Source organism: Phyllostomus hastatus, unplaced genomic scaffold (assembly GCF_019186645.2).
Source record: "Phyllostomus hastatus isolate PE091 unplaced genomic scaffold, TTU_PhHast_1.1 phas_contig_210, whole genome shotgun sequence".
NCBI lineage: Eukaryota > Metazoa > Chordata > Mammalia > Chiroptera > Phyllostomidae > Phyllostomus > Phyllostomus hastatus.
In genome coordinates this window covers 35,813,477-35,874,424 of record NW_025333737.1, presented here as the reverse complement: position 1 = coordinate 35,874,424, position 60,948 = coordinate 35,813,477, and the positions used below count along the sequence as shown (strand labels likewise).

The 60,948-nt window shown below is 61.7% G+C and overlaps 4 protein-coding genes, 1 long non-coding RNA gene and 1 other non-coding gene across 9 annotated transcripts; 3 read left to right on the top strand and 3 right to left on the bottom strand.

Annotated features, from left to right (window-relative positions):
• Positions 1–6,706: 6,706 nt before the first annotated feature.
• Positions 6,707–21,263, top strand: ST6GALNAC2 (ST6 N-acetylgalactosaminide alpha-2,6-sialyltransferase 2). Its single transcript, XM_045836391.1, has 9 exons — positions 6,707–6,945; positions 10,146–10,206; positions 12,919–13,093; positions 13,736–13,904; positions 14,257–14,395; positions 15,848–15,951; positions 17,695–17,778; positions 18,726–18,825; positions 19,737–21,263. The coding sequence occupies exons 1-9, from the start codon at positions 6,821–6,823 to the stop codon at positions 19,902–19,904; spliced, it is 1,125 nt and encodes a 374-aa protein (XP_045692347.1). The 5' UTR covers positions 6,707–6,820; the 3' UTR covers positions 19,905–21,263.
• LOC123816802 (leucine-rich repeat extensin-like protein 5) lies at positions 16,831–17,688 on the top strand (the record flags this gene model as incomplete). Its single annotated transcript, XM_045835993.1, has 1 exon — positions 16,831–17,688. A coding segment is annotated over exon 1 (858 nt), but the record flags the coding sequence as incomplete, so codon positions are not given.
• Positions 21,264–21,629: 366 nt separating the features above from the next.
• On the bottom strand, positions 21,630–26,151 carry LOC123817022. Of its 3 annotated transcripts, none has more exons than XR_006785369.1 (6): positions 26,036–26,151; positions 25,473–25,527; positions 24,892–24,990; positions 23,199–23,282; positions 22,818–23,058; positions 21,630–21,895 (listed from the first exon to the last, which is right to left on the bottom strand). It is a non-coding gene; the product is annotated as an uncharacterized LOC123817022 (long non-coding RNA). The 3 variants fall into 3 exon arrangements; XR_006785371.1 differs by having other exon boundaries at positions 22,988–23,058; positions 26,036–26,139; XR_006785370.1 differs by lacking the exon at positions 21,630–21,895 and adding an exon at positions 22,029–22,125 and having other exon boundaries at positions 26,036–26,139.
• LOC123817777 lies at positions 25,081–25,158 on the bottom strand. Its single transcript, XR_006785492.1, has one exon. It is a non-coding gene; the product is annotated as a small nucleolar RNA R38 (small nucleolar RNA).
• A 4,993-nt stretch (positions 26,152–31,144) lies between the features above and the next one.
• PRCD (photoreceptor disc component) lies at positions 31,145–40,834 on the bottom strand. Of its 2 annotated transcripts, XR_006785360.1 has the most exons (5): positions 39,923–40,834; positions 39,584–39,658; positions 37,221–37,301; positions 36,547–37,026; positions 31,145–32,476 (listed from the first exon to the last, which is right to left on the bottom strand). XR_006785360.1 is itself a non-coding variant. In XM_045836243.1 (4 exons), the coding sequence occupies exons 1-3, from the start codon at positions 39,994–39,996 to the stop codon at positions 37,226–37,228; spliced, it is 225 nt and encodes a 74-aa protein (XP_045692199.1). In that variant the 5' UTR covers positions 39,997–40,826; the 3' UTR covers positions 31,145–32,476; positions 37,221–37,225. The 2 variants fall into 2 exon arrangements, 1 of the variants encoding a protein (XP_045692199.1); XM_045836243.1 differs by lacking the exon at positions 36,547–37,026 and having other exon boundaries at positions 39,923–40,826.
• Positions 40,835–42,302: 1,468 nt separating this feature from the next.
• Positions 42,303–51,698, top strand: CYGB (cytoglobin). Its single transcript, XM_045836242.1, has 4 exons — positions 42,303–42,603; positions 47,396–47,627; positions 47,912–48,075; positions 50,388–51,698. Exons 1-4 carry the CDS (start codon positions 42,461–42,463, stop codon positions 50,419–50,421), a joined length of 573 nt encoding a protein of 190 aa, XP_045692198.1. The 5' UTR covers positions 42,303–42,460; the 3' UTR covers positions 50,422–51,698.
• Positions 51,699–60,948: the final 9,250 nt, after the last annotated feature.

Sequence of the window (60,948 nt, the reverse complement as noted above, 5' to 3'; positions counted from 1 at the left end):
GTGAGATGCTAAATCTGTTACCTCTTATCTTCTGCTTTCAATTCCCAGAACTGTGTTCCTGTGGTCACTGACCCTGTCCTCCCCCACTTTGTGGGCTTATGCTTTTAAATGTCCCTTTAGCAGCGTCTTAGTGGGTTTCAGGAGGGAGCAGAACCAGACGCCTGGACTGTCTGTTGTCTTTGTTTGGAAACCTGGGAGGAGGTTTAGTTCAGTGTTTGTGTTTTTTTCTTTTTCTTTTTTTTTTTAAGATTTTATTTATTTATTTTCAGAGAGGGAAGGGAGGGAGAAAGAGAGAGAGAGAGAAACATCAATGTGCGGTTGCTGGGAGCCGTGGCCTGCAACCCAGGTATGTGGCCTGATTGGGAATCGAACCTGCGACACTTTGGTTCGCAGCCCGCGCTCAATCCACTGAGCTACGCCAGCCAGGGCTTGTTTTTTTTTCAATGACGTTCTTTTAAAAGTTCACTGCAGGCCTTCTGGGTCATCCGAACCCTTATACACAAGTGTCGCCATGCGGTGTCAGTGCCTGCATTTGTATTCATGACTCTTTAGAATCTCCTAAACTGTCCCAGTGTAACCTCTAATAACACAGTGTTTCTCAGACCCGAGGGCAGGGCCTTCCCGTCCGTGGGTTCTCACGCCGGAGCAGTCCGTGTCGGTGGTCCAGACCCGCAGGACACTGTGGGGCAGAGGACAGATACGGTCAGGGCCTCCCCTGACATGCATCCCGGTGGCAGCCAGCTGAGACGTGAGGCGTGAACTGGAAGGACAAGCGGGACGGCAGGGAGGTGAGTTTGAAGACAACTGTAACGTGGGTGGGTAGGTACAGCCACTCGTGTGCAGTGCTGGGGGAGAGGTGAACACGGATGTGGAAAGTGTTTGGGGCCAAAATGGCAAATGGTTCAATTTGGATTCCAAACTAATAATAAAAAAATGCTGTGAACAGTTCTAAGTACCACAGATAAAAAAATTAAATCACTATGGTTTATTTTTTTAAAGGTTAATGAATTAAGCCCTGGCTGGCGTAGCTCAGTGGATTGAGCGCGGGCTGCGAACCAAAGTGTCAGAGGTTCGATTCCCAGCCAGGGCACATGCCCGGGTTGCAGGCCACGGCCCCCAGCAACCGCACATTGATGTTTCTCTCTTTCTTTCTCCCTCCCTTCCCTCTCTGAAAATAAATAGATAAATCTTTTTAAAAAGTTAATGAATTATAATAAATACAATATTATGGCAGCACAAGTGAGACTAACGAGTTATTTTAAAGTTTGTAATTTTAAAATTTTGGTTTCCTAGTGTTATCAAGACCAGTTTGAACTGTGCAAAACTATCCATGGCACTGAGGAAAACAAGGAGGCAAATAAATTACCTACTGTGGAAACGAGTTTCTCATTGCCGACAAATACCATTGATCTTTTTAAGACATTGACAATTCCAAGAGGTTGAAAAAAAGACTTTCCAATAATAGGTCTATAGAAAAAAATATTTAAAATCCTTTTACATCTTGAAAAGCATTAGGCTCTAATTGTTCGCATCACAAGCGCTCATCCGAATCTCGCTGACCCAGAACGGCGCAGCTGATGGTCGGAATCAGCCGCCAACTGCATTTCCTTTCTGCTCCGTCTCCGTTCGGCTGCCGTCCAGCGCTTGAACGCGTCTCGGTGTAAACTCTCGAAATACAACCGGGACAATTTTTCATCATGGCTTTTTTTTTTCATAGAATAGTTAATCATCCAAGAATAGTTTTGATTGAAATAACAAAACCAGCCTGTGAGATATCATTGCAACATCTAATAAATTTTGATTAGGAACCTGCTTGAAATTAATGCTATTTCAGATAACCCAAAATAAACTGATGTTAGTAAGAATTTATATTTTGCTGTAGCTGGCGTAGCTCAGTGGATTGAGCTCAGGCTGCGAACCAAAGCATTGCAGGTTCGATTCCCAGCCAGGGCACATGCCTGGGTTGCAGGCCATTACCCCCAGCAACTGCACATTGATGTTTCTCTCTCTCTCTTTCTCCTTCCCTTCCTTCTCTAAAAATAAATAAATAAAATATTTTAAAAGAATATATATTTTACAAAGATGCTTACCCGAGATTGTTTGGGAACATGGAATGCTTGAAGTTTTCCTTTCTCCATTTTGTAAAGCCATAACCTACTTCCTAAGTGAAAAGTATGTATATATACTTTTCAAGATTTTAATTCAACTCAATGATGACCTTATTTCTAAAGACTCTGATGAGGTATATTTCACAAGTGCACAGAGAAATAAATGTAGCTTTGTGTGATGAAACACTTCCAGCGTACACGAAACAAATGTGTACAAACATATTCAGACAAAGTAAAAAGAATAGTGTAATGAACGGCAGTTTGCAGCCCCTATAATAACAATCTATAAAATGATTAATGTGACATAATAATGACCAAACTCATCGCCTCTCATCTCATCTGTAGCCCCCACCGCTCCTCACTTACAGCCCAGACCTGGTTCCTCTAAGCGAATTGCAAGAACCATATTGTTTTATCTGTAAACACTTCAGTACATAAGACTAACAGGTAAGACCACTTTAAAATAACCACAATACTATTGCCACACCTAAAATAGTTCATGCTTCCGCTCCGTCTCTCTCTCTCCCCACACCTTCTTCCCCCCTTCCTCCCTGCCCCCCCCATGTACCTTTGCTTCCTCTCTCCTGAGCTCCAATGGCAGGGAGGGGAGGGAAGAAAAGAAAAGTTAATGCTTCCTTAGCCTCACCAAATACCCAGTCTGTGCTCAGACTTCCCTGACCCAGACAACGGCATCGAGCACCCCTATAGTGGAGCCCACTGAAGGGAAACCCCCGTGGGAGGCGGCCTTCCAGAGTGAGGGCCCGTGGCCCCGGGCAGGCCCCCCTCTGCGGTGGGTGTGGAAGAGAGGGGCGAAAGACAGCTGAGGAAAGAATCGGGCCCTGGTCCTTAGGGTGCGCAGCGCAGGAAGAAACATCCGATCAAGAAAACCGACTAAAATGTGCTAAAGAGACTGTGGTATCTGAGCCAAAACTGCTGCCTCTTTCCCCACTCCCAGGTCAGCGAGAAAAATCCCCGCCGAGACCAAGACCGAGATGGGTGCGGCCACCCACGGGTGGGCTTCCTTCCCGGCCCCTCCTTCCCCAGGTCCCTGCCGCTGAGGCAAGTGCTGGGCAAGTGTGGCCGCACCGTGGAGACTGCGTCCTTCTGCTCAGTGTCACCTTGGGCCCTGGGGTCTTGGTCGCCCCTGCCCTGGCTCATACGGGTGGCGGCTCCATCCACGCTAGGAGAGGTGAGCCGAGAAGACACGAACCTGCCTCCTCTGCCCACCACGTGCTGGGCTCCGGAACAGGGGTGTCACCCTGAGAGACGCACACCACGTCCCCACCTCGGCTCCAGAGCCCAGACTCAGAGATTTTGCCGCGGGACCGAAGCAGACTGTCGGACAGACCGGTCCTAATCTCTCCCCAAAGCAACGGACTTTGTTTGCAACAGACAGTGGAGAAATTCAAGCCGAAAGTTGTTGTCCAACACAGTGGCGACGACGGGGGAGGAGTTTGCAGGAGAGAGCCCGGGAAAGGGACAGCTGGGAGGGACCGACTGAGGTCCTGTAGCCCCGGGGGCGCGCTCCAGCTGCTAAGGAGCCTGGGTCTCTGGGACAATTTACGCCCTGGGGCGTTTTGGTAAACAAGGCAGTCAGCGGGCACTGAGCAGCTGGGTGTGGTCGAGGAAAGAGATAAAGAGAGCCCAGCCCAAACCACCACCAGCCCAGGTGACAGCGGGCACACCTGGAACTGCAGGTCCCTGCAGAGCCACGTGGGAGGTCTGACACTTCAAAGGACTGGGGGTGGGGACTTCACAAAAAAAAAAAAAGCAACAAAAAACGAGCCCACCAGCCACTACTCAGACAGGCAAGCAGCAAGCCTGGGGGGTGGGGGGGCGGGGGCGGGGCGTGACCAGTGCTCAGAGTCGCTATAATATGTTATCTGAAACGTCCCGTTTCTAACAAAAGTGCGTGGCACAAGCCGAGAGGCAGGAAAGCATGACTTGTGCACTTTCCCGCGTCTGCTCCGCCAGGAGTGACGAAGGCCCCTGGTGGCCTCGGCGGGGACAGCCTCAGTGATGAGGCAGGTAGAGAAGCAGACACAGAGGAAAATGGACACAGCATGGACCGCCCCTGCCAAGAACTCGGATGAAAAGGACAGGGAGTCGCTGAGAGGAGGGCCGGCTCCACAGAGGCTGTTGCTGGACTTTGTTCTGCTTCTTGGGATGCGGTATCGGGGGCGCGTGCACCGGCTGGGGGGAGGGTCTCGTGCGAGGGCGCAGGACGGCTGTCCAGGCGCGGCAGACAGGGAGGCTGGCCCTCCCTGCAGGGGAGCCCGTGGGTGAGGCTGCGTGAACGTGTGGGAGACCCCTCTCAGCGGCTCGGTCACAGTTCTGCACGCCCCAGAGCAGAGGCGCTGAGCGCCCCTTTGTTCCAGACTACGTTTTTGAGAGGTCGGTATAGCCAACGGCCTTGGAAAACGAAGGCAGTGCCCTCCTCTGGAGCAGGGGGCAGATTTCCTCACTGCCCAGGACAGCTGGACGAGGGCAGGGTTCCCTCTGCTCAGGGCCCCTCGGTGGGCCCCTGGGCCTCGCCCGCATGGGGCTGGGGGCGCGGCACGGAGGAGTGACCCCACCGGGAAGCCTAGGCTGCCTGCGGTGCCAACCAAACCCTTTGTCTCTGACCCAGGAGTCTTGTGTCTGCTGTCAGCACCCATGAGACGGCTGCTCAGGCGGCCCCAGAGGAGGCTGGTGTGGATTGCTGCTGCGGGAGCGGTACCATTCCCTGGACCGGGATCTTGCCAGCTGCGCCCAGCCGGGCCACAGAGGGGAGGGGACACCGCACGGGCAGATACCAGCGGGAATCCAGGGGGGCCGTTCACTGGGCAGAAAGCCAGGGACACGAGAGAATCTGGGTCAAGAGAGAGAAGCTCAGATCCTGACCCACGGGGCCCTGCCTGGGTAGGAAGGAAGCTTAGGGACAGGACTGGCGGACGGGCTGGGAGACGGTGGAGGGCCAGAGAGGCCCGAGGGCCTGTGAGGCTGCCCAGCAGGGATGGGAACTGCAGGTGGGCGGATGGACAGGAGGCTTGGGTCTGAGGTGGGCCGGAGCGCACCTGAGGCTCGAATCCGGCCAGGCAGGTAGAGGCTGGGCCGTGGTGGGGGCCGAGTTCGTAGGTGGGGTGTCTGCTGAGATGAAGGGGTAGGCATGGGGTGTGGGGGTTCGGAGACAGGGTCTGGTGTCTCATTAACCACTAAGGACACGGGACAAAGCACTGATCAGGGAGGAGTAACATGTAGGCGGATTATGACAACTCACAACTAGGAGGATTGAAACCACCAATTCTAAGCAGTGTTCACCAGCAGGGTAGCAAGGTGAGACATTTCTTAAAATGATGAGAGCTGCCCTGGCTGGCGCAGCTCAGTGGATTGAGCGCGGGCTGCGAACCAAAGCATCGCAGGTTCGATTCCCAGTCAGGGCACAGGCCTGGGTTGCAGGCCACAGCCCCCGGCAACCGCACATTGATGTTTCTTTCTCTCTCTCTCTCTTTCTCCCTCCCTTCCCTCTCTAAAAGTAAATAAATAAAATCTTTTTTAAAAAATCTACTTTGTTAAAAAAAAATGATGAGAGCTGAGACTGAACAACCCATTGGTGGCCATAGGTCCCAGGGAGCTTCTGGGGAAGTCTCCCGATTGGACAGACGGCAGGCCGGCTCCCTCAGCTGGGGAGAGCGGAAAGCTGGTGGGAGGGGACTGGTCCCGCTGGCCCCCGCAGTTCCTGGCAGTTACGGGGCACACTTCACAGGCTTTTGAGGTCTGAGTCCAGGAGTACTGCCCAGCGGAGAATATACCGTCCCACCTGCACGCCCCCACCTGGGAGGGCTCCGCTTCAGAAGCACAGGCGCGGGGCTCCCCTGCCCTTCCTGGCCGCACCAGGGCCCCTGCTAGACCGACCCCTCAGGTGGTCTCCTCTCCCTGCTGGGCAGATCTCCAGGTGCCCTTGTTTTGCAAAGAGAAAGCGGTGTGTTGAGGGCCCCGGCCGCCTTGGACAGTGACCAAATGAGTGGGCGCACAGTCTCCGAGCTCCCACCCCTCCCATCCCCGGCCCCGTCAACCCGGTTGAGCCTGGAGGGGGGGCGCCTCCATCCTCCCGCCTCCTCAGCTGTCCTGGTGAACCAGTCTCTCACGACACCCAAGTTCTGGAAGGGCCCCGAGGTGCCGCACCGACAAGTCTTGGGCTGCCCCACCGGTCTCAGGCGTCTGGGAGCCTTGGGTGGGGCCTCGGAGGACACGATGCTTGGCCTTCGAGGGAGGCGGCGGCGGCGGCGCCCCGCAGCCCTCACGGGCCCCCGGACGGCACGCGCCTTTCCTGGACTTTATGGGAAAGAGCCCGGCTGAGCCCCAGGCTCCAGGCGGTCCGGGGCTGCACGCTCGCGGGAGCTCCATGGAGGGTGCCCGGCTGTGCAAGCGCCCAGGACAGATGGCAGCGCCCGAGGGGCGCAGGCAGCCTCGGGGGCTGCAGGCGACACGCCCGTGCCCAGTGCACCCGGTGGTGCTGCGGATTCCGCTGCCTGGCTCCAGCCGGGCGGGGAAACGCCAGAGGGGGCGGTGTGTGGGGAGGGGAGGGGAGGAGAGGGCAGGGCAGGGCTGGGGCAGGGCTGGGCGGGCCGAACTGGGCAGAGCCGCCGCTTCCAGGAGGCCGCCCCGCTCCCCGGGGCCTGTCCCCTCCGCCGCGGGACCGCGGGAGACAGGGCGCCCACCGGCCGGGCTGCATGGGGCTCCCGCGCGACCCGCTCTTCTGGCTGCTGCTCCTGCTCTTGGCCTCCTGCTCGGGGATCCTCTTCGCCCTGTTCTCCTCGGTGGGGAAGCCACACCCAGGGCCCCAGCCCGGAGCCAGGTAGGGGCTGCCTCGCGGGACCGAATCAGGAGGGCCCAGGGGATGGGCAGGGCGCCCGGCCCAGGGCCCTCGGGCTGCCTTCCGCGCCGGCCTCTTTGGGGAGACTCCCAGCGGGGGGACTCTGGCCGCGGGCCCCGGCCCTGTGAACCTCCACTCCAGCGCTGAACTCGCTCTGCGCGGGTCGCTACAGCCTCGTCCCGTCCGGCCGGGGAGGAACCTCGCCCCTTGGGGTTCGTGCCCTCCAGCCCTGGCCAGAAACACTTCGTCTAGTCCGGTTTGGGCCGGCTCCGCTGAGCCCGATAAACACAGTCAGTCCTGTTTTTGTCGGGGACTCTCCCTCGGTAACGTCACCTTTTCATGCTCCACTTTCGGGGCGGGGGCCCGAGGCTCCCCGTTCCAACTTCGCCGGGATCCCCAGCTCGGCTGTGACAGGTTGCCTCTCCCCAGGCGCTGGCTGGCGCCCCTGCCCTGCGGCGCCCGGCTCCCTGGCCCCCTCGCCCCGGAGCCGTCTGCTGTTTATTTGATAAGCACCGTCCGGGCGCCATCCGACAAAGAGGCGGCCGCCCTGGGAACTCGGGGCTCCCAACCAGTGTGCCTCGCCCGGCCTGCCCTGCGCTCCGTTCCCTCACGCTCGCCCTGTCCTGGGTGCCTTCCTCTCCTGCGTGCCCCACGAGGGGAAACCTGAGAGCCTGCCTTTGGCCCGTGGAGGCTCCCGGGACTGAGCTTTACTTGGGGAAGGACAGAGCCGGGCCCACAGTCCGGGTCTGGGAGGCTGCAAGGGCGCCCACAGGGCTGCGGAGAGGCCCCTTCCTCCTTAAACCTTGCTGTAGGTGTAAGGGGGTGACAGCAAAAGGAGTGTCTGCTCTCTGGGAACAAGGTCAAAGAGCACCCAAAACTGCAAAACGATACACGCTCGCAACCGACTGAGTCCCGTCCCTTTACAATAAAGGGGACTCTCTGTCTAGCAGGTGATCCCCTGACATCATGGAGCCTCCTTGACACTCAGAAACTGCACAGGGAGGAGAAGGGCTGGGAGGCGATGAGGGTATTAAGAGAGGGGATCCTCGTCAATGTTACGTAAAGATGTTTTAAGACACCGTTCCATGTCCTTTAAAGTATATCGGATGCAACCGGAAATATGTGGGTTGTTGAACATCCGTTATACCTTAACCAAGCTTTTCTAGACCTTTTATTTTTAAGAAGTCTGGTAGAGCCCAAGAACCTCTCCATTTCCTTGGAGTTTCCCCGACTTCTGTGCTGTAGCGAAATTCCAGGAAGCAGCAGGTCAGGACTTGGCCTGTTGGAGGGGGCTGGGGGGAGGTGGCCTTCTGGGAAGGGAGAACAGGTTGTGGGACCTCCCCAACCTGGGACGGGAAACGGGCTTGCCTGGCCACCTGGAGAGGCCAGGGGACAAGGGCACCGGGGCCAGGCCTGTGGCCCCAGACCCCGGGTCCCTAACTGCAGACTTGCACTCTCAGAAGAATCTGGAGCAGTAGTTCCCAGGCGGGAGTGGGGGGGGCGGCTCCCAGGCAAGGGGAGTTCCAGACTTTTTTTTCTTTTTTTTTAATAGGAGGAGGGTGAGGATAGATACAGGGTGCCAGGGTGCTATCTACTGCCAACATTATTTTGTAAAAGGAAGAATATTTTAGAGCCAAGATTCCTGAGAAGTTGAGTAAATGTCTTTTTTATGAAAACTGTACTGCACTGTCCTTCCTTATTTGCCCTGGGCTGCGGGAACTCCCCAGAGGGGGCTCAGGTGGGCTGGCCCTTCCCTCGCTGCTTCTGTCTCCTCGGACATGTGTCCAGAGCCCCGGGAGGAGTCCCTGAGGACTGAGGGTGCCCTATAGGCGAGCTGGCCTCCCCGAAACACGGGCGGGGAGGGGAGGTGGTGTTCAGGGTGGCAAAACTGAATGGGGGGCCCCCTCACCTCCCTTGCAACTCTATCCCTCCTGTCTCCATCCGGCCCTGCTGAGCGGGTCCTGTTTGGCCGCAGGTTGGCAGCACCTGGGGACAGGCCAACAGGCCAATCAGATCAGGATCCCGGGGTGGGGGTGGGGCCTGGGCCTGGGTGTTCTTCAGAAGCTCACAGGGGTTTCCAGGCTGCGCGATGTTGCAGGGTCCCTCCTCAGAGGGTGTGCTCCCTGGTGCACTCATGGACAGGGCCTACGGGATTTTGTGGGTGGACACCGGCCAGCCTGAAGGGCAGGGCTCACCCCAGCTCTCTCTGCCCTGCCCCCCAGGGTCCGGCAGAAACCTGAAGGGACTCGTGACTCAGCTCCCAGAAGCAAACAAAGGCCTTTGTCTCCCACGCAAAGCACCCTTCCCTAACCTCCCCACCTTCTCCCTGGTGGCTGCTGGGAGAGGACCGGAGTCTGGGGGAAACCGGATACCGTTCGGAGCGGGCAAGGGCCCCTCTTTCCTCCTTCCTTTCTCGTTGCCCTGTGCCTGATGGGGGGTGGGGGGCGCACCCGGGAGGGAGGGGTGGGGTGGTCACATTAGCCCGTCACCTCCCAGCAGAAGGGACACTGTCACCAAGAGGCTATCACCAAGAAGTCCTTTCCTTCCCTAGGTAGCCGTAGCGAACATTTAGTCCGAGGACGCTTTTTATAGGAAACAGCATAGATCCTCTGAATCTCGCCACAACCGGATGACACGTAACGTGATTTTCCCTGCTATCCAGATGCAGGGACTCGGGTTCTTAGAAGTTCCGTGACTTCCTGATGTCCCGGGGTCCAAGCCCAGGGAGTCAGGCCTCAAACCCTGGCCCTTTCTCAGGACCCTCGGGGCAGCGGCCAGCACGGGCCGGCCCGGGGCGCAGGGGCCCGAGTCCTCCGGGCCGGCCACAGAGCCCACTCTGTGACCTTGGCAGGGAAGCCCCTTGCATGGTCACAAGGGGCCGGCAAGCTTCCCTAGTTTATATTTGCATCTTTTAACCACTGTTCCTATAAACTCCACGTTTCTGCCGCTTGCCAAGGGGTTTATACAGCTTGTCAGAACATAATTCTGTGGCTGTGTTTTGTGCACGCGCGCGCGAGAGAGACGGACAAGAATCAGAACCTGGAAACGGGCGGACCAAAGGAGCAGCCCCTGGGTCAGCTCCCCGAGCTGCCGCTCAGGGTCAGGGTCAGGGTCAGGGTCAGGCGGCAGCTAACCTCCGCGGGGCGGTCCGGCCCCTGCCTCACCTGTGCCTTCTCCCCCAGGAGCTCCACGGCGCCTCGGGCGTTCTCTGGACCCAAGGCTGCGAATTCGGGGACAAGAAAGGTACAGTGGTTGGCTACTCGGTACTTTGGAGCGCCCTCGAGTTAGCGGGGGGGAGGGGACGGAGAAGAGCAAACACAGAAGGTTCTCTGAGATTGCTGGGCTCTCTGGAAGCCCTCCCCTCCCACCCCCCGGCCCCACAGAATGAAGCAAACGGCGGAACAGCCACAGGGCTCCTCGGCCCTGGCCGCTAGGGCTCACTGTACCCCAGTGGAGGAGGGTGAACCAGTAGGGTCCCTGGGGTATACAGCCAGCTGCACATTTCTTGGAGGTCCTCTGAGATATTTATTTATTTTTAGACAGAAGGGAAGGAGAAGGAGAAAGACAGGGAGAGGAATACCAATGTGTGGTTGCCTCTCTTGTGCCCCCTACTGGGAACCCGGCCCACAACCCAGGCTCGTGCCCTGACTGGGAATCAAACCAGCGACCCTTTGGTTCACAGTCCGGCGCTCAATCCACTGAGACACACCAGCCATGGCCCCTTAAAAAAGTCTGTGAATTTGACATTCTAGTCCTCCAAATCTCATTTTACTATGAAAGTCACATGTAAGCTGCTCGCCATAGAGTCAACACTAAACCCTGGGGAGATGACCCGGGTTTGCTCTGAGGGTTTAAGAACCTTCCAGGCCCTGCCCCAGAACTAGCAGTCGCTGGGGACTGTGGGCTGCCGAAGCGCAGAGGGGCCAGGTACCTCGCTCAAGGTGTCTCAGGGAAGAGAGGCAGTCCTGGGATTCGAGCCCCTGGTCTGACCCCAGCGCCCGGCTCTGGGCCACTGAGCACCGCAGGCCAGGAGGACCTTTGGGCGGCAGGCGGAAGACAGGCTGCTGGCGTCACACGCAAGCTCGCCCAGGTCACGTTCACGTGCCTCAGGTCCTTTCCCCCGGCGCTGCTGGGTGCTCCATAACAGACATCCGCACTGGTCTAAAAGGAGGATTCGAGGTCACTTTTAGATACATATCACAAGGCAGAAATGCAAAATAGAGTAAAATAAGCAGGTGAAGGAAAATGTCAGTCGAGCCGGTGAAGCTGTGCCACAAGGCATGAGACAGGCCGTATATCTGTCTCTGAGCTTCCTGGCGGCCATAGTGAAACAGGAAACTTCACCACCAGGCCTGTGAGATAAAAGCCAGCCACACGCCCAGGGGAAGGGAGGCCTGGAGATGCTTCCCCTGGCGCCTCGTAGGGAAGGCCCTGGAAAACGTCGTGATGATACCCCGAGTGGCGGCGAAACAGCCATGGCCTGTCCTGCTCTAGCGCTTGCTTCGAAAGCACGAATTTTCCAAGTTCCAGCCGTTTTCAAAGTTGCGACATCAGTCCCGACAAGACTGGTATCTTAGAAAACCTTTTGGGCGTCACACAAATTTTGCGTTTGCTTCTGAGCCACTTGTCAGTGAGAACACGGGGTTACACTCGGCCGAAAACCACACCCGACGGAAGGGAGCCGAGTAGGAAAACGCAGAATGTGCACACGCACGCACACGTACACACGCACACACTCCACCTGCTCCATCGCGTGTGAGAACCCCCTTGCCACCGCTTCCCAGTGACTTCCACGGTGCGGGGCAGGGCAAGGCTTTTCCAAGGGCGCCCGCCATACTCAGTAGCACTTGTGTATGGAACCACAAGTGTGTGAGAGCTGTGCTCCCATCCTCCCTGGGTTCCCCTGCGTTTGCTGCGTCACTGGTCGAGGTTTTGAGCGCTGTGCCCTGTGGCTTTGATTGCACAGTCCTGCCGCTCTGTCACGTGGTAGCGGACGTGACCACACACAGCTCATTCCAGCCTTATCAAGCCCGCCCGTTCACAAAGAGCTCCTGGCACTGATAAGAGGGGCCCCGCCCAGGCAGAGGCTGGGAGGGGATCTGTCTTGAAATCTGCAGGGTGGGCGGGGCTGGGGCCTGTTCTGCGCGCCCCCCCTTTTCAAGGTCCCAGCTTGCAGAGGCTCCGTCTGTAGTTTCCTAGGGCTGCTGGAACAAATCACCAAAACCGGGGCGGGGGGGGGGGCTTAAAACAAGGGACATGTGTTCCTGTGCAGTTCCAGAGGCCAGAGGCCTGCAAATAAGGCGCCAGCGGGGCTGCCTGGGGGACCTTCCTGGGCTCCACCCTCTTTGGGTGCTGCAGGCAGTCCCAGGCTCGTGGCTGCGCACCCAGCCCCTGCCTCTGGCATCACTCGACGACCTCCTCAGGACGACACTGAACTTAGGGCCGACCTGAATACAGTATGCCCTCATCTTAACCACTCACGCCTGCAAGGCCCTTCTACAGTCACGTTCCGAAGTGCTGGGCAGAGGTGCATTTTGGGAAGACACTACCGAACCCAGTCTAGGCACCGCCTGCAAGAAAGACGGTCATCCCCTCCTGGCAGCCCTGTCCCCGAGAACCCCACAGCCAGGACCCCAGAGCTAGCAGTCAGATGCAGGGCCACCGACTGCAGAGCCCAGCTGCGCCGCCTCCACAGAAGGGGCAGGCTGGCCTCACCCACCCGTGGGAAAATGCCCCCAAGCTTCCCCAAGAGAGAGGTGCAGGAGTAGGGGGCCAGGGCCCTCAGGAGGCACAGGTGTGGTGTCCACGAGAAGGCCCAGGCTGGGTGAGTCCGAGAAGCCCTCTTCTCCCCAAGTCTGGAGGGAGAAGGGCAGCTCTTCCCTCCCAGCCCTGCCGCACGGCCGAGCAGCACCCCCGGAGGCTCAGCCCAGCCCCCTCTCCTCCGCTCACCCGCAGGGCCGGCCGTGTGGACCCCCTCTGGCTCTGGCCGCTCAGCGGCACCCACGCTTCCGGGGCCTGTTTGACTTCTCCAGGCCAGTGCTGCTGTCCAGGGGCCTCTACACCCAGCAGCTGTGGGACAGCCTGAGCCAGCGCAAAGCCCCCTATGGCTGGCAGGGGCTCTCCCGCCAAGGTAACCCACAGCCACGGCCTCTCAGCCAGCCCTCTGGCCTCAGCCCGTTGCTCCCTCCTGGTCTCGGGGCCCTCACAGTGCCACGATGCGGGACCCCCATGTCCCGCTCCTCCCAGAAAGCTGTGTGGCTCCTGCGTTACTTTCCTGCCCCCACAGCGCCAAGGGGTCAGCAGGAGGGCTTGGCTGCCCTCCTCCCCCCAGAGCTCTCACCCTCCTGGGGCCTCCCTGAGGCCTCCCTGAGGCCTCCCTCCAAAGACCGAGGTGCCAGTGTCCAAAGGGGGCCGAAGTCAGGGGCTGCAGCGCCCCAGGCTGCCCTGTGAACTCTGTTGCTGTGGGAACCACCCCGACCCCCCTCTCCGTTAACTTGACCCCTTCCCCCATGTGGCCCTGGTTGTTTCCTTCTGGAATCGTCTCCAGAGGACCAGTTGTTCAAGTCCTCGAGTCCCTGCAGGCACAGCCAAACCCTGTCCCCCTTTCTGTTCTCATGGCCCCACTGACCCTGCATTCCCCTCCCACCCTCTGTGCCTCTTGGGAGGGGCTGGGGTCAAGCTTCAGGCGAGGTGGGCACGGGAAGGTCTTGGGAGGGTCCCCGCTGACCCCCGGCAGCCCCTGCATCGCGCCCCGCCCGCCCCGCACCCACAGATGTCGTCTCCACCCTGAGCCTCCTGAATGGCTCGGAGAGCGCCCAGCTGTTCGGCTCCGGGGGGGTGCCGCACCAGGACTGCGTCCGGTGTGCCGTGGTGGGCAACGGGGGCATTCTGAACGGTTCCCGCCAGGGTCTGAACATCGACGCCCACGACTACGTGTTCAGGTACACGGGGCAGGGGCCGGGGAGGAGTGGCGGCGGCGGCAGCAGCTAGGCAACAGCATGTTCCCGGGCCTGGGTGGCGGGCGGTACTGGGCGGCTCCGCCGTTGCAACGGGCTGGCGGGCACGGGCGAAGGCACTTGCAAACACGCGTGCCTCGGGGACCTGGGAGGAAGGGCCAGCAGGGCCAGATGTGCCCATTTCGCAGATAGCCCCCCCGAGGTGTGGAGGAGCGGCTGCCCATGCAGCCATGGGCAGAGGGAGCGGTCCGCAGAGGCACGGGACAGGCGCACCGGAAGTGCTTGCACAACGTGGGGTGTGACCGCCCGGAGGCTGACCGGCCTCTGTCCGGACCAGACTCAATGGAGCTGTGATCAAAGGCTTCGAGGAGGATGTGGGCACCAAGACCTCCTTCTACGGCTTCACTGTGAACACGATGAAGAACTCGCTCATCTCCTACGGGAAGTTGGGCTTCTCCTCGGTGCCGCGAGGACGGGTGAGGCCTCTGGTGGGCGGCGCACTGCTCCCGGAGCTCCTCCTCGGGGGGAGCCACAGGGCACCCAAGGCCCGGTCAGTGGGTGCAGAGCTGTGCCAGGATCCTGGGCGCAGGGGTGGAGCCTTTGAGGGGGGAAAACATCCCCATCCGGGCGGGGATGCCCCACTGTTTCAGGCAGCCCCGCACCACTCGGCACCGGAGTGTGAATGGCTAATGTTTACTGAGAGCTTATGGGGTGCCAGGCGACCTCCAGGTGCCACGGCAGCTCCGCTGGGCTGGCAGGGAGGCCAGGGCTCCGTGACCCGTGCCCAGCAGAGCAGCAGTGGGGCCGGGGCTCACGTTCACACTCCCACGCCAGGGCCGCACACAAGGGAAGGCATTTGCCGAGGGCTCCGCCTGTTCCCAGCATTGCCCTGTTTTCCCAGAGCTGCCTATTTCTAGATGGTGGCATGTGCAAGGCCACCACCCAGCTAGAATCCATGAAAGCTGGGCCCCTCGGGCCACAGACCTGGGGTGCTTTGCAGTCTCCCACGCGGCCCAGCAAACAGTGGCATGCGTGTCCCTCCCGACTTCTCCCAGCAGCCTGTGCAGGAAGCCGAGGCCCAGAGCCTGAGGAGCGAGCCAGAGTCCTGGCTGCCCCCAGCCTCCTTTGGCCACACCCAGTCGCTACCACGAGCTTCCCCTTAAGGAGGTCTGGGCGCTGCAGCGCAGGGTCCGGAAAATCCCTAGAGAAGGGGTTGCCAGATGTTTAACAGGGCCGGGATTCTAGAAGCTTCCTCCTCTGAAAAGGGAATTAAGAGCGCCCCACCCAGAGAGTCTGGGCACCCAGGCCTCCCAGCGGAACCTCTCTCGGCTCAGGACAGAGCCAGCGGAGCGAGCGGCTTTATTTCTGGAGCGGCCACAGCACCTGTGTGAGCCGCATCTCCAAACAGCCCCAAACACGGTCGCTTTGCCGTCTCACAGTCTCAGTGTGTCGGGAATTTGCGAGCAGCTTAGCGGAGTGGTTTTGGCTCGGGGTCTCTCAGGGGCTGCGGCTGCGGCTGCAGGAAGGCCCTTGTCACACGGGCCCCCCTAGGGGCCACCAGAGAGTCCTCAGGCCACGGCAGCTGACTTCGCCCAGAGTGATCGATCCCAGAGAGCAAGTGGGCGAAGGCACACCCGTCATTGTTTTCCTTGTCCTTAGAAAAACTAGTCCCAGTCACTGTCTGGCCCGTACTCGGGGGCACGGTGGGTAAGCGTCCCCTCTGGAGGGGAAGAGCCTGGGAGAATGTGCGCGCGGGTCCTGAGGCCACCGCAGCACCTGAGAATGGCACTGACAGGCACGGACGGGAGACCCTCCCATCGGGGCGATGGCGGCACTGAGGGGGGCGGGTGGCCGTCCCTGCTGGGCAGGGGCCGGACGTGATCTGGCCCCCCCCCGCCAGGGGCTCAGGGTCTCTGTCGCCCCGGCAGGACCTGCGGTACATCTTCATCCCCTCAGACCTGCGTGACTACGTGATGCTGAGGGCCGCTGTGCTGGGTGAGCCTGTCCGCAAGGGCCCCGACCAAGGGGACAGGTGAGCCACCGGGCAGGGGCGGGGCACCTCCCCTCGCTCCTGAGACCCACCCCCCCCCGTCTGGCAGGAAAGGTGGGTGAGGGCAGCAAGAAAATCTCCCCTGGGCTCAGGAACTTTGGGGGGCGGCGCTCCCTTCTGCCACCACCCTCCTGACCGCCTCGGTGGGGGGCTTGAGGGGCTGCTTCTCTGAGTGGAGCGGGCACGCCCGGGTCCTCAGCTTCAGGCTGCCGACCCCGGCACCGACCCAGCCTCCCAGGGGCAGCATTGGCAGGACCTGTCCCCAGCTGGTCCTGCTGAGCGTGTCCTGCTGAGCGGCAGGGCCTGTGTCCACGCCACGCCCCAGGCTGGCCCCCTCTCCCCAGACCCGGTGCATGAAATGGGAGACCGGGTGCTGTGGGCCCAGTGCCCTGGGCCGCGGGAACAAAGGGCACTCTGTCTCAGCCCCCACCTTCCCGGGCAGCAGGCCTGTGTCCAGCTCTCTCGCACCACGCCCTGGCCCTCAGCCCATCGTCCTCCCAGTGCTGCTGAGACAAGTTGGTGTCCCCGAGTCAGGTCCTTAGAGACCTCCGCCACCCCTGGCCCCACAGTGACCAGCCCCCCCTCCCCCCCACTGCTTCCTGCCAGTCCCTTGGACGAACAGCCTCCAAGGGGGTCCTTGGGGGTTAACCCCTCAAAGGTCAGGCCCGCACCCATAACCCGGCCCCGCCCCCCGCCCTCGCGCCCCGCCCCCGCGCCCCGCCGGGCTCTGTGAGCACCCAAGCATTGCTCACAATGGGGCAGCTGGTTATGAGGGTGGGCTTTGTGACCTGGGGGCGGGGGGCTGGGCTCTTGAGGGGGCTAGCTCAGAGACACCCGGTGCAGAGAAGCCTGCCGACACCAATGAGCTCCCCTTCCCAGACCCCTAGTCCGTCCCCCACCCAGTCCCCCTCCCAGTCCCGAACCAACCACAACAACAGCCCCGCCAACCAGCAGCCGCAGTCCAACCCGGGCGGCTCCGCCCCTTCCCCACCCCCCAGCCGGGGGCCCGCCTCCCGCCCCCCCTCTCACCCTCCCACCCCCGCCCCCTCACAGCCCTCCTCCCGGGCTCCCTCCCTGTCCCCCAGCCCTCATGTCCAACACGCGTCTCGAGGGCCTGCCCCGAACCCCACGCCGCCCGCCTCCAAGTCTCCCTCCCAGTCCGGCTTGAAACCCTTGTCCCGAAACTCTTCCCAGTCGCCCGCCAAGTCCCCCTCGCAGAGCCCCGCCCCCTCGGCCTCCTACATCGGGTGCATCCCGGGCATCCCAGCCTACATCACCCCCTACGTGCCCCGCTTCCTGAAGGAGCCCCCCTTCTTCCAGCCCCCCACGGCGCCACTGCCCCTGTACCCGGCCTACGACCGCGAGCGCCCCGCGCCCCCCTCCTCGCTCTACTTCCCCCTGCTGCCGCCCCCCGCCCCCCTCCCGCCGCTCCGCTGCTCCTACCGGACTCCGCCCGCGCTGCTCGCGCCGCCCTCCTCGCTCACCTACTCGCCGCCCCTGGAGGTGCTGGTGGGCGGCAAGCCGCCCGCCGTGCCCAGCGTGCTGCCGGCCACCTTCTACACGCCCTTCTCGCGCTACTACTCGCAGCCGCGCGCCTACCGCAGCGCCCCCCGCCGCCGGCCCAGCCCCGGCGGCGTCTCCTACGCCTCGTACCCCCACGGCCACTACGGCCACTCCGGCCACTGCGACAGCCTGAGCCGCTCTGTGCACTTCTACTCCAAATAGGCCGCAGACCTATTTTGGGCCGGAAGCCTCTGCCGGTAAATTCAGGCTACTCCATCCAGACTTCATCAGCTACCTGACCCAGAGGTAGGTGGTCGCGGGGGGGGGGGGGGGGGGGGACGGGAAGCACAGTCCCGCCCCCCGCCCCCCCCCCCCCCGCACTGCAGGTCTTCTCTCCATGCCCACACGCTGCAACCTAGCCCCCGAGCTCATGCCAGGCGGGGCACCGGGCCCTTGTTATTGGCCCATTTACTACCTGAGTATTTCCATGGCTGTGACCATGGGCCAGTCCCCGAAACACGAGAGAGAGAGAGACAGGGCCCTCCGGAGGGTCCTGAACGACCTGGCCCTTTCGCATGTCCACAGTGCCAGGTCGGCAGGGGAACCCTGCTGCAGCCCAGCGGACAGCACCCCAAGAGCCCGTGAGGGGTGCAGGTGGCCCCCGGCAAAGGGGAGTCCCAGGCAACAGAAGAAGCCGAGGGCTGAGGCCAGGTTGGCCCAAGAAGCTTGGGCGTGAATCCGGCACTGCGGCCAGCGCCCGTGGTCACCACGCTGTGGCCTCACGTCTGGACTCCGAGTGCACACACACTCACAGGCACCCCTTCACCGGGGGCTCCGGCCACGGGACCTGTGCGCCCTGTCCCTCGTGCGTGGTTCCTGCTTGGCCCAGTCTGCAGACAGAGAGAAACGTGGGGCTCGGTGGCCTGCGCCCTGTGGTTCCTCACCAGCCCAGGGCTGAGCCCAGGCGGCGGCAGCAGAGTCGGGCTGGCCTCAGGCTTCCAGAAGGGGAGAGAACGCGGGATCCTCCCTGCGGTTCTCCTGGACGGCTCTCAACTGAACACTCTGCTGTCACAGCTCATTTGGTCTTTCCCCCAAGTTAAGGATTTGATTGGGGTAGAAGGGCCGGAGACTTTCCGACCTTTCTGAACCGGTCACTGTAAAGCGACCGGTGTCGCTTTACACTGTAACGGCCCACTCGTGGAACTAGTGTGCGAGACCTCAGGGTCTGAACGCGAGTGCCTTTTTGCTTCCAGGTTTTTGAAATCCAGGCTGATGAACACGAATTTCGGAGACCTCTATATGCCCAGTACTGGGGCCCTCATGTTGTTGACAGCTTTACACACCTGTGACCAGGTAAGAAGAAGAGGTCTTCTCCCTCAGGGATCCACAACAGCGGAGGACAGGTGTGAATGGGATCTGATTTGATTCCTGAGATCCCTACAAGCCTGTCACCCGCAGACCTGCCTGGGCCTCCGTCCTGTGGGGAAGGGATCCCTCAGCGGCCGGAGGGACCACACACCCAATATCCAGGGTCCTTTACAGGTGCCACCTGCCCCAGCCCGCCCTTCCTTCCTTCGCTCCCTCGTCCCCAGGAAGGCCGCTCTCTGTGATATTTAAGGCTCACTTTGTCCAACGGCTGTTCCGAAAGCAAGACCTTCTCAGCAGAACTGGGCAGGCACAGCCTTTTGGGAGGACACTCTGGAAGTGGGTGGGACGGCCGGGTTCGCCTTCCGCACACAGTCCCCGGTCGCTAGAAGAGACAGGTGCGCTGGGACGCTGCCCACATGTGCCACGGGGCAAGGTTGAGAAGCCGTTCCACAAAAGGCAGTGACCCGCACTAGAGCCAGCCCCCCCCCCCATGCCAGCCCTGCACCTTCTCCCTCTTTTAAAGCGGGAGACTCAGTCCGCAGCCGCCAGTAGCACAGGGAACTGGTAGCAATGGGATTCCGCCACTGTCTTGAGCTTCGTGGTGACCGTGTCTTTAGAGCCCCGGGTGTGGGTTCAGGACTCTGCCTGCCACTCACAGGGCACATTGGGTGACCTGAGTGTGTTCCTCCGTCTGTCAAAGGGGGATGGTAGTTGTGAAGCTGGGTGAGAAAATCAGTGCAAAGAGCACACGGCTACAACTGCTGTGCACCTGCACCTTCACGTGGACGAAGGGGGCGGGGGCGGGGGCGGGCCTTCCCGGGTTCCGGTCACTGCCCGTGAGCCCGCCCCCAGGGAGCAGCCCAGGGAACGCTGACTCGGTGCCCACATCTGTCCAGGTGAGCGCCTATGGATTCATCACCAGCAACTACTGGAAATTCTCTGACCACTACTTCGACCGAGTCAAGAAGCCACTGGTGTTCTACGCAAACCACGACCTGTCCCTGGAGGCGGCCCTGTGGCGGGACCTGCACACGGCCGGCATCCTCCGGCTGTACCAGCGCTGACCCCGGACCACCGCGCCCTCTGTCCCCGCAGAGCTGGCGGCCGAGTCCCCTCCAAAGAAGCCGAAGTGCCACCTTGTCCTTTCAGCGTGACAGGGTCCCCGATCCCAGACCCGCTCCTTCCCTGCCGATGACTGTCACCGAGGCCTGTTCATTGTGAAACACCCGTTCTTGTCCTTGGCTCGTCCCAGAAGACTCCCCTCTGGCTCCGAGACGGACACTCCAACCCGGGGCGAGGGCACATGGGCTGCTCCGCTGGATTTAACCCCGAAGACAACACTCCCAAGATGTGGCTGTCGCCTCGTCAGAAAGGGACACCTTAGAGCCCAGCCTCAAGGCCGGCAGGTGGGGCCCAACGTCACAAACGCACTCCCCAGCCCAGACCCTCCCCCTCGCAGGCAGGCAGGCAGGCAGGGCCCCTCGCAAACGCCAGGGCAACTCAAGGACACGACTTCGCCTTCCCGAGAACCTGGCCGACTCACACCTACCCCGGATGAAGCACCAAAGGCAGAATGTAATTGGAAACTAGGTGATTGCATAAATGGTGGACAACCGTTTTGTTTTCCTTGTGTTGGGGGAGGTGGTACGGTCCTGAGAATTCAGGATCCATGGGGACAGTCTGGTGTTTGGCCGGGGCCAATGGCAGGGAAGGCTGCCGGCCCCTGGGGGAATCTCCTCAGTGGTACAGTGCCACCCCGTCGCCAGGTGAGGAACCCTCGCCAGCAGGTACTGAACCTCATGGCTGCAACGATTTGAACTTAACTGACGGGCAGTTTCACTTTAGACACCCCATGGGCTTCTACTGGGAGCCAAGCCCGCACCATTACAGCCCTTGAACCCTGGGGGTTGCTGTCCTGTGCTGAGTAGCTTTTGCAAAATTTGCAGGTGGGGGGCAGCACCCATCCACACTGCTCACCTCTCGGGGGCTAGGAGCTGGCCTCTGGGACGGGAGGCTGAGCCTATCAGCAAGTGTCACAGGAGGGACGGGCTGTCACTAGCATCAAAATGCTGCTACCTGAGAAAGTCAGAGACGGTAACAGAATGGACAGCTTGGGCCTCAATACTCAAGCAGCTACTGGAGGAAGCTGTAGCTTCCTGCTGCCGGGACCCCTTTGTCCACGATACCCGACCGTTCCCCACCCCATTGCTCTGTGGTTGCCGGAACCTGTCCATCTACAGCTGAGAGGTGCTCGTTTTATCTGTTGGTGGCAACCCATGGAAGGCACATAAAATCAACTTGGTGGGAAACTGAAACAAAAAACCCCTAACACCTGGTTATGCCTTGTATATGTTTATCTTCTGTGAAACTCATTTACCTAAAGCTGTTTATTGAATCACAGTATAAAAGTGTTTTTACCTGGGTCTCGATCTGAACTCCACACCAGTCATTTAAAAAATTATTTACTTGTGCTTCAAAATGTAAGCCCAAGACCCACAGACCAAAACGGGGACGCACCGAGAGCTGAGTCCAAGCACCTGCTCCCCCACAGGAGCACAGCCTCGCCGACGGCCCTCGACCTGCCGTCACTGTGGCCCAACAGTGCCCGGGTCCGGTGGCCTGGGCTGCGGTGTCCCTCAGGTTCTCAGACCCCAATTTCACTGGTTGCCCAAGATTCTCCAGGATAAACTCACTGTCACCCAAATTTGGTTTTCTTTTTATTTTTAAAAATACTTTATTTTTTTAAGAGAGGAGGGGAAGAGGAAGAGAAAGAGGGAGAGAAAGATCAATTGTGTGGTTGCCTCTCATGCGCCCCCTACTGGGGACCTGGCCCACAACCCAGGCATGTGCCCTGACTGGGAATTGAACCAGCGACCCTTTGGTTTGCAGGCCAGTGTTCAATCCACTGAGCCACACCAGCCAGGGCTATTTGGCTACTTTTGAAGGTGAAGTCCAAAGAACTCTGGGATAATTCTCCTTTGGGGGGACCACTTTAGAGGCACGAACGCTTGGCCCAGAGGCTGTGCAGATCCCGTCTGGCGCCACAGGAGGGCACCTATAAAAGCAAAAAAAGAGAAACACCTCACACCACAGCCAACAAAGTGCCTCGACACCAACGGCTAACCGTAGCGCGCCCGCTGATTCAGAGAAACGGCAGCCACAGGGGCACTCACGGCACCCGACGTGCCTGTGTGTGTGTCGAGGGCACAGCAGATGCAATTCAGCGAGTTCCCCAGGGGCTGGTGCGACGCCCAGGTGACCAGGGAGCTTGTTTCTCGGGCGGTGCTGCGGGGAAGGGAAGGTGCGGCCGAGGTTCGTAAGCGGCCGGTAAAGAGCAACCGCAAAGCGAGGGGGACGTCGATATTCACCCCGCTCCGAATGCAGAACCTCTGCAGAGTCCCCAACTCGCCAACGTGCCCCTTCAGTCAGCTGGACTGTAAGCTGCCGGGGCCAGTTTCCAGGCTCATGGCATCTCACCCCAAGTGCAGCTCCCTCAGTGTCCCCAGCTCCCTAGGCGATCTTCAGCAGAAAGAACACACCCCCGCCCCCAGTTTCAGCCAGCACTGTGCCAGCTTCAAGCCTAGCATTTAAACAGGAACAAAGCCAGATGCCTTCCCTGCCCAGAGCCACTTCGCTACTCTCTTGCCCACGTGCCAGGCAACCGCGCCCTCTGCAGCCCCAGGAGCCCCAGGAGGCCCAGGCCGCCCCTCTTCCTGAAGGCCAGCGCCCGGGCAAAGGCAGCCACCCAGAAGCCCCGAGTACTCTCACTCCACCCGGCCGGCGCCCAGCCTGCTCTCCCGGCTGTTTCCAAGGGCGCACTCCTCTTCTGAAATGCCTGACGTGCACGGCTTCATTCCACAGTGAGGAGCCTGAGCCTGAGCCAGGTCCGGGCCACGTGCCTGTTTCTGCCACCTCTTACAGCCCGCACCCTCAGGGACATTGATCAAGGCGCCAAAGGTGGGACAGGGCAGCCTCACCGTCGGTTTTTGAGCGGCAGAGGGGCGCGCCGGCCTGGGGTCTCAGCGGGGTGTCCACAGTTCCCTCTGGAGTCCGTTCAACTGGACCTCGCGTGAGGCCCGAGCTGCTTTTAAGAACACAGCCCGGTGGGGCTTCTTAGGGACATGCAAGCTAGAAGCAGAAAACTCACAAAGGACGGGACGGGGACAGTTTCTCTTGCTTCAGGCAAAGCAGGTCAGCTCTGCGCCTCACTGCAGACATCTACCAAAGACAATGAAAGCGTGTGAAGTCTCCTCGCCACTCAGCACAACCCTCCCTCCCAGTCCCGGGCAGGGAGGCCACACACACACCCCGCGCAAGCCTGTGGGGCGAGTCTCGTTCCACACACGAGAGAAACCCACCGTGGCTGACACGGCGCTGGTCACTGCTGGTTGGCGCGGGTGCGGGGTCCGATTCAGCCTCAGAAACCAAGGCTATGACCATCCCTGTGGTGGAGAAATCACACACACACAAAAATCTATTTAAGATTTTGCACATTTGCAGGTCTCTCAAGTTCCTTTCAAACCAAGCCTGAATTTTCTGTTCAGGAGCAAACTTGGGAACCCGAGTCTCAGACATCCAGATTCCACACCGGAAGGCCTTCCTCGCCTTCAGACAGGGATAACTTCGCATCATCACAGACTCAGCTCCCACCCACCCACCAGCCCGCGGCACCACGCCCACAGCTCCTGCAGACTACTGCGTTGGTCTTTGTTTTTACCCAAACCTGCCCTGCTTCCCTCATGACAACTCCCATTCTATTTCTACCTTGTCTACTCAACTAGAATGCACTTTCCCTCACGGGCAAAAACAGATCGTATGTAGTGCTAGATGTAGTGTAGTGTAGCCCCAGACCTGACACTCAGACGGTCCCCGCCGTTTTTAAAGCAGGGTCTCCCCGGCACCGCGAGGCTTACGGCTGCCCATGGGGCAGACACTCTAGGGTCTCTCTAGCATCAGTGCAGCGTGGACGACTCCTCTCAGCAAGCCTACTGGAGGCCAGCGCGCAAGCGCACCTGATGCCGAGACACAACGACACACAAGGTCATTTCCCTTTCCCACATCTGTGTTACAAGATGACCCCGCAGAGCAAGCATATAGCTTCCAGTTTTGTAAGGCAGAGGATTATGGATCTGCCCTGAGAGCTACTTAAAAATAGCCAGCACTATAATCTTGCGGCAATAAAAAGCCAAGCTAAAAATATATCCGATCACCCTGGCCGTAGGGCTCAGTGGGTTGGAGCCCTGCCTCATAAACTGAAAGGCTGCAGGTTCAGTTCCCGGTCAGGGCACCTGCCTAGGTTGTGGGTTTGGTCCCTGGTTGGGGTGAGTACAAGAGGCAACCAATCAATGTTTCTCTCCTCCTCTCTCTCCTTCCTTCCCCCCTCTCTAAGATCAATGAGCATGCCCTTGGATTGAGTATAAAAAATTTTTTTAAGCCATGGGCTGGCGTAGCTCAGTGGATTGAGCTTGGGCTGTGAACCAAAGCATCGCAGGTTCGATTCCCAGTCAGGGCACATGGCCTGGGTTGCAGGCCACGTCCCCAGTGGGGGCCACGTGACAGGCAACCACACATCGATGTTTCTCTCCCTCTTTCTCCATCCCTTCCCCTCTCTAAAAAAATAAATGAATAAAATCTTTAAAAAAATTTTTTAAAGAAATAAAATGGCTTAAGAAATAAGGCTCTGGTGAGGTTATCTGGGGGCGGAGAGTCTAGATCACCTATTAGTCTAACAAAAGGGTTTCGACCTCAGCTCTCCGGGCATTTCCGATGTGTAGTTCTTTCGTCGTGGGCCCGCCTGTGCATGGCGGGACACGAGCAGCCTCCACTAGATCCAGTAGCACCCTCTGCCCCCCGAGGAGGACTGCTGGTCTAATCTAATCCGGCAACTGGAAGAAATGCTGTTGGTGAGGCTGCTTGGCAAGGAGCCCAGCAAACAGAGCTCCCCGCTGCTCCCCTGGTCCAGGCAGGACCCACGCATCTCCCAAACCTTGCAGACCAAACTTATAAAGAGGTCACGCCCAACGCAAGTCAGTGAAGGAGCTAAAATCTTACCATCGACAGAAATCTCATCACGAAGACCCTTACACTCAGCATCTGAGGGTGACAGTGTTCATGTGACTTTTTTCCAAGTTCATAGCCGACGTTTTTAACCTAAAAGAGAAACAATGCCAAACATACTTCTCATTCTAATAGAAACCACCTTAAGGTATTTATTTACTCTCAAGACTGGGACTTAAAAAGCTGAGCCTCAGCAAGTCAGGATTCTTCACAAAAGATGTCCTTTCAGACAGGGATAACTTTAAATCATCCTCAGCTCAACCTGTAACATTTCTAAATCCCAGGCAACCGAAACTCATTTTCCAAGGTTCCCTTTCACCACGGACGCAGGGGTATCCATTTTGGGTCCAAACAGTGACACCTAGTGGCCCCCAGATCACACTGGCAGACCCTCATTTCTGGATTCGACGTGTATGCCCCCATTTGTTCCCAGAATTGAACTGGACTTCAGAGCGAAGTTTGAGGCCGCTGTTCGTGACGGGCCCGCACACCATCTCGGCCTTCTGAATGTGGTGCCCACCCAGATCCTGCCTCCGCCCACCCATCCTCGCTCATTTCGGGGCCCCATTTGTTACTTCGAAGCTTCAGCCTGCAGGTCTGGTTCCATCTCCGCACCCGCCAAAGGCCGGCCTGTGGGGAAGGAAAAAAAATGAGCGTGTAAAGTTCTTTGTAAAAATGCGGCTTCTCAGTCTACAGTCCCACTGTTACTATATGTGAAATTAAATAAAAACCGATTGGGGCCGTTCCAAAGGTACTCCAGGAGAAAGTCAAACATTGAGACGTTAACACTCCCGAGATGTGAATTCAGAACTGCCATTATCAGCCGGCCCCGGTGGCGGCCCCCGGAGACCCTCGGGGCCGCCGGGGCTGCAAGGTCAGCTCGCACGTGGCGGTGAGGCGCGGGGGGTTGTGTAGGTGCGGAGGCTCACTCTCCCCCAGGAGGGGCCCTTCGACGCCCAAGGTGGGCTTGAGAGCTCTCCCTTCAATCCTGAAAGCTCGCGCCGTTTTCTCGCCCAGTATTTTTAGCTGATCCTCCCAACCACCCTATCTATTAGGTTATCAGTTCATCGTCGCCATTTCGCCACTATAAAAGCAGCCGCCAGTGTGCTAGCGCCCAAGAGAGACCCCACTTTCCCACCTGCCAAAGGCCTGAAGCTGCTCGCCGCGCTGGGCCGGGATAGAACCCACCATGGCTCCCAGCCACGCGGCCGGCCTCGGAGAGAGAGGACAGAGTCACGCCAGCGCGCAAGTCTTCCCTGCAGTCTCGCCGGAACTCTCGCGATATCAAGAAAAGGGTGATGGGAAATGTAGTGTAAGGAAGAGTCGCTGGGGCTAGCTGCCTTTTCGGCGCGATTCTGGAACTAGGCAAGGTGGTGGCCACCACGAGGGGCAGCAGAGCGCCGGGGCTGGGAGGCCTGCTCAGTGAAGGGCCGCAGCCTTTAGAAAATGAAGGTGGACTGTCGCTTTAGCCACCGAGTGCATGGATTGTCTCTAGCCAAGACCGGGGGTGGGGAAGGGGAGCGCAGAAAGTTCGGGAGGGCCTTCCGAGGGGGGACCCGTGAGGACACTGAGGCACGGGTGGATTTCTTCCCAGTTGCTCTGTGGGTTCCAGGTGGGGTGGCTGGTTGCTTTAATGAAGGGGAGCGGGGTTCCCGGAGAATCGTTGCCCGTCCCGCTCAGCCGCTGCTCAGGTCGGGGCGAGTGGCGAGGCCCGGGCAGCAGGGGGCGCCCGAGAGCGGGGAGCCGGGCTGCCCCGAATTCCCCTGAACCCGGGGGCGAGCCTCGCGCCGCAGGCCCCGCGGCGGGTGTGTGGCTTTGATGCTGGGAAACAGAAATAATTACGTTATGAAAAAGAACAGAGAGGAATGAAACACCCACGGGTACTTCTGAGTGCTCTTCTTCAGGCAGCCACCCTGGCTTTGTTTTGGAAACAACAAAAGGGCAAAACAACGAGAGCCAGGGCCGGAATTTGCACCGTGCTGGCAGGCAGTTTCAGCCTGCAAGACCGCCAAGCCTCTTGGGCACGACCCTCTCCCCGTGCCGCTCCTCGGCAGCGCGCCCGGGGTATTTAGTCTGGACCGGGCTGCGCATGCTCGTGCGGAGCGGGTGCTTATTTCCGAGTTATGGTATTTGTTTACATGTGACTCCCTTAATTTGATTGTGAACACTTCAAGGCAGGAGAAGCCTCTTTTAATTACCACTATTTTTCTTTTTAATTTCCTCCCAGGGCCTACTTGATATTCCGCTGCCTGTGCTCACGGGGAGTAGTACTCCACAAGTAATCATTAACTCACTTAGCAGTCACTTCCACCTTGTGACATGGGTCACTTGGTGTCTCCGTCGTACCCTGGAAGGGGTGACTTCTGTTATCATACCGAGTGAAAAGGGTGGGTTCTCTCCCTGCCCACTCAGCCCCTTTCATTTCTGGCGCGAGGAGGGAATTCTAAGTGTGGCATTTGCCCAGAGCCCTGGCGGAACCGCGTTAGTAGGCAAGGGACCCGCGCGGACAAAACGATGATTGTAACAGCTGATTCCACAGCACTCGCTGGGCGCCACTCCCCGCGTGAGCGCTTAGTGTGTCCGCTTAGTCCTCCCCACGGCGCTGTGACCCGCGCTGTCCCCACCCCCACTTTCCAGACGAGGGACTGGAGGCAGGCTGCGAGGTCAGCCTGCAAAGTCTGTGCTCTTACCACGGAGTCGCGCTGCACAGTATTTATACCAGGTGCGGCAGAAGTAACGCCTGCTCTGACGTGGTTGGTAGGGTAATAATATGGGTGTAAAAATTTATAGTTTTCACTAGAACATTTCAACTAAAATGCCCTGTGGTGTACTGGAGGGTGGTATTGTTATGTTACAGAATTCCATGCTTATGATTTTGTCATGCAAGATTTTTAGGTAATACAGTAGGGGCGTTATTTGTGCCGGGCTCTGTATGTAGACTGATCTTCCGTATAAGGAAGGGATTTGGGGTTGGAGGACATGGGAAGGGGAGGGAAGAAGGTCTTTGCGTGTTTGCCGCCGTGGTTAGGCGTGAAATTAGAGGTGGCCTTGAAAGGGGGGAGGATGGGCATGCCTTTCGGTGTTCTGAGCCGCCTTCCGGCGGGAAGTGAGGGGGAGGGGCTTCCGGAGCTGAGGCGGGACGCCTGTTGGGCTCTGGGAGGTCCCCAGCAGGGCTGCCTTGGGCCCCAGGGTAGTTGCCAGTGTGCAGTGAGGGCCATGCTTCAGAGCTCGGGAAGGGCCACCCTGTGGCTCGCACCCCTCGCAGGGCTCTCGGTGGGAGGGCAGCAGGCTCACGGCCAATGCGGGTGTCACAGGCTGCTGGGCAGTGGCCGAGAGGCCGGGGCGAAGTGCAAGGAGAGGCCTCGTGCCGGAGCACCGGCCGGGTACACTGCGTGGACTATCCAGGAGTAACCGGGGGACGCCGAGAGGAATGCGTCGGGGTTCCCGAATGAGCACCAAGGGCTCAGAGCCGTGAGGCCGCGTGTTAAGGCTGCGGCGATTCATCCGCCACGTTCAGCTGCTGGTGCGGCCCAGGACGTTGGAGCTTTCCATCTGGTGGAATTGCGACACAGCTATCATTCAACTGAGTGTGGCTGTGTGGAGGCATGGGAGGAGCCGCACAGCGATCAGGGACAGCAGCAGGTCACAGAGCCGGAGCGCGAGGCCGAGCCCAGCCCGCAGGCTGCTGTGCTCGGGCGGTCGGGCGGCTTGTCTGGTTCCCCTCACCGCCGGGGCTCACGATGCGGCGTCCCAGACCCACAGTCCAGAAGGCAGAGTCTCCGGCGTGTCGTGGTTAATCTCTCAACCCGGAAAAGAATCTCTAATTTTATCAGTAAGAACATGCACGAGGGCAGGTGTAGCCCAAGCAGCTGGCTGCTTACACCGGGGACAGTGACATCTGTGTGGCAGGCACTGGGCTGACCGTCCCGCAGCCGTTCCCCACCCCCCTCACAAATTGAGCAGGGCCAGTGCTCCAGGGGAGGCACCCTCCCCCCCAGCCGGAAGGGGTGAACCTCGATTAGCCTGCACCAGACCCCAGGATAAATCTGTTTCCTTGGCCAGTAATTGTTTTAGGAAAAGGTCTGCGATGCAGGTCTGCCAAGTGTGGGGAAGTGTTCTTTAAAAAAAAAAAAATCACTCTGGCTGGTGTGGCTCAGTGGATTGAGCTCAGGCCTGGGAACCAAAGGGTTGCTGGTTCGATTCCCAGTCAGGGCACATGCCTGGGTTGCAGACCAGGTCCCCAGTAGGAGGTGTGGGAGGCAACCACACATTGATGTTTCGCTCCCTCTCTTTCTCCCTCCCTTACCTTCTCTCTCAAAATAAACACATAAAATCTTTTTCACAAATCCCCTCTTCTGGCTTTGGGACATGGTGAAAATGTGATGCCGAGACGGCAGCAGCCGTCTTGCGTCGTGAGGCTCGCTTCAAAGCAGGAGCCGAAGGTCTGGGATAGCGGAGTGGAAGGAGAGAACCTGAACCCCCAATGATGCTTTGGAACTGCTGAAATAACTAAAGCCCCCTGCCTCAGGCCTCTTGTTTCAATTCGGAGATGCATTATTTTCACATTTCAGCGGCAAATGGATATTAAGCGTTTGCTCCCAGCCAGGCACCCCCGAAGCACCCCCTTTTTCTGAAACCTTTATTGCGATCCGGTTGGCATGCAAACAGCTATACGTGCTCAGTGTATAAACTTGGTGACTCTGGGCACCTTTTATGGGGGGTCTCATTTGACTCTCACAAATGCCCTGTTATTTCTGCCCCCCTTCCCCCCCGTTTTGCACCCCAGGAAGCCAAAGTGAGCAAGGGGAAAGTAGTTAGTAAGCCAAAGCAAGGAGAGCCACACTCAGACAATCCTGCCCCAATACCCACGGCCTTAACCACTAAGCTAGGTTTCCTAAACAAATGCACTGTGACTCCGGAATGTGTTTTGCTAATGGATTTTTAAAAAAATAAGTGGACTTGAAGACTGTGTCACGTTCTATGGACTTCTGCTGTTTTCTGGGCTGCCTTCTCGCGGCTCTTGCACGGGCTTTGCCCGTGTGGTCAGTTCCCTTGGCCTTGAAACCTCCTTCCCCTCCCCCTCTTCTCTGCTCAATAGATCCCGGCTCACACCTCTGCGCCTCGTCCACACAGTCTTCACCTGAGACGCCGTGACAGTCCCAGGCTCTCTCCGCGGTGTCTGTGGCGGGTCGGCCTAGGACATGCTCTGCCCTGGTGATGCCAGCCGAGCAAACCCGGGCAAGTGACCGCCCCTCTCTCTAAGCCTCCCTTTCTTACCTGTCACCTGAGGAGGACGGTCATCGGAATTTCTCGGGACTCTCAGAGCTGTGCGCGCGAAGCGCTCGGCACGGGCCTGGCACGGGGGAAGCACTCGATGAACACACTCCTGTTATTGGACATACTTTTTCTACCACTCACTCTTCTTTTTTTAATTTTTATTTTTAGAGAGGGAAGGGAGGGAGAAAGAGAGAGAGAGAAACATCAATGTGCAGTTGCTGGGGGCCGTGGCCTGCAACCCAGGCATGTGCCCTGACTTGGAATCGAACCTGTGATGCTTTGGTTCTCAGCCCGCGCTCAATCCACTGAGCTACGCCAGCCAGGACTCCACTCACTCTTTTATGGTTGTTTTCATGTCTGGCTTTTCCACCAGACCATGAGTAAGACAAGGATCAGATCTTCGTTCTTGGATTGTTTCTTTTTAAGTCTTTTTTTTTTTCCCTGATGATAAATGATGACTTTTTAAAACGTTTTATTTTTAGAGAGATGGGAAGGAAGGAAGAAAAGGAGAAAAACAGGGATGTGTGAGAGATACAGTTGCCTCTCTCAAACCTGCATCTGGGAACCTGGCCCGCACCCCAGGCATGTGCCCTGACTGGGATGGAACTGGCGACCCTTTGGTTCACAGGACAGCACCCAATCCACTGAGCTACACCAGCCAGGGCTCTTTTTAACTCTTTAGTCATCTTTATTGAGGTATAATTTACCGTAAAGTACATCCATTTAAAATGTACAGTCCAGCCCTGGCTGGTGTGGCTCAGGGGACTGAGAGCCAGCCTGCGAACCAAAGGGTCACAGGTTCAATTCCCAGTCAGGGCCCATGCCTGGGTTGCGGGCCAGGTCCCCAGTAGGGGGCGTGCAAGAGGCAACCACACACGGATGCTTCTCTCCCTCTCTTTCTCCCTCCTTCCTCTCTCTAAAAACAAATAAATAAAATTTTTGTTAAAAAAAACACACAAAATGTACCGTCCAGTGGTCCAATAAATGTATTCACCCATGTACCCACAACCCAAGTTACAATTTAGGACCTGTCGTCACTCCAGAGAGCACCTTCCTGCCGTGTTACAGACAGGCCCCTCCTCCAACCCCCGCCCCAGGCACCCGCCGATCTGCTTTCTGTCACTGTGGATTAGTTCAGCCTGTGCTAGAATTTCACATACACGGATTCACACAGTGGGTATCCTTTCATGTCTGGCTTTTCTCAATATTCCGCATGACGGCTTACATCAGTAGCCCATTTCCTTTTTGTTTCTGACGATTATTCCATTATGCGAACATACCACCATTTGTTGATCCGTTCACACGTGGCTGCGTATTGGGGTTGTTTCCACGTTAGAGCTGGTACTAATGAAGCTGCTGTGGACATTTTTGTGCAGAAGTTTCGGGGAACACGAATTGTCAGATCTCCTGGGTCAAGTCACGGGGAGCTGCCAAGCCCGTTGGTTTCCCGAGCACACGTGACGCGGAGCGCTGCCCCGCCCCCTCGTCCCACCTGTCCCGTCAGTCCTCCCCCGGGGGGTGGGGGGGGCGCCTCCATTCTTGGGGGGGCCTGCGGCAGGGCCTTGAGATTCCTGATCCGCAGCTCCCTGGTGACTGAGCACGGCAAGCGTCTTGCTGTGTGTTTATTGGCCACGTGTACACTTTTTTGTGATTAAGACCCTCCCCCTTTTTACGGGCTCTTTTTCAGATACTAAGTTGTAAAAGTTATTTAGATATTCTGGATGCACGTCTTTCCTCAGATATTCTCTTGACAAGTGTTTTCTCCCAGTCTTTCCAAGAAGGTTGATCAAGTCCAATGAATCATTCTTCTTTTATTTTTGTTGCTTTTCGTAGCCTGATGAGAGGACTTGCCTTTGTCCACCGAGTTGCCTTCGTGGCGTCTGTTTTCGGGCCCCATTGATCTGCGTGCGTCCTTAGGAGCACCCTCTCCTCACCTCGGAGAGCCCTGTGGGCCCTTGGGTGCCCCCCCCCCCGCGCCAGCCCCCGAGCCACAGGCAGGAGCCGTCTGGGGCAGACGCCGAGGCCGTCACAGGCCGCCGCCCTGCGTGCTGCCTGTTGGCAGGTGTCTGTCTCTTGCGCGCGGAAGGAAGTCTTAATTCACTTTGCACCCACAGGCGCGGGCACCCAGGCGCTCCACGTGCCGGCGGAGTGAGCAGGCCCCGGCACCTGCAGACAGTCGGCTGAAGTCCCTTTTGATCGGGCCACTCCGTGGGGCCCCCAGGGGCTCACCCCTTTCGTTTGTCCAGGCCGCTCTCTTCTGGAAGACGGCCGGCACTTCTCTCTGGCCTCAGCACCAGCGCACCTGGGTTCAACACACGCTGGTTAGATGGGGAGAGATGGAGGTCCGGGGAAGGAAGGGTTGCGGGGCCTGGCGGCAGCTGAGGGGGCAGGACTGGGCTTCCTGCGCGGGCGTCTTTCTGCGGGACCTCCCGCGGGGCGGGCACCGTCTCTTCCCTCGAGGTCACCCTCCGCCCCAGGCACCCCCTGCGGCCTCGCTGGGGCTCCGAACACGTGCTGGTTAAGCCAGTGACCAGTGGGATAAATAAACTGATTTTCTAATGCTTAGGTCAGCTGGTTCCTACGTACGGTATTAGGGGTGTGTGTGTGTGTGTGTGTGTGTGTGTGTCCACGCAGAGCCGGCACTGACCAGTCCTCCCCTGGCTCTTAGGTCAAAGTCCTCAGGAAATCTTTAACATGCCTCTCAGCCACCCTCGAGTCTTAACCCCCACTAGGGGGCGTGTGTACCCCACGGAGAGGGTCTGCAGTCCCTGGACACAAGACCTCATTTCCAGAGTAAGGCAGCCGGTCCCTCTGAAACTGCCCCCTCCATCGATAGATCCCCACGCCCTGCTTCCCCGGCAACACAAAGCCTTTCTCTCAAGCGCCTCCTCCCCCCGCCCCACCCCCACCCCCACCCCCACCCCTCCCCGGAGCTGTAGGAGGCAACCAAGTGCCTGCAAGCGGTGACCTCATTGCCATCCCTGCCTGCCCCTGCTTCCTCCCCGAGGGGCATGGCGGGGCCTGCAGCGGCAGCTGCCTCTCTCCCCTCACGGGCCAGCAAGGACAGTCCTTCATGGCCCCGGGTCTGGTCTGCCCTGGAATGATGAGCCCCCGGAGGGAGAGCCGCGGGATAACCTGCCAACCCCGCCGGCCCCCCTGCAGCGGTGTCGCCCAAGGTGTGTGTGTGTGGGGGGGGGCGGCAGCGCTCTCTCCTGGGCCCTGGGGGGCGGGTCACACCCAGCTCTAGACTCAGGTCCCTTGTATCCCAACAGCTTCACGAGCTTTGGCCTCACCCTGCCACGAACCTAGCAGTCCTGGCCTCACCGCTAGCTGTGAGCGACCTTGAAGAAACCCTGTGAACTTCACTGTCCTTCCTGGGTGAAGGAGGAAGACAGCGGCTCCTGCCCCATAAACAGGACGGTGCTCATAAGTAAAGCCCTGGCACCTCATAAATGTTTAAGACATGACACCCATTATTACTAATATTAGCAGTAATCATTATCATTATGTTCATGTAAACCACGGTGCGAACCACTTGGCCATTCTCCCTCTGAGGCTCCCAAGGAAGCATCGCTCTCCTCCAGCTCAGGGCCTCGGGCTTCTTCCCAACAGCGAGGACCCCGACGCTGGGGGCCTGCGGGACCAGCGGGTGCCCTGCTCCCACGCCCTCGTGCCTGCCTCCGGTCGGGCACATGCTCGTCCCATCGAGGCCAGGGCCTCAGCTGCCTACCCTCCTCCAGGGCCACTCTGCCCACTTGCATGTGTCCGGGAAGGGCAAGGACTCCCTGAGGTGGCCTTTGCACCCTAGGGTGGCGCAGGACAGCTGCAGCAGCTACAGCAGCTTCCCTTGTCTGCGACTCTCCCTGCCCCTGCCTGGGCTCTCTGGTCACGTGCCAGGCTCTGGGGGAGATTGGCAGCAACCCCGAGTCCCGGGCACAGAAGTGGCCGAGAGCGGCACCTCCCTGGTCTGGGCTGCTGCCCTCGGCCACCCTGCTGCTCTGAGCAGCCTTCTCCCTGTCACTCAGCGGCGGTGAGATTAGCATTCAGGGGAGAATGGGGACACCAGGGCAGCCGCCTCCTGCCCTCTCCGGGAGCTCAGAGTCGTGCCCGGAAGCAGAGCTGGTTGCTGGGGAGGTGTCCAGGCCGAGACCGCCCTCCCCCCCACCCCGGCTGCAGGTTGGGATGGGGGTCTGGGCTCACAGAGGCAACGCGGTGCTCTCTTGCGGGGTGCTGGGCCCTCCGAGCTGCCTCCCACCCAGCAGGGGCATCTCCGCTGCCCTCCAGTCCGCGTCAGAATGTCCCCTCGCCCAGCTGTTGGGCGCGTGGAAAGCCAGGGCAGGAAGGGCCGCCCGTGGGGCGAGGGGGCGAGCGGCTCCGGCTGTTCGGAGCCTGCGGATTGTCGAGATCACCCCTTGCTCAGCAACTGGCAGGGCCCAGGCAGCCACGCTTCGTGTTCTGTGCGCTTCACACGCCTCCCCTGATTTAACCCGCACCCCGCCTCTACGAGACGGGCTGGGCGACCCCGCCCCCCGCCCCCCGCCCCAGCTGTCTCCCCACATGCCCTCAACCCCTCCCTCCTGTTCCGGTCGGTCTGCCGTGCACCTGGCCTTCCTACTCCTGTTTCCAAGCAGCGGCTCTTTCCAAGGAACTAGGAGAAGAGAGGGACTTAGCCCCTTGGGGCCATTGCGCCCACCCCCCCTCTCAATGGGCTTCACACCACCCCTGTGACAGGTGACAGCAGGCTGGCAGGGGGAGGGGGGGGGCGCTCAGTCCTGGGCAGCCTCCTAGAGGAGTTCTGGGCCGAGGGAGGCCGCTTGCTGTGCAGACAGTGCAGACAGGCCCGGGCTGGGGAGGCGGCACAAGAGGCGAGCGTGGGCTGGGTGTGGGGGGGTGTAAGCAACCCACTCCCACGCAGCAGCCTGCACCCTAGAGGAGAGAGCCCCCCTCCCAGCCCACAAGGCCTGCTGTCAGGGCTGCAGCCTCCTGGCCTGGGCAGGCACATCCCCCACCACCCCCGTCCCTGCCTCTCCTTCCCTCCCTGAATCCCGAATGGGTCCCTGGAGGAGCCACCATCTCCGGAGCAGGTCCTCAGAACGCTGCTGCAAAGGGGCGTCACCTTGGGGCTGTGTGTCTGGGCCGGGAGCCAGCCCCGGTGCAGCCGGCTGCCCTTGGCCTGACAGTTCCTCCGACCCGGGGAAGGAGACAGGCAACTTGGACATGGCAGAGAGCAGAGGCCAGGCTGAAGTGACAGGCACGGGGCCAATAGATCGGAGACTGGATGCAGAGATGGGCTCGGGGAGCACAGACAGTCTGGGAACAGTGCCCTCTGGCCCTCCGCCCGACAGCCCGTCACCAGGGAGGCCGGGCCGCCCAGGACACAGACAGGCCGACAGGGGCAGGGACAGGTGGCTCAGGCTCAGGGCCGCTGTCAGGCGGGCAGGGGCGTGCTGACGTGGCCCCAGCACAGAGCTCGGTCCCCTGGTGAGACTCATCCCTGCCTCCGCCCGCCCTACTTCTTGGGGGGGGCTCCCACAGAGCTGCCAGGCTCCCGCAGCCCTGCCCCCACGGCTTCAGCGTGGTCCCCCCCACCCCCCCCGTCTCTCTCCCTCCCCTCCCTCCCCTTCAGCGGGGAGGCGCTGCTGTCTAGAGAACTCCTCCGGCTCCTGCTTGCGCAGAGTCAGAGGCAGGGGCCTGCTGGGCAGAGACCTGGCAGCTTGGGGGAGGGGGGGCGGGCGGGGGGCTGGGAGGGGAGGCTTGGGAAGATGCTGAACGGCCGCAGGAGACAGTCGGGGGCCGCTGCCTGCAGGGGCTGAGCCCGGATCCCCGCGAGCAGGAGCGGAAGTCTGCTCTCACCTCCCCTCCACACCGGGGCCCAGCTGGGAAGAAATGGCAGAGCGGCAGGGGGCAACGGAGGCCTCCATGCTTCCCGCGCAGTCGGCGGGCTGACAAACACGAGCGTCACGCCTGTCCCCTTCCCACACTCTACTACTGCCCGTTTGGAACACGCACGCACGCACACACGTGCACACACATGCTCAGAAAACTCTCGGAGGACAGCGGGGGGGGTGGCTTCCGTCCCGCTGCGGGCACAGGGGTCACAGAGCCAACCGCACGTCTCCCTGATCAGTTCAACAGAGCAGCCAGTGGCCGGGTGAGCGCTGGGGCCCGGGGACAGGCCGGTGCTGCGGGAAGTGGGTGCCACGGCGGCCGACAGACACCACAGGGCCCTGGACCACAGCAGAGGTCCAGCGGTGTGGCTCCCGAGCTGCCAGAGGGGCGGCCGGGCCGGGAAACCCCTTCCCGCATGGAGCGGCCTCGAACGTCCAGGTGTGGGCAGGGGGGCCTCTGTGGGAGCCCCGGTCCCCCACTCACGCGCTAGCCGGCACCGGGCTAATGGGTTGGCCTCTCCGTGTTCCCTCGTGTCCAAACCGCGGCCGACAGCGAGAGCGGTGTCTGTGGCGCCGTGAGGACTCAGGGAGACTGCCAGCAGGACGCCCGTCCGTGGTACACAGAGTCTGCCCCTGGTCCTGCCCCGGCCTGGGCTGCCGGCTGCAGAGCTCACAGAGGGGACCCCAGGAAGGGAGCCCGTCCCGGAGCAGCGAGCCTCTCTGCACCCCCACCCCCACCCCACACCAGGCCTGGTCCGGGGCAAACCAGGAGCTGAGCTGACATGGAACACCAAACTGGACAGCACTTTGTCCCACACTGGGGAGGGGGGCTTGCACTGCCGAGTGGACATGCCAGAGTGCCCTCTCCTTAGAAGTAAGTGCCCCAGCACTGCCTTGTCCCCGAGCCTAGAAAACGCTGTCGAGATCCCACGTGGCGCTCTCAATCAACGCTGACCCTCGCCACCTGGCAGGGGACAGACGGGTTCCGGGGGGAGCTGGTACAGGGAGTCCACCGCCTGCCCTCCGCCCCGGCGATGGCCACAAGGCTACCGTGGCCTGTTCTGCTCTCATGTGGCCAGGCCTGTACCCCGTTCCTTCCTCAGCCCCGGCCCGGCCCCCGGCCCGGCCCCCGGCCCTCCAGGGCGTGCACCAGCCTACCTGCCTCAGCCGGCCGACCCCAGTTCCCCAGGCTGAGCTCTGCCCGCAGAGGTAAGGGCTTCCTCCAGCGGCGCTGTCCTCCTGCACAGAGAGAAGCACCGGAGTCGGAGGATGGCAGGGAGGCAGGGGCTGCTCCCTGAGAGAGCGCCGAGGAAGACTCCCAGCAGGCTCGGCTGCGTGTCTCTGTGCTCCTCAGTCGCAGTTTTCAGGTGAGATCAGTCTCGTGACATCCGACATGTGCTCCCGGATGAGCGAGTGTGTTGCAGCGACAACAGGGTCCTTGCCGCCCGCACCATGGCGCCGCGTCACCGGTGAGCACCGGGCATCAGCCCGCTCCAAGGAGGCAGTGCGCCTGGTCTCACCCCCGGGTCCCGGGGTGGAGGGAGGGCGGACCGGACTAGCAGTGTGTGGGGAGAGTCTGGGGTTGGCCCCACCCCACGTTCAGGGGCAGGACACCCTAGGAACCAGCCGGAACTGACGACTGGAATCGGAGGGCAGAAAGTTCACCCCTCCTCCCACCCGCGGCCAGCAGCCCTCCACGGCGGCCACCATCAGCGGGAGCAGGAGGGATTGGATGTCGGAACCACTTTTCCAGTCATCTGGGTCCCCAAGTCTTCCTTGTGGCCAGGTCGCACGAGGCCAGGCCTGGCCGGAGGGCTCCAGGTGGGCCTTTCCTCTCCCAACAGGAGGCCCAGGCCCATGTCACAGAGGAGAGAGACCGCCTGATGGGAGGGGCCCGTCAGCCCCACGTCAGCCACAGATCCGGTGGATGACCTTGAGCAAGTGACTTGGGTGCCCCTGTCTCTCATCCCCTCCACCCTTCACCAGACAGGGCCCTTGTCCTGCCAGCCCTCGGCCGCTGCTGCGGAGATGGAGGCCCTGACGGGCAACCCCTGCAAGGGGGAGAGCAGAGCCCGGTCCGGCGTGAGGTTCCGACAGGGACCAGAGGTAGGCGGAGTTCTCGGAGCAGCGCCCCCATGCGGCGGGCTCTCCAACAGCAGCTCGGTGTCAGCCGCTGGTGTCAGCCGCACAGCAGCCTCGCTGCTGCCGCCTCGGGCCTTGCCGCGGGTTTACGTAGGAAGGCAGAGACTGCGCAGTCTGCCCAGGCTCGCGGGCAGTGGCAGAGGAGCTGGCGTTCCAACTCTGCCCGACGCCAGACCGGACTGTGCGGCGAGGACCGGTCAGCATTGGAGGGCCTCCATGTGCGAGGCCCGGTGACGGCCACTCTATACACGGCGGCCCGACCCAGCCACCGCGCTAATCCAGCACGGCTGCGGCCATCTCCGCTGGCCTCGGTGTCCAGGAGGGTGTCACAGAAGTGCCTCTCTTGTCCACACACGCCTCGCACCTTGCAGTGGGCCTTCTGACATCGGCACTGGGAGACAGGGCCAGACATAAACACCCAGGTCCTCTCGGCTTGCCGGGCCCCACTGCCGCCACGGGGAGCCCACAGAGACATAGGGGTGCGCTGGGGCGCACGCCTGCTGTCTGCCTCGGCCGCCTGAGCCCCGTGGGGGAACACCCTTCTCCCAGGGGCCCGGGAGCCCACGGGCACCATGCCCTCTGCTTCACTGGGAGAGAGGGGCACAGGCAGTGCCAGGGCCCAGCAGATGCTGCTGCAGGAGAGAGAATGTCCCTCTTCGGACAGGCCTCCCTCACTAGGTGGGCCCCAGGCGCAGAGGAACCTCTCAAACAGCATGTTCCGAATCGACATCTGTTGATTTTTCTGTGTCTTGATGGACCTGAGAGCCCCTCCCATCCAAGGACACTGGTCCCCCGGGGAAGGAAAGTCCGGAAGTGCCCCGAACTTCACCCCCGGCCAGGGCCACACGGCCTCTGCCTAGGGAAGAGTTAACTTTCCGGCCACTGGAGACAGCGGCCTGCCCGAGGGGGCTGCCCAGCCAATGGCGCCCAGCGCCGATGACGTCATGCTCCTCCTGCGCCTTCTATTGGGGACTGGACAGCGAATCCTGCTGGAGGCCCGGGCAGCGGAGCCGCTGAAGCTGGGCGGACGCAGCCGGAGAGGGAGGGGAAGGGGAGGCAGGCACAGCCGGAGGAGCTGCTTCTGCCTCATCCCCTCTCCAATCCCGCTGAGCCTGCTGCAGGAGGGCCCTGGGGGCCAGCCTCTCGGGCAGCAGCTCTGGTCCGGGGGGGGGGGGGGGGAGGCTGGGGGGCTCCCGCTCCCGACTGGACCACACAGACACTGAGCCTGCCCGCCAGGCGAACAGGGGGGCCAGGGGCCATCAGACAGGGCAGGCGCCGGCACATCCGTGAACGTCCCCTGGCGCAGACAGGGACAGGGGACAGCGGCAGCCGCCTGGGCAGCACCCTCCCTCCTCCGCCCAGACTCTCCTCTGCCTTACCTGCCGGAGGACTGGGGGTCTGTGTCCACGCTGCTGCCCTCCACCGCCCCACCGACTCCAACTTCGCTGGGCTCTCTGTGGGAGGGAAGGGCGGGCAGGAAGAGCTGTGGGCCAGACCCCAGACCCCCCTTCTGCTCCTCCCGGGCCCCACCTCTATGGGCTGTGGGTCTGGAGGCGGCGGCCAATGTCTCTGAGCAGCTCCAGGTGCCCTACTCTGAGGGGGGTCCTTGCAAACCCTCCCAGCCCCGCTGGGGATCCAGGCAGCCCCTGCCCACCTGCAGCTCAGCCACGCAGCTGCCCCCTCCCCCCGCCCCACTGGTGGCCCAGGCGGTTTCTCACGGTTGGACCCGGTTGGCGAATCGCCGGCGCCAGAGCGCCGCCAAGGTGCTGAGCAGGAGGAGGGTGGTACACATGGCTCGACCGCCCCATCCCCTCCCGGACGGAGCCTGCGGGAGAAGGCCAAGATGGCCCCTGCCGGCCCTCCCGAGCCTCTGCCCTGCGTCCCGAGGTTCCTGCCGGTGAGGGATTAGAAGCCTCAAGCTGATTACTGGGATCAGCAGACCTGACCTTGTGGAGCCCGGCGAACCTCCCTGGGCCCGGGGTGTCCCCCCAGGGCAGGGTCAGCTGACCTCAGTCTACTCTGGACGTAGACAGACCGAGACCCGGGCCTGGCCCTCCGGAGGCGGATAGCCCGGACGGAGGCGCTGGAAGGTTAAACAGTGGCCACAGCCGAGTGACACGGGCGATTACAGGCACCCACAGGGCACGTGGGGAGTTGGAAGTGTCTGGGGAAGCTTCAGAGAGGAGCTGGGGACATGGGGACTTGCAGGTGCTCGAGGAAGGGTAGCAGAGGAGCAGCGGGGATGAAGCTGGAAGGACAAGGAGTAGGGGCTGGCCGAGCGGTTCCGTCCCACCCTCTGGACTGCCCTCCCCAGACACCACCTGTGTCCCCTCCGCACCGGAGACACAGATCTACTCGTCCACGTAAAAATTCTGTCCCCTGCCACCCAACACGGTCCTGCCCCACGGGCACGTGGAAAACGTGTGAAGGATGAGATGGAAATAAACCCAAACAAGATTTCCTCTACTTTCTTTCCACGTCCCCGTGACAGGGCCGGGGCCACCACGCTGGCTCTGGGAGGCAGCCCAGTGTGGCGGGCTGGGCTCTGCCTCGGCCCAGGCGGGTGTGAGGCAGGAGGCAAGGCAGCGGGGACCCGAGTGAGGACGTGGGTCTCAGAGGGTCTAAGACACCGAAACCCCCTCTCTCCAAGACCCCGGCAGGAAGGGTAGATTTCCCTTCCCGCCGCCGCCGGGGAGATGAGGCATGTCCGCGGGCCACCGGCCCAGGATTCCAGGAACGCCCTGAACCTCAAGGGCCAAGGGCATGGTCAGAGCCGGGGCGGCACTTGGGGCCCGCTCCTTTGAAATGTGAATTTTGAAATAGACGCATAAGCCAGAGCTGACGAGGAGAGGCGACCTCTTGCAATCCTTGAGCAGCGGGTCACAGTGTCTGGAGAAGGGCAGGGTCACCAGGGAGCCTTGGGGAACGGGACACACCCGGAATGAGCGGTCACGTGGTCCCGAGGAGCCGCCGCTGCGGCCGGGTCTGGCGTCGGGCTTCCGCTGGGAGTCAGAGGGGGGACCTGGCTGTGCCGGGACTGAGTGGGCAGCTGGCAGGGTGGGAACCCTGCGGCTCTCACAGGCCCAGTCCCCGCCTCTGGGCCGACAGCACTCACATCTCCCTGAGCAGGGCCACCAGCACCCCAGAGCCCCTCTATAACAGGGGCCTCGGTGGCTGAGATGCCTCCAGCAGTCCGGGCCTCCCCAAGACCTCCTGACCCTCCCAGGTCTGCGTCATCCAGCCCGGCTGCCTGTCCTCCGGACTTTGCCCCGCCAGGGCCCGAATTCGGGGCAGTGCCTGGTTGTTGGCCGACTGTGTCGTTCATCAGCCACCAGGGACCTCTATTTCCGAGGACATGGGTGTTTACAGAGGGGCAGGGGGCGCTGGACGGAAGTAAAGGGGGCGCTGGCGTCTGGCGCTCAAGTTTGACAGCGGTCTCCTATCCCCTCATCAGGCACCGGGGCAGGGAGACGACCCAGCCCTGACCGTCCAGTGCCCCGCGTCCGGAACTCCGAGCGGCGCCACCGGCCCCAGCCGCCCGCTCGGGAGAGGCCAGGAGTCCGCGGGAGCGCAGATCCGACCGAGGCGCTGCGAGAGAGGCTCGCGTCCTCCCCTTGGGCGGGCGACCACACCGCAAACGCCTGGAAGTCTGTGACTTTGAGGCAGTTCCCCGCAGCGTGAAGGGTGCACACACGCACGCGTCGGGACACCGACCGCAGCGTGAGCGGGGCCGCGGGGCCCCCTGCCCCGCACCCGGCGGGGCGCACTCCGGAGCGCGCGCCTCGCCCCGCCCCGCGCCGCGTGACCGCCCCTCTTCCCGGGACCCCCCAGCCCGGCCGCCACACCCACGTCTCAGCCCCGCCCCGCGGTCAAACTCCGTGGGGTCCCTGCGGGAGGGCGGGCGAGTGCCCGCCCGTCGCCCCCACCCTGTCCAGCCCTCACCTTGCAAAAATGGGCTCAGACACGCGGGGTTGGGGGTTTGGAGCGAATTTGTTTTGGTTTTTTTTTTTTCCACATTTTTCTATCAGACCACATCCCCGCCCCCGCTCGCGGTCCCCCGCCCCCCGCACATATACCCTGCGCGCAGACACACACACACACACACACACACACACACGCGGCGCGCACAGACACGCTCCCTCCTCCGGCGCGCTCTACCCCTCGCCCGCCCGCCGCGCACGCAGCCGGCCCCGGCTCCCCGCGCCCCGCGCCCCGCCGCCGCCGCCGCCGAAGCCGGGCTGAGCTTGGTGCTGCCTATGGAGAAAGTGCCGGGCGAGATGGAGATTGAGCGCAGGGAGCGGAGCGAGGAGCTGTCCGAGGCGGAGAGGAAGGCGGTGCAGGCTACGTGGGCCCGGCTCTATGCCAACTGCGAGGACGTGGGGGTGGCCATCCTGGTGAGGTAGGTGTCGCCCCAGCTCCGCCGGGCCCGGAGGAGGGAAACCGGCAGCGGCTCCGGGCAGGGGCGGGCTCGGCCCGGTCCGAGCTCCGGCGCCACCTCCCCAGATGCGACTGGGGTCGGGCGGGCGGGTACCGGCAGCGCGGGGCGCCTTGGGTGGGCAAAGCTCTGACTGAGTGCCCCCTGCCCCTGGGCTCGGGGCTCATCGGGAACTAGGGAGCGGATGCAGAAGGAGGGCGCCTGGTCCCCCTCCTCTCCCTGGCCTCAGAACTCCAGGCTCCGCCAGCCGTGCCCCCCTCGCCCGCGGCCCCCGCCTCCCAGCCGAGCTGCTGTGCACACACGTTCCACCGGCCCTTGAGGGGGGCTTCCGTGGGGGCTCCCCATTTGAGAGAAGGGAGAACTGAGGCTCAGCCCATGGGGAGGACAGAGAAGAGCGGAGCCCTCGACCCACTCAACCCCTTGAAAGAATTCAGAGCCTCATGGGAGAGCAGAGCAAAGGGCAAGAAAATAGAGGTCAGAAGGAGCAGAGGCTGCGCGGTCCGTTTTCCCCGCAGCCCCTTCCCGCCCCCAGGGGGCGGGCCCGCAGGGCGCCCCCAGGTGGGGCCCAGGTGAGTGGAGAAGCAGAGTCCCCTAGGACACTGTTCCTGCTGAGTTTCTGTGCAGGGCAGGGGAGAAGCGACAGGAGGCAGGGCCCCCACCCTGAACCCCGAGACCTGGGGCGGAGGGGCCGTGTGTCTGGGGTTCAGGGGGCCGTTCAGGCACCCCAGGCCCAGGAGGGACCCCCTACACACTCATACCGCTCTTCTCCCACACGCACGCTGGTGCTCACACCGTTCCTATAGAGAAAGTGTCCCCGAGCCCCACAGGCTGGTAACAGGCGGCAGCTACTGATCTGTGCCCACTTCCCGCACGTGCGGGTCCCTGGGGGCGCCAGCGGCTGGGGGGGCCCCCGACCTCAGCCGGGGGAAGCCGCCAAATCTAGGACAGAGCAGGGCAGTGTTACCACTCGCGGATGGGGCGAACCTTGGCTCCGGAAAGGGCAGCCGAGGTGCACACCTGGCCCCCGGGTCCCCGACCCCTCGTGCCCCTCCACACTCTCTCCCGCCTGCCTCCCCCAAACCCGGGGCCTCCCTGGCTCCGTGCTGATGTGCCCTGATTCCACGAAGAAACGGATTTCAGGGGAACGAGAGCAAGACGCACTCTCGAGGAGTTGGAGGAGGGTTCCCGAGGAAAGGGCAGCCGTTTGGGCAGCTCCTGGGGGGCGGCGGGGAAGCTAAGGGGGGATTGCAGACCCCCCAGAGCCATCAGACGTTCAGAGACGCAGACCGCCCGTGGGGGCGCCCACACAGGCACACGGGCAGGCAGAGGTGTCCCAGGGCCACAGCCTGCCCCAGAGAGGGCCGCCCTCCACCCTGTGCAAGCCCAGGGCCCACCAGGCCTCGGGGGGCACCACGCACGCACCCAGGGGCCACCAAGGGGAAAGGAGACGGAGTCCCCTGGGCAGACACCTTGGAGATTCTTTGTGCCACCTCCCGCCGTCTGCCAGCGAGAACACGGGGGTGGGTCCCGGACCCGGCTCCTGGGGTACCACCCGGCCTCCCCACAAACGGGGGCATGCGGAGGAGGGCACCGAACCCCAACAGCTGAGCCGTTTCTGAGGAGCCCGAGCCCTCGGGAAGTCTTCTTCCTGTCTCCGAGCCCTTCCAGAGCCCCATCCCCGACGCTCAGAGGGGCCGGAGCTGGGCCGGGGGAGGGGTCCACCGAAGTGCCCAGGACTCAGAGGGAGGCCCGAGACGGCGGTCATCACCTGGCCTGCTGTCACCCCTGCCGCGCTCCACCAGGGCCCACCTGTGTGCTGCTGACCAGCGCCCAGGCCAGCCCAGCGCAGCCCTGCCGGCCCCACTCCCCCGGGCCTTCCGTCCTTCCGTTCTGTTCTTCCCTTCTGCTGCTCTGCCCCAGGGTCCGGCCAGTGTGTGTGTGTGTGTGTGTGTGTGTGTGTGTGTGTGGTGGGGGTCCAGTTAAAGGGGGTAAGGGCAAGACTGATAAGCTTCTCAGGGGTCCCAAAGCACTCTCCCCCAGAGCGTGGGCCTCTCAGTTTGGTCACCACCCCTCCTATCTTCCCACAAAAATCCACCAGGACAGGCCCCAGGGAGTGCCTGAGACACCAGCCCACTGACCGTTGCTCTCACCCTCTCCTTCCCCACTGGGCTGGGGCCAGAGGCTCCCCTGAACCCCGCAGTGCACCCCAGGATTTAGCAGCCACGGCACTGACGGCGGTGGAGGAGCCGCCCGGGGGTCTGAGCCAGACCCCACACCTCCCCTGCCTGCTGGGGAGGAGACAGGGGTCAGAGAGGGAACACCCACACCCCAGGAGGGCGGCCTTCCCCTCGCACTCAGACCAGCCTCCTCCTGCAGGCTCCCCTGGAAGGCCGGCCGCCCCTGAGAGCCCAGCTGCTCCCAGCGGCACCGGCCGGGGTGGGGAGGCTGGGAGAAAAGGCGGAGGGGCTGGGGAGCGAAGCCAGGACGAAGGAGCAGAGCCCGTGGCCCCTAGACCCCCCTGACGCAGAAGAGGGGCTCCCAGACTGTCACTCCTTGGGGCCAAAATCTGGCGCTGGTTGTTGAGGCGGAAAACGCACCTGGGTCCCAGGCCACCCCCTACCCTGACCCCCACCCCCACACTGCAGTGGGGGACGCTGTGGAAGCAGGGACTGCCAGGCCCCTTCCCAGCCCTGCCGCCACCCTCACTGGGCAACCGTGGGCGCCCGTCCCTAACCCGGACGGCGGGGATAAGACAGCGCCGAAGATCAGGAGGGTATTGCCAGGACTAATGAGATCAGGTAGTAAATGCTCAATAAACCTTTCCCGGTAGCTCCCCCTCCGTAAAATGGATGTAATAACTGCATAGTCGTGGTAATTAAGTGAAATAACAGGCGGAGATCCTTTGCACGTTGCAACCGCCCGGCACAGGCAAACGGTCGTTTCTTGGCGATGTGAAGCCGCCGAGCCCGAGGCCCTCGCGTACAGGTGGGGCCCTTCCCGTCCGTCCCTCGTTACCGTGCTTCTCCAGAAAACCTGCCACGCACCTTCAGACTCCTCGCCTCCACTGCCCTCACCGGTGTGTCTGCAGCAGGGAGCAGGGCGGGACCCCTCTCCCGCTTTCGCAGATGTGTCCTGGTCACCTCCCACCCCGCCCCGGCCATCAGCAGCTTCCCCGGCCGGGATGACCTGGGCCGGCTGCCCTTCCTGCATCCGTTCCAGCTCTCAGGTCCAAGGCTGCACCTCTGGCCGAAGGGTTGGTGTGGCAAATGATCAGCTCCCCAATCACACAGGGGTCACCATGGGACACGGCCAGAAAACGCAGACCCAAGACATTCCTTGCGTTTTCTGAGGCTGCGGTTCTGTTATGTAAGTTCCGGCTGAGGTCGTGACATCCCTCCCGTGGCGTCCAGCCCCGGTCGCCCGCGTCCTCCTGCAGACCGCAGGGCCCCGGGCTGGGGTCGTGGACCCCTGGGTGTGGGAGACCCCGGCTGTGCCCGTGGGCTGTGGCACCCAGCAACAGGTGGCAGGGAACCCACTCACGGCCTGGGGGAGAAGGCAGCCGTCCTGGGCCAGCCCGGCACCCGGGGAGAGGAAAGCCGGGTGTGGGAGGCACTCCCCGTGTGGGAAGGGAGCTAGTACGCCTGAGGACTTCTGCCCACGCTGAATGGAGCTGCTGGGCGTGCGGGGGGGAGGTGGAGAAGGCTTGGGGGCAGGGGAGTGTGTACGTGGTGGCGGACGAGCAGGTGCAGACCTGTCCGTGGGCGGTCAGTTTGTGGGAAGGCCGGCGTGGAAGGTTAGGGACTTTTGACTTTGCCCGGTAAACAGCGGGAAGCCGCCCACTGGGTCGGAGCACGAGAGCGAGGTGACGAGAGTGAGAGATTATTCGAGACGAACCAGATGGGGTGGGGGGGGGGTGCGGGGAGGGGAGGCTGGGGCCCGGAAGGCCCGGGGTCTGCTCCAGGAAGGGCGCGGCTCGCTGGGGCGGCCAGACCTCCAGGTGAGAAGCAATCTCACAACGGTGCCAGGCAGGTAAAATCAATCGCTGTCTTTAATCACATCGGCCGATCGATACTCACTTCGGGCGGAGGAGGGAGGGAAGAGACAGAGCCTGGGAGGGGAGGGCTGGAGTCTCGTTGCTTCCCTCCTGGTCTGGGAGGCCTGAGCCTGGGCGGCCCGCGTTACTCTGTAAAGAGCACTCCAGCGAGGTCGCCCTGCAGGCCGGCGTCTGCCGAGTCCCAGGAGCCCACACGCTGCCGAGGGCCACACTCGGCCTCTCCCTTCATCCTCACCGCAGCGCACAAGACAGGAACCGTGACGCCCATTTCACAGATGAGGAAACTGAGGCTCAGAAGAGCCCTTGCCTGAGGTCGCACTGGCCGGCGATTGCAAACTTAAACCTCCCACCCTCTCAGCTGTGGCCGGAGCAGGCCTTGGAGGGTGTGCAGGGTTGGGCAAGGAGGCGAGAAGCAGGGAAAGCAGAGGCAGAGCTGCCAGCCCGAGCAAGTCCGGCCGACGGAAATGACCCGGATAGAAACGGGGGGCCGCGTGCAAGCCAGCCGGGCCAGAGGAGGGCCTGTGTGTGAGGGGCAGCTCGCAGGGCGGTGGAAACAATGACTGGGGTGGGGGGTGGGGTGGGGGGGTGGGGGAGTGGGGGTGGGTCCCTCCCCTCCCAGGCCGCGGCCCCCACGTCCTGGCCACTTCACAGGGGCGGCCCCGGTGCGGCCCTGCTCCAGCGCCCGCCCCTTCCCCCCGCCAGGTTCTTTGTGAACTTCCCGTCGGCCAAGCAGTACTTCAGCCAGTTCAGGCACATGGAGGACCCGCTGGAGATGGAGCGCAGCCCCCAGCTGCGGAAGCACGCCTGCCGGGTCATGGGGGCCCTCAACACCGTCGTGGAGAACCTGCACGACCCCGAGAAGGTGTCCACTGTGCTCGCCCTGGTGGGCAAAGCCCACGCCCTCAAGCACAAGGTGGAACCCATGTACTTCAAGGTGTGTCGGGCCCCCACCACCTGCCCTGCTTGCTCCAGAGCCCCCCACCCAGGTCCCACGAGCCACCTGCAGGCTCACCCACCTCCGTGGGCCATGAGGGGGGCCGTGGGGGGCGGCAGGACACCAGGCCGGGTCTTGGGGCGTCTGGCTCCAAAGCTGCCGACTGTTGGGCCGTGAACAGCCGCCCACACCCGGGGAGGAGGGGCGGGAAGGGCGCCAGGGGCCGCGGGGCATGGGGTGCGGGGCACCCAGGCGTTTACCGCCCTTCCTCCCTTTGCCGCCAGATCCTCTCTGGGGTCATTCTGGAGGTGATCGCCGAGGAGTTTGCCAACGACTTCCCGCCCGAGACGCAGAGGGCCTGGGCCAAGCTGCGTGGCCTCATCTACAGCCACGTGACCGCTGCCTACAAGGAAGTGGGCTGGGTACAGCAGGTCCCCAACGCCACCACGTGAGACGCGCCACCTCCCCGCCACGTCCGCCCCTGTCCCCGGGTCCCCCATCTCTCCCAGGGCCCGGGGTGACCGCTGGGCAGGAGCGCTTCCAGGAGGCTGGGTCTGGGGACAGGCACGATTGGAAAAGCCCAGGCCCCTGCTCCTGCCTGCGCAGAGCTGGGAGCCCCTACCAACCCCTCCCTCACCCCGCCAGAGCAGGGGCGTTCACAGAGCACCCCGAGACAGTGGCTGGGGGGTCCTGGCAGGAAGGCTGGCTCGTGGAGCCCAGAGGCTGCCGGGTGGCCGCGGCCACTTCCTCCCTGGGCACCAGTCCCGTGGGTCTGTTTTCACGTAAGGCTGACCAGCACTGTCCCCACCTCTAGCTCCACAAGGTCGGAGCCAAGAGAGTCACGAGGCCCCGTGCACAGGCGCCTGCAGGGCCAGGCCCGGGCCTGGGCGGGTGTCACTCTCCTGCGCACGCACCGGCCTGGTGTTTACTTCTGGCCTGGCCCTGGAGGCCGGGTTCCGGGTTCTGGGGTGAGGGCCCGGGAGGTGGCCCAAGGAGGGTGGCCGGCCTCCGTGACTCCAGATGACGTGGAGCACGAGGGGAGGGCCGGCCCCCAGACGTGGCGGCTGGGAACACTCCGGCCTCCGCGGGCCCCCAGGGGCGGCCGGCCCTGGGAGCCCCGTGCAGAGGCGGAGGCCGGAGCAGAGGCGGGAATGGGAAGCAGGGGTCAGCCAGCAGCTCGGGACACGCACTGCAGGGAAACATTCCCAGCAGTTTCCCATGGAAAAGGCCGCGTCTGCTCCCTGGGCTCCGTCCGAGCTGGCCCAAGAGGGCCCCTGGACTTCGAACTCACAGGCCTCCCGGCGGGCGCAGCTCCGCAGAGGAGGTCCCCCGGGGCAGTCTTGGGAGGCTAGGCCTCCGACAGCCCATCCCTCCACTGACCACACTGGCCCCTGCCTTCTCCTGCCTCCCCCCCCCCACCCCCCGCCCGCACCACACCACCCAGGAGAGCGGAGCCCTCGGAACTGAACCGCAGGCTGCAGCCAGGCAGCCGCTCCAGATGGGCACAGCTGGGCCCTGGTCCGCCCCAGACCCGGGGTGGATGGGGGCCGGGGCCGGCACAGCTTTACCTGCCCTGGGAGGCAGGCGCAGGGAGACACGTACAGGGTAGCACTTCACCTGCGGGGGCCGCCCCGAGGGGCCGAGGGAGTCGGTGGGGGAGGGGGCTTGCCCTCCCACGCCTTTCCCCAGCCTTTCCCCAGGCAGGCTCCGCTGCTAGAGATGAGTTTGTTTACAGCCGGGAGACAAGACTTCCTGCTTCCAGAGAAAAGGGCTTTTTTCCTGGGGCCTGGAGGGGCTGGGGAGAGAGAGAGAGAGCAAGAGAGCGAGCGAGCTGGCCGGTCCAAGCCCCAGTGAATTGGAAACACATGGACAAGGTTCCCGACACTGAGCCCTGGCCCGTCCCCTCTCTTGCCCCAGCTGGACCCCTGGGACTCACGTCTCACCAAACCCCGAGAGTTAGGAAACCGCCGGAGTATCCTCATCCGCCCAGTTCTCCGCGTGGACTGAGTGGGGATGGCTGTGGACAGAGGGGCCGGGCCCCTTGCCTTGGGGCTGCCCCCTCCCCAGCTGCGAAGATCTGGGGATAGTCCCCTGGTCCCTTCGAACACCTCCCCCCACCGCTGGCCCCCAAGAAGGCGTGTCCCCCTGGCCGGGGCCTGCAGACTCAACCTCTGCCAAGCCCCCGATGAGTTGGAGTGTGGGAGGGAGGGACAGGGCAGAGTTCTAGAAGGCTCCATCCAATTCCTGTTATCAGGGACCGGGGTGGGCCAGACACCACTGTTTATTGAGCTGTCTCCACTCGAGGGCGTGTGTGCGTGTTTGTGGGTGCAGGGGCGGGGGGCGGGGTGGGGAGCAAAGATGGGTGGCCGGACAGGCAGGCGGGGGTGGCGGGCAGGAAGCTCCTAAGTCCCCGTCTGAAGGGGTGGGCGCACGGTTCCTGTGGGTCTTCGCGGTCTGTGACGTGTGTTCCCACAGCCCACGGCCCTCGGCCGTCCCCGAGCCAGGCGAGGCAGGCTCTCTCGCGGCAGAGAAAAGGGTCTGGGCTTCTGAGGGGCGGCCGACTGGCCCCGAGTCACCCAGCAGGCCCCCCGAGGAAGGGGGACGAGAACCCGGGTCTCCTGGGCTGCTTCCACCTGCCTGGTGCGGGGGGTCTTTGCAGCGTCCTGCCCTGCGTCCCCTGACCCCTCCCCGCCTACCACCCACGGCCCCTGGTCCCAGTCCGTGCCCTTGTGACCTCTGTCTCCTGTCTCTCGTCCACAGCCCGCCGGCCACGCTGCCCTCTTCGGGGCCGTAGGGTCCCTTCCACCCTCCCCCCTCCCTGGCAGCACCTTGAGCGGAAGGCCGAGTCCTGAAGACCCTCCTTGACCCTCCATTTCTGGGTGCCAAGGAAGCTGGAGGAACCCCTGACTCGTCTTCCCGGAAAGAGGCCTCTGCCTTGACCACAGCCCGCCGGGAGCCGCCGGGAGGTGGCACTGGATGCTGACCCACCGGGCGGCGGGGGGCCTGTGGGGGTGGGGCCCCTCCTCCTCCTTGAAGAGCCACGCCCACTCTTCTTAGCTTTTCTACTAACCGTGAGAGACCCCGCTGACCAGCGGGCGGGAGGCGGGGCCGGGTCTGCGCGCCGCGCCGCAGCGGGCTGGCGCGCACCAGTCCTGCTTCCCTCCGCCCGGCCAGCATGCGGGTCTCCACATCGCCTCTCCAGACCATCGCGCACACGTACCCACCGTATACACAGATATATTCTATATACAACCTATATAAACATAGACAGACCTATCTATCACGAGTATCTGCGGGGCCCGGAGGCACACAGGGAGCTGAGGCTCTGCCGGTCTGCACATGGAGTGGGGGCATGGGGGGGGGGGTCCTGCTCATGCTCCTGGGCAGAGAACATAGTGTTCTGGGCAAGATGGGGGGGCCACATCGGCACAGAGCGCATCTGGGCCTGTGGGCAGCGTGGGGAGGACCCAAGGGCCTGCACGGGCAGGGCGGGGGTGCCGCAGCCCCTTCTGCGACCAGCTCCCCGCATCCCTGCCCCCCACTTCGAGGAGAGAAGGGTTCGGTTCTCCCCACCTTCACGCCGCACTGCGGCGGGGGGGGGGGGTGGCGCCCTGCCTGGCTCCGAAACGGGCAAGGGCAGACCGGAGTGGGGAGGGCAGAAGTTCCAGACAGGAGGGGTGTGCTGGGGGAGGGGCCGAGGTGAAAAGGCAAAAACCTCTAATGCCAGCCCCGGCTGCTTCTGTCACTAAGACAGCCCCAGAGGGAGGAGGGACCATGATGACAGGACCGGATACCTCCGTGTCAGCCTGGAGCTCCGGGGGCCCAGGGCCGCCCTCCCCCGCCCTCCTGGCTGTGGGGCTGGGTCCGAGGGGCTGGGGACCACTCGGGGGGTGCCCCTTGGTCACGTGTGTCGTCCCCAGGGATGCGTCGCTGCCGTGACTGTTGTGCCTGTGTCCCCTCCTGTCCCGCCCTCGTGCAGCCGTCCGTGTAACTGCCTGCCCTCCTTTTGTAGCCCCTGACCTCCGTGCGCGGCCCCCGCCGTGCCATTAAATGGGTTCCTCTTGCTGTGTCCGTGCGCCTGCGCTCTCTCTCCTGCCGTCTGACCCCCCCCCCAACCCCCCCCCCGCTTCTGTCTCCGAGTCTCACTTCGGGGCTCGGGACCTCGTCTTGGAAGCCCCCCCGCAACCCCCTCCAAAACTGTGTGTCAGCCTTGGCTGGTCGTGGACCTCTCTGAGTCGGGGGCCCGGGCCTGTTTAACCAAGAGCACCGGGCAGGAGGCCAGAAGCTGGACTTTTGGGGGGCGGCACAGGAAGGTTGTCTGTGCTCGGTTAAAAAAGTCAGGGGGGGCTTTGATCTTTTGTTCTGGAACTCTCCTCCCTGGCAAGGATGGGACAAGGAAGGGGGGTGTCCAGGAGAAGACCCTCGGAAGGAAGGGCCCTGCTGACCCGCTGTTCGGGGAGGACATCTGTCCGGGAGGGACGCGCAGGCCCGCCGCTCACGTTTCCTGTGGTGGGCGGGCCCTTGGGTGTCGGAGGGAGGAAGTGCGTGCACTCCTCGTCTTCAATCCCAGCACCTCCCCTGGGCTCTCAGCAACCAGGCCCCCTCCCCAACCCCTCTCCTGCACCCCACAGCCCCGGGCTGGGCCTGCCCCGCCCCCGAGCAGGATGGAGGCCACGGTCAGCAGCGTCAACCCTCAGAGGAGGGACTAGGAGGTCACCACCCCTGGTGGGCGGGGGGGGGGCTGCAGGCCGGGCAGGAAGCAGCCGCTGCCCCTTGGGAGGGCCGCCGGCTGCCTGGGAAGACTGTGGACATGCAGGACAGGGCTCGTCTCCCAGGCCGGGAACTCCCCGCGCACGGTCTGTGCCGTCACCGCCGGGGCCTGGCACAGCCGAGGTGCGCACCGGAAACGCCCAGGATGAATACACGGCACTCTTAGAAAGCAGAGCCGGCACGCGGTCCAAGAGCGAGCGGCGTGAGCCGAGGCGCCCGTGCGGAGGGAGAGGTCGGCGTGGGCAAAGCCTCTCCAGGGAGGCCGAGCCGCCGCCGGACAGAGCGCGGGGCTCGGGGGTCCGACCGCCTCCTGTGGCCGCGTGACCTCGGGCGGGTCACTCGGCCGGCTTCCTGAGCCGCGGTCACCTGTCACTGAAAGTGGGAGCGAACTCCAGGCCCTCCTGGCAAGGCAGGTCCCCTGCACCGGACGGCCCGGCCACCGGAGGCAGCAGAGGGAAAGACGGGAAGGCAGGGTGGCCTGGGCTGAGACAAGCCCGGAGCGCCGACAGAGGAGGCAGGAGGCCAAGGAACAGGGTGATGTCAGGGGTCAGAGGGCAAGGGAAGGGAAGTGGAAGCAACCCAGGAGCCCGGCCAGGTCCCGGGGGCGGGTGAGCGAGGCTGACCCAGAGCCAGATGGGGCGAGGGCCGGGCCACGGGGACTGGGGCGGGGGGTGGGGGGGGGCAGCAGCAGTCGGGGTGGGGGCCAGTCTCTCTGGGAAGAAAGACCCCCCCAGTTCCATTTGGTTCACTTCAGAGTGGGGAAGGGGCTCTGCACCAGCCCACACTGGGGTCATTCTAGAATGCAGCCCTTGAGAAACGTTCTCCCCACTCCCCACCCTCTAGGGAGAGCACCCTGGCCACCAAGGATTCACCCCAGACCTGAGTGGGGCAGGATGCTTGCAGGGAGGGGGCACCCCGGGTCCAGTGTTGGTGCTGGCCAGGGCCCAGGCGACCCCGAGTGGGCTGCTGCGGGCTGGGTGCTGGGGCTACAGCGTAGGTGAGCATTCTCTCTGCCCGGGGTTTTGTTTTGTGCTCTGCGAGCTGAGCAACTGGGTCAGCTCCCCCTGGCGTGCTCAGGCTGTGAGCGCTGCGGGGATCGGGAACTGGGGAGCTGGCGGAGTCTGCGCCTCCTCCCCAGCTGGCGGTCCCACAGCGCCCCCTGCCGGCCATGGCGAAACCCTCACCAGGGAAGCTGCTGCCCTTGCGGCAGGCGACCTGACCTCCCCACTTTCCCTAACTGGGGGAGGGGTCCCCCCACCTCCTGCCTGGAGAGAAGGTAGCACCATACCTGAGCCTGAGGCCAAAAGAAAAACTGTGAGCCCCATACATACTTATGAAAATTGGCCTCCTGTATTGTGAGCCAAGTGGAAACATTTAATAAATGCTCTCGTAAAAGGAACAGGAACCCCGTGTATGAAACCCCACCAAGCCCAGGCTGCTGGCTTGCCTTTGTCAACACTTATGAACGAACTCAGCTGGGCGCACCACAGCCACGGAAGCTCATGAAAACAAACAACAGCCTTTGTTGAAAATTTTGATTTGTGAGTCTCACTGGGAGGGGGTTGAGAGGTGACCCACCAGCTCCGCAAGCACACGGCTCGGTGGCCGTGCGGGTGGAGGCGGGGGGGGGGGGCAGAGTGGCAGTGGGGGGGGGGAGTCCGGGACTCGGGGGTCAGTGGAAGTTTCGGGAGGCGGGAGTCACGATTCCCGGTGCATTGGGGGCCGGGTGACAGGGAAGACAGCTGGGGATGCCCGCGAGGGTTTTGCTCAGGCTGCTTTCCTTGGCAGCCGGAGTGGCCCTGTGCCGTGGGGACGTAGCCGGGGAAGGGCAGGAGAACAGCAACAGTTCTTCCTTGTCCACGTGGAACGCATGGTGATGCCGTCAGAACTGGGACTTGAACTTGGGACTGGGGATGAGGTCGCTGGGCAGAGACTGTGTGGGAACAGAGGCCGGGGCAAGCCAGAGCCCTGGAGCTTTTGACCCTGAGGTCAGGGGTAAAGGGGAGAGCCCACCGAGGGCCAGGGGGGCAGGAGCTGGGCCAAAACCGCGGAAGCTGCGCGGCGGGGGGGAGGGGGGCGGGGGGCGGAGCATTTCCTGAGGCCGGAGAGGACTCCGCGTGGGGGTGCCCTGGCTGACCACCGCTCCGGGCGGTGTGAGTGGGGGGCTTGCCTGAGAAGCCGGTGGGTGGGTGCGGGGGCCGAGGGGCTTGGGCCCGCAGTGGGGGTGGGTGTGCTCAGGGAAGGGAAGGGCCCGTGACTCCTGAGATGTGTGCCACGAACTCGAAGAGAGAGCATCCAGTGTCTGCCCGGGGTGACTTGTTAAAGACACACTAGAGTCGGACAGCGGTTAAGGCGTAAGAGACATTTTTACTGAGGACCGTGGCAACCGGGGAGAGGAGACCTCAGCACGCAAGCAGGCTCGACTCCGCCGCAGCCTGCGCAGGCGGGGTGGGGCGACTTCCAGCCAAGGAGCTGGGGTGGGCGGTGGGTGGAAGGTTACTCCCCGGAAGCACCAGGGGGCAGGGGGATTCTGCCTAAACCAACCTAACACGATTCCTGCCCAAGGCTGGCCAGGGGTGGGTCAGACGTCACCTTGGGGGGCGGATAAAGAACCGCAGAGGGGGGCGCTCTGGCTGCTGCGGCTCAGTGCACTGAGGGCCCGCCTGCTAATTCAGGGCACAGACCTGCGTTGCCGGGCAGGTCCCCAGTAGGGGGCGCGCGCGAGGCAACCACGCACGGATGTTTCTCTTCCTCTCGTTCTCCCTCCCTTTCCCTCTCGCTATAAATAAATAAATAAATAAATAAAAATCCTAAAAGGAAAAACAAGAAGAACCCAATGGGGGGATTCTAGCTAAACCAGCTGAAATTGGGCAGTGCACATGGACAGACATAGAAGTCAGGCCTCGTGGCGGGGATCCGGGGAGCCTCAACGGAATTGGAGAATCTGACCCTTTCTCTCTCGGGGTGCCGGGGAGCAGCAATTCCCTGGAGCGGGACAGCCCTCAATAACCGCCGGCCTGGCCCTGGGTCCTCCGTATGTACGGTCGGGCGGCATGGAGGGGAGGCACGCTCCCTGCAGCTGGTGAGGAGGGTGCTGTGAGGGGGGAGGGGTGGGCGTAGGTGGAGGAGAGCGGCCTCCCATGGCAGGTGGGACAGTCCACAGGCAGAACACGCAGTACTGTTCGTTGTTAAAAACAGTTTTGTAACGTAAAAACAATTTTTTTCAGCTGCGTTTCATAACATTTCGGAGAGAAGTCACTTGTAATCCATCACCGTCGCCCAATCTTCCAGATGTCTTTTGTATGTGTTAAAAATCATATAACGGCCCCCGGCTGGCGTAGCTCAGTGGATTGAGCGCGGGCTGTGAACCAAAGCATCGCAGGTTCGATTCCCAGTCAGGGCACATGCCTGGGTTGCAGGCCACGGCCCCCAGCAACCGCACATTGAGGTTTCCCTCTCTCTCTTTCTCCCTTCCTTTCCTCTCTAAAAATAAATAAATAAAATCTTTTTAAAAAATCATATAACGCTTTATATTTTTATACATGGCTTTAAAAATAACAGGGATTTTGTACGATGGCAAAAGCAATACATGGTCCTTGCAGGCCATTTGGGGCAAAAAGGAAAACATAAGGAAAACGTATAAACTCCCCACGCCTCTGCCGGGCCAGCGCACGCTGGAGCTGCCGTGCAGAGTCCGCCGCGCAGGCAGGAAGTAAAGGGGGGAGGCGGCCGCCAGCGCGAGCAACGCCGTGGCCAGGGGCCAATGCAGACGGACGGAGGCGTGGGCCCTGGCTTCAAAACCAGAGAAAGGGTGTCATCGAAGGCACCACACACAAACCGTGAGAGTGGTGGGCGATGCACGCTAGGAGAGAATTCACCCGGAGGAGGAAGTGCAGAGAGGAAGGGTTTTATTTGTACTTTCCCAAGGGAGGGGGACGGCTGAGCACAGAGGTCTGAGTCTCACCGGCTCCAGCCCCCAGGGGTCGGGGCAGGGAGATTTCATGGGGTGGTGGGGCCGTCGTAGAGCAGGGTGTTTCGGTTGGGCTGCAGCTTGCTGCGATGCCACCTTTGGGTGCAGGGTCGGGTGGTCCTTTGGGGTCTGGCATGTCCCACCTCCCAAGCTCCCGGGGCCTCTGCACCTTCAGGGAGCTCGTGACGATTTTCTAGGCCTGGGGATAGAGGCTCATAAAGCCGTCAGGGCCAGTCGTGCCTTGAGGGCTGCAGCCAGCTCCGGGAGACAAGGCCTGGGAAGGTGGCTCCTGTCCTATGACAACCCTTTCCCTTTCCTCCCCGGTCTCCTGCGAGAAACCCTCACGGGGTTTTTCTCGTTGCCATTTAATCCCATGTATGAATGCCGTGGACTTCGAAACGGAATGTGCAATTGTTAGCACGAACTCCACTGTTTATGTTGGGCGGGGCGAGATTGTAAAGGCTAAGAGGAAAACACTTGGCTCATCGGCACAGTCGTTACACTTGCACCGCTGGTGTCTCGCGGCCTGGGCGTGCTGTGTTTACTCGGCGTCCTCGCTTCCCGGAACGGCGGGCGGCGCTGCCAGCTCCCCGGCCGTTTCTGTTCCCCTTTTTGATTCTGCCAAGACCCTAGGCCAAGGCTGTCGAACTCATTTTCACCGGGGGCCACATCAGCCTCGCGGTGGCCTTCAAAAGGCCGAATGTAACTTTAGGATCGTATACATGTAACTGCTCCTTAACTAGGGGCAAGGAGCTCGGTGCTGCCGCTGGGGAGAAACAAGCCGGATTCGGCCCTCGGGCCTTGTGTTTGCCACCTGTGCCCTGTATGGAAGGCCGGTACTCACCTAGAATCTCGCTGAACTCCCACCCAGCGGGGGCTGCCCAGAACTCAACACTCACGGGGTCTCGGAAGCTCCCGACAATGAGCCCCGAAGCGTGACGGCAGACACGTGTGGGAGAATCTCTCTGCTCACCTGCACACTCCCTCGTCCCGCAGGGTTTCGCTCACGGAACACAAGCTCAGAGAGAAAGGAATTAAACACAGCAGAGCATCAAACCCAGCGCGGTCCTTCGGAGCCCGGCCCCACACGCCTGTCCGGGTCCCACGCCCACAAAGCAGGCCCTGCCTCTGGACAACGGTCAGCAAGGAACCTGCCAATGGACTTGGAAGTGGATCCTCCCGTCACGCGGCCTTGAGATATCAACCGCAGGCCCCACCAACAGTTCCATTATAGACCCAACTAGGCCCCGCCCGGATTCCGGACCCACAGAAACTGCCAGATAATAAATAAACGGTTGTTCCCAGCAGCTGAGCTTTGGAGTAATTTGTCAGAAAGCCATAAACAACTGTCGTGTTTTGCTGTGCATATGCACATTTTTTTGCCCAAATTTTTGAGGGAAAAATAAGGATGCTCATTATACACGGGTGTAATGACTACACGGGTGTAATAATAGGGAGTAATAATCCCATGCATAATGCACACAACGTTGGAGTCTCTCCCTTCATTCACCAATTGTCTTTTTTTTTAAGTTTATTTCTTTTTAGAGAGAAGGGAAGGGAGGGAGGAAGAGAGGGAGAGAAACATCCATGTGTGGTTGCCTGTTGTGAGTCCCCCACTAGGGACCCTGCCCACAACCCAGGCCATGTGCCCTGACTGGGAATTGAACCCCTGACCCTTTGGTTCACAGGCCGGCACTCAACCCACTGAGCCGCACCAGCCAGGGCTCATTCATCCATTTCCAAAGTAAGACACTGGTTTAACAAATGACTCAAGGGGGTCCCACGCGTTCCTCTGGATTTCTCCTATTTGATTTTCTCAGGGACACATGGCTTTTCATGATTCCAATGTTCTTCCATCACCTACGATCATTTTTCTTTTTGATGCTTAAATTGTCCCATTAGGCCAGTGGGAGTCCTTCCCAGATGGTTCCTGCGTCTTTTTGTGATAACCCCATTAATCTTTAATAGCCTCTCTGCTTTCTGCCACAAACAAGATGCCGCAGGCTCCCCGAGCACTTTCCCGGGCCCAGGCCTGGAGTCAGCCACTTCTCCAGGGAGCCCGGCCCCTGCAGGGGAGCTCCGGGCGCCGGGGCTGTCTGAGCTTCACCTTCCCTTCCCCCGACTGCTCTATTTCTCTATATTCACCTCCTCCTAGATCCACGGACTATTTTCATTTATTTCCCTGTGCATTATCTGTTCCGAGCCTGCGTCCGATGTTCCCTTAGACGAGTTTGTAATTTTAGAATTGAACCACGCGGGATCTCGAGTTCCGCTCCTGGATCTCCACCCTTTGATGACATTGACAGGAAATTGACTCAGCTTTCCCCGGGGCCTGGGGCACCCTGGACGGCACAGGCGTCTGCAATGCGGGTGTCATCGAATCTGCTCGCCTTCTGGTTACGGCTTGTGGGTTGGGCCTCCAGGGTGGGGTGGGGCCTCCAGGGTGGGGTGTGTTCCTGGGGAGGCTCTGACACCTCAGGATGACATAAATTGCCTAATGCCACACTTCAGACAGCCACTGAGAGGCGGGTGGGGTACACTTGAGTGTTTGCCACCAAAGCCAGTGCCCCTCCCCCCCAGGCCGCCTGGTGCTCCCTGGGTGGGGGGGAGGCGAGATGCAGCGGTCTGGGGTCCGCAGGATGACCGCAGCTGGGAAATGGGAGGGGACAGGGGCTCAAGGATGACATTCCGAGTCTATTCCCATTGGCCAGTCGGGAGGACCAAGCCCCGGCTAAGACTAGGGTGACCCAGAGGAAGGCTGGGATCTCAAGGCCACCATGGGGGAGGGGCAGCACAGAAGGCAGAGCTTAGAAGCGTACATATACCCTGAGCCCCGCAGGTCTGACTACACCAGCCTGGACACTGGCTGCCCCCAGCGTTTCCCTTGGGTGGCAGGCAGTTCTCAGGGTGCCCGGGGTGTTGGGGCACAGGAGCACCCAAACAGAGGCTCACGGGCACCCCTTCCTGGGCACCTTGTCCTGAAAGGCAGGCAGGGTGGCAGGGACAAGAGCGGCACAGGCTTCGGCACCGCACTTCTCACACTCACAAGCACTCTGAAGTGTGGGCTCGCGGCATCGCACAGTAACCTGTGCGCAGGCTCGCCAGGGTCTCCGGTGAGAAAGCCGGCAGAGAGGGGGCGGGAGGACTTGTGGCTTTTCCAGGTCTCCCCGGACCCCAGGTGGGGTTCCTCGGTGCAGTACCCCTTTCTGCCACGAGGTGGCGACTCTGCACCGTCAATAACCAGCTCCGACAGGCGGGAGATAGATACTGGTTTCCTTCTGAAAACCCCTCAATCTTGCCCCACCCACGCAGAATCTTTCCTGCCTTTGCCCCCTGGAGCCCGTGAGTGAGGGACCAACCCCTCCTAGAGCGTAGGTGGAGAGGACACCCGGAGGCTTGTGTGGGCCAAATTCTAGAGACAAGGGCTGCCTTCCTCACCTGTCCCTTTCATGCCGCTCAGCTGCCCCTCACCCCTCGTCCCACTCCCCCGGACCCGTAAAGTAGCCCCTGCACTGGCCTCCCCACCTTTGCCCGGACCCGTCTGCCCCAAGAACAGCTGGAATGACCCCTCTGAAGTGGGGCAGGGTCCGCGGAGCCTGGGAAGAGCGGGGGCCCAACTGTGTGGCCTGGGGCACAGCATTGACCTTGAGCCTTGCCACGCACATCAGCACCCCTCCACTCAGGGGATGTCATTCCAGGTTCTCAGATTTCACTTTACTTGTTTTAAAGATTTTATTTATTCTTAGAGAGCGGGGAAGGGAGGGAGAGAGAGGAAGAGAAACATCAGTGTGTGGTTGCCCCTCATGTGGCCCCCTACTGGGGACCTGGCCTGCAACCCAAGCATGTGCCCTGACTGGGAATCGAACCGGCGACCCTGTGGTTCGCAGCCCGTGCTCCATCCACTGAGCCCCACCAGCCAGGGTCATGTTTTCAAATTTTAAAGTCTCAGCTGACACAGGACCCCTCATACTTGACTGCCCGGGACAAACACGGGGACCTCCTTCCCAGGTCTGTTAGCGGAGCTCTCTTCCCCTTCCCCCCCAACTTATGACTTCAAGTTCCCTTTCCGCTTTTCTCCCGAGGGTCACGGTGTCTCCTCTTCTTGAGCCGAGTGTCACGGGATTGCTGCGCTGGGGAACTGGCCAGGGCTACTCCCGCTCCCGCCCTCCTGCGCAGCGGCGCTGTGTGTGATCGGTCTTCGCTCCTCCACAGCCCGCCTCCTCACCTGCAAAGCCGGCCCTGCCTACCTCTGCAGGTTTGCTGCCACGACGGGCTCTTTGAATCACACCTGAGCATGCATTTCTCCACACCTGTATAATCTCAGGTGTAACTTCCCAGCGCGAAAATGCACAGAAACACCTTATCCTGCGAGTGGGAGCCCCCAGCATGGGCCCACCTGCCTCTCCAGGCGTGTTGCCCACCATCCTTCCAGCACCTTCTGTGACGCAGACAAACCAGGGGCCCAGATTCTCCCGACCAGAACCTCGCTCCTCTGTGTCTCTGATCTTTTCTCCCACCTGAACCCAATTCCTCAGCCTCGCTTGTCAAGATCCCCCCTATACCTCTATGCCCATTAAAAAA

Bases quoted from the DNA above. Each gene is read 5' to 3' on its own strand.
- ST6GALNAC2 (XM_045836391.1), top strand. From the start codon at position 6,821: ATGGGGCTCCCGCGCGACCCGCTCTTCTGGCTGCTGCTCCTGCTCTTG. The intron at 6,946-10,145 runs GTAGGGGCTGCC...CTTCTCCCCCAG, and splicing joins GGGCCCCAGCCCGGAGCCAG to GAGCTCCACGGCGCCTCGGG. The intron at 18,826-19,736 runs GTAAGAAGAAGA...ACATCTGTCCAG, and splicing joins CTTTACACACCTGTGACCAG to GTGAGCGCCTATGGATTCAT.
- PRCD (XM_045836243.1), bottom strand. From the start codon at position 39,996: ATGTGTACCACCCTCCTCCTGCTCAGCACCTTGGCGGCGCTCTGGCGC. The intron at 39,659-39,922 runs GTGAGAAACCGC...TCCCTCCCACAG, and splicing joins TTCGCCAACCGGGTCCAACC to AGAGCCCAGCGAAGTTGGAG. The intron at 37,302-39,583 runs GTAAGGCAGAGG...CTCTCTGTGCAG, and splicing joins GACCCCCAGTCCTCCGGCAG to GAGGACAGCGCCGCTGGAGG.
- CYGB (XM_045836242.1), top strand. From the start codon at position 42,461: ATGGAGAAAGTGCCGGGCGAGATGGAGATTGAGCGCAGGGAGCGGAGC. The intron at 42,604-47,395 runs GTAGGTGTCGCC...TCCCCCCGCCAG, and splicing joins GGGGTGGCCATCCTGGTGAG to GTTCTTTGTGAACTTCCCGT. The intron at 47,628-47,911 runs GTGTGTCGGGCC...CTTTGCCGCCAG, and splicing joins TGGAACCCATGTACTTCAAG to ATCCTCTCTGGGGTCATTCT.